The 60,948-nt window shown below is 33.1% G+C and overlaps 1 pseudogene; it reads left to right on the top strand.

Annotated features, from left to right (window-relative positions):
• Nucleotides 1-12,482: 12,482 nt before the first annotated feature.
• Nucleotides 12,483-45,128, top strand: LOC149571672 (callose synthase 12-like; annotated as a pseudogene).
• Nucleotides 45,129-60,948: the final 15,820 nt, after the last annotated feature.

Raw genomic sequence — 60,948 nt, 5'->3', positions numbered from 1 at the left:
CTGTCAAGCCCACATTTAGATTTTAATGCAACCATGTTTGATCCTATGAGAACTGGTAACACATTAATTATACTCCCTTTATACGATTTCTTTTTTGCTATAATATGGTGTACATGACAAGGGGATCAAGTTTTCGTATGCTCTACTAATTCACTTATATTTTCATCTACTTTACTAATTGAATTGGCTCTTGTCAATGCTTAGTCATCTCATGGACTATACTATTGGCAAGCAAGTTTTATACACTCACAATCGGGGCAAGAAAACTATAGATAGTGGCAGAGTCACTTACATTATTGAATGTGCAAAAAAAATGTTATTCCATCCCTCTGGTAGGTTATAGTTGATTAAGTCCACTACATAGATGCCAAGGGTTTGAAATGTTGGCATTCATGTTAATTTAGAGTTTTAAAACTTTTATTGGTGCATAAGAGTTAAGACATGAACGCTATTTGGCAAACTAGATTTGGACAAAAAACTCTTTGCACAACAAATTGAAATGAAGGACACCAATCCCAAATTTATATTAATGGTGAAGGAAATGAATTTGAGAAAGTTAATGCACCAGCATTTGATACTTTATATAGAATCATCCACAAATGAGAGGGTTTCCCTAAGGCATAAGATAACCATCATAATTAAGGCTTCATAACTAGGGCTTCTTCAAACTATGCCTTCCCCCAATCAATCCCCAATCAATCAAGGTTTAAACAAGAAGGTATCAACATAACTCATCTATTCACCAATTGCAATGTGAAGCTAGAAAAGTTTGTTCGTGTATGCTCGAACGATGGCTGATAGTTCTAGTTTAGGCCTGTAGTAGATGGGTTTCCAAATGCTCCAAGGATAAATAATGCACTCAAAATCCTCAATTATCTATGGAATGATGTTCAATTGGTATGGCACTCAAGTGAAGTGAAATATACTCAGCTAACTTGCCGTGCTCAACTGAAATGCTCCAATGAAATGCTGCTTTCTTTTTTTTGTCTTTATGTTGCTATGTTGGTTGCAATTGAGACCAAGAGAAAAGAAAAAGAATTGGTCGCAATTGCAACCAACACGGGCATGTATTAAAAAAAAAAAGGTTTCCTTTATAATGACGACAACCAAGCCATTTAAATTTTTTGGTCAAAATTTTAGGTCAAAATTTAGGGTTAAATCTACTAGTGTGTGCAAGTGAAGTCTCCCTTATTTGTCTTTCTAGGTTCAAGCAATAGTGCCATTTTTGCTCAACTCTCTCATATAGGCTCTTAGCTATTGAGTTGGCAATTTCTAGTGGAGCTTTCTTAAAATTTTCCATTGTGGCATATATAGCTTCCTCCACTTGATTTTTTTCAACTGTACTAAGATTATCAAATTCACATGAGTAAATCCTATCAAATCTGCATTATTCTTGACATTTTCATACAAATTTTCTAAGTCTGATACAAGATTGTGACTCACCACTTTGAATTGACCATTTTCATCTGACTTTGTTTTCTCCTCATCAGATTCTTCTTGTGTAATGTACTTTCTTCTCAATCTTTTCTACATTTCACCTCCTTGCTCTATCGGTTTTATCTTTTCTTTTGCCATTTCTATAGTAACATGTACACTAGCCCTTGTAGTAGGTGTTGTAGATTTGGGCTGACTCAACTTACACTACTACATTTGACCTCATTTTTCTACCAAATTTTTTGACCATCAACTAAAAAAGTTTAAGTTGGTCAGAATGTAGAAGACCAAAATTTCTCTTTTTTACATATAAGCCCCATGTTGGTTGAAATTTTGATCAACAGATACAGGGAAAAATGTGTTGGTTGAAATTTTGACCAACACGAGGCTTAGATGTAAAAACCAATAACATTTCTTGTTTGTTATTTTTCGTGCGCACGAGATCATTCACATTTTGTTGGAGTTGGGCACAATCACTAGACAAAAAATTGATGCTTTGCCCTTGCTTGCTCACGTCTTGATAGGGATAGTAGAAATTTCTTAGATATATCAAGGGTGAAAGGTTACTCTTGTCATTGGATATCTATAGATTAAAAGATGGTTTATATTAGCAAATATTGCTAGTTATCATGCAAATGCAAGGAGGTTTAAGCAATTAAAAACTGTCGTAGAGTTGAATCAATACCAAGTCATCCAATAAGGTAAAGATGTTTGGAGTACACTAAAGTAGAGAACTTGGTTTGAAGCTAAATCTCTCACAAGTAGTTGGTATTGATGTCAATGTAGTTTCTTAGTTTTGTTAAGATTGATATAATTTTAATTTGTGATCCTTTGTTTTCTTTGTATTCACAACAAAATAAAGAAAGGCTTCACAAGATAGAGGAGAAAAGAATATATTTACAATTATATGATGCTGTGGAAGCACTTGTTCACATCTATAGAGATGGCTATCGCACAATAGGACCCCACGAAAAAGACCTAGATGATACTATGGGACCCTGCAATTTCCTAGCATGCAAAGGCCTTGAATCTTTAGTTAGACATTTTGCTGGGTGCAAGACATGAGTCCCTAGTGGATGTGTTCACTATAAAAGAATGTGGCAACTTCTTGAACTTCATTCAAGAATGTGTTATGAGCTAGATTTCAGCAAGGTTCCTTTGTGCAGGTATAGACGGGGCTTTTGTTATTAAATGTACAATTTGTATTATTACATTTTCTAGAAGCATACTTCTTTTTGTTATAGATGATTAGAGTATATCTTCATGCAGGCATTTTAAAGAAAAAGTGAAACAACAAAGCAAGAAGGATGAAGTGAAATGGAAGGTGCTGGTGAGCAAAGTATAGGTAGCTAAAAGAGCTGTCAATGCCTTTTCATTAGCTGCCACTGTATAAAGATCAGCTTTCTTACAACACTGTACTAGTTTCTTATATTATAATTTTTTTACCAATTTAGGTTTTGGCTTCATATGAGTCTTTTTTGATTTTACAATGTTCCAAATTGAGTTCAATATTACCTACTGACTCAAAAGATGTAGAGATAGTATCTTGGCTATCTTGGAGTGTCTTGTGTTAATAAAAGTTGGATGGCATTATGAGAGGCTATTTTTATCTAATAGTTCATTTCTTATAGTTTGCAACAATTGATTATCATATATTCAATCAAAAGAAACCAATCTTCAAAGAACTGTACAATTTTATTTCGGTTGTTTATGTTTGAATGTCAAGCTCTAAAATTTTTTGCACTTAATAGGTGGTACTGAAACAAATACCCTAAATGTCCATGGGCACTATGGATGACGATGGCTTACATTGTTTGTTATGCATTGTAAGAGTCGATGATGATAATATCAATCCTATAAGTAGTCATATCAATAAAAAAATAACACGGTTGATCCTTATACATTGCACCTAAGCTAAGAACAGGCGACCAACATATTTGCATTAATTTTTAGTTGATTATAGCATGGTGCTTAAACCATTGTGCTCCAGATCTAGGAGCATTTTGATTGAGCCTTCCTTCTGCTTGGTTCAAACCCACCTTAAGGTATAAAATTTTATTCTAGCTTATAGAAAGCAATCATTTAGCCCATTTGGCTCTCACTTATTATTGACAAGTACATGGGTTGTACATCTTGGGCTTGGATTGTAGCTTATACTTTAGTGGTCGATTGGACTCTTTGTAACAATGCGATGTTTCCTTAATCAGAGTCACTTTGATGTGGAGATTGTATCTAAGCTGGGTAGTAGTTTCTCATTGGGACCATTTTTTGTTGTCTTGGTGAGTTGTCCAACAATCTTTGCATATTTTTCCTCTCATTTTCAAATTTATGCGCAAATAAGAATTATAATATTTCCCATTGAAGTGATAATGAGTTATGTAAAACAATCCTTTTATCACGTAGTGTTTAGCTTTTCAATTGGATCATTTTACAAGGTTCATGTACTATTTTGTCTATGATTGCAATGCTTGCTCTTGGAAAACTTTTCTTCTTCCATGTTTTGCTCATAAGAAAGGTTGATAATCTTGTTAAAAGTTTGATTTGAAATATTGATATTTTCTGTATTCAACTTTTTGGTATTCCTTCTGTTATATGATGAATGTATTTTATGCTTATTTCCTTTGGTTGAAATGCCAATAATAGGGTGTCAGCACATATGATTACATTGTTGCAATAAGGGAGCAAGAGCAACAAAATATGGGAGGAGCACAAAGCCCACAAATATCAATGACAAGTTTAGTGTCAGGATTGAGTCATTCAAGTTCTATGAGTGCATTACACCATGGGTCCTGGTGCACTCCACCACACCTTTTTGTAGAGGACCAAGTCTGAATCTACAATCTTTGAGACAAATGCAATGTGCACATGTTATTCATATTTTATGTCAATGGATCTATATAACTTACTACACCAATTTGGTGATTTTCAATTCTTTGTGTTGCCAAGAGATAGTGTCATGCCATCCATCAAGGTAGATAATCAAAATACAAAGAGGACACCCAATGAACAAAAAATGCACAAGAATAAAGGATCTATAAAGATTAGCCCTTGGGCATTGGCTCAAATGAATGCAGAAGAGGTTTCAAGGATTGCTACACAAGCAAGGAAAAACTCAAAAGTTCTATGTCCTATATCCAAGAAAAAAGGCATGCCAGTGATAGAGACAGATAGTAGTTTAGAAAGTAGCAGCAGAGATCTAAGCACAGAGATCTATTCTAATTCTAAAAATCATAGAAAAATGAATAAACATGGCAGATCACAATTAGCTCTCCAAGTGGTAGGCAACAAGCCTCTACTTCCCATTGTGACTAGTAATTCAACTATGCTTTTCAAACCTCTGATTTTGTCATCCAGCACCAACCTTAAGAGCCTTCCAGGTGATCTATGTTGTTTAAATCTCTCTCAAATATTGCTTATTTATTTGTTGCTATTGTCAGTCCCAATTCTAGGGATAGATTTATCAATTCACCCCTTGTACCACAGTTATCTTAGTATAGCCATGATAGTCAAACAGTGAAGGTTGAACTTCTTTTGAGATTCTCATGCATGGCTCTGAATACATTCTTGTCACATTAAATGAATAGGCAACTATTGTTGCTAAGAACACATTTTTAGTCTACTAGTCTTTTGTTTTTTTATGATCCATAGTGTTAGTTTATAGTTAATAAATTATAATATTAGTTTATCCACCACCTGTGAGCATCATCTAATTGTAATGAGAGCTAAGTGTTCCATTCATTCTCATGAGAAATGATTCCTTGTGAACTATTACTCATGAAATATGGGTCAATGAGTTTGACTTTAAATCTACAAAGTTGAATCTACAGTGAATTCTGCTCAAGGTTTTGGCATTGTGAAGTGTAGCCCAGTTGTTTATGTGCCAATGGAAATACTGAGAACGCTAAGACATGGCATGGTTACTCCCATTGATATTATTTCTTTTTTGATAAATATATCTATTGCATTTTCCTTGGTTTTTTAAATGGGAAGTAATCTAAGGGGAGAACACTTTGTTATTTTTCCCAGTAAGTGTTTTTATAAATATAAAATGATAGCATTATTTAGACTTTTACAATACACCAAATTTTTCTTTGCTTCAATTATTGAACACAAAAATTTTGTGATATCCCTGTGAATATGTTAACAATATTGAGATGAATCTTTTTCATTCATTAATTTCTCAGAGAGATTAATAGTCTCATTTGGCATGCGAATGATTTCTACGGTTGCATGGAATCTGTTTTGTAGGCTTGCCCAAGGCTGATGAAGGGGAATCTCTCTTGTCTATGTGGTGAAACACATCCACCTAGCATTGCCCAGCATGTTGGAGTAGGTCTTTTATTTAGTTTTAATATTTTTTCTTGTCTCTCAAATGGGCACGTGCATTTATCACTCAAATGCATTCCGTTCAACTATTGTTATTATTTTGTGTCATGAAATCTTTAGGTGTTGTTAAGCCATTTTGGATGGCATGAAATCCTAAGTAATAAATCATGCATATTATTTTTGTTTATTATTCTTTTCTTGTTTCTATAGCTATGTGAGACTTAAGTTGTTTAATAAATTAATATTATAGTTAGAAGGTTTGGCACTGATGGTTTGGGAGGTAATATTGATTGAAATTTTGTTGCTATAATAATGCATTAACTCACAGACCTATATTTCAGTGTTTCACAACCTCACATAGGGTGGCCTCCAAGTTATGGGCTTTTTAAATTATAATTAGTCATTTATTTATTCACTAGTGCAGGATGCCTCTGCAGTAAAAAGGTTTTAGACCAAAAACATTTAAATGTGTTGGTTGATTACTATTCAACTCATTGATTACTCTACTTACCAAAAGACTGTCAATCCAAATTATGAATTACATGTAACTAGATTATATAATTTATTCTCCACAAGTCATATTCAACCATTATTATTATTTAAGTTTCTTTTAAAAGCTTGAACTATTATTTCTGTGCTATAGCTGAAACTAAAACATCAGTAAAAGAGGACAATGGTAACAATTATACATATTTCAGAAAGCTGGTGTAAGAGAAGAGAGTAAGAGAAGGGATAGAGAAAAGATAGAATAAGCCATGGGGAGCAAGCACAAATAGCATTAAGTCAAAGAGTATCTTGGGTTTGAATCATAATAGGGTCCTAAATGTGCCTTCTTACTTTGGCTTGAGTATTAGATTAATTTATTTCCCATAAAAAAATTGTGCAAGATGTAAAATGCTTTTCATTTTCTTTTCTGGAACCTTTGGTTTGAAAAACAACATATGAGTGCGATATTGCATGATGTTCCAATTTTTAAAGGTTCCTTTAAGTTCATTATTCTAGGTTTTGAAAAATTATAGAGGTTTTTGTACCCTTTTAGAAGTATTATCTATCTTGTTTCCTTGGTGTTTTCTTTGCTCAAGAACTATAGAACGATTTAGATCTCATTATCCAATCTTGAAAGAATGCTTTATATTACTAGCTAAAATGGATGATTTTGTGGGTGGAAAAAAACATGCTACACAAAATGTCTTCTCTAAGGATTTTCTATAAAACTTCTCAAAAACATACTCCATAGGAAGAAATTGAGAATGGCTCAGAAAAGCCATCTAATTCTAATTTTCCTTCAACAACAATGGCTAGTTCTATGAGGGCACCCCTTTGCCCAATTTCTAGACAACAATAGAAACTTGCAGGTCTTTGTACAAAGAATTTCTATGGTTCTCAAAGATTTGAGGAAACTCCCACCAAAACCAAAGGGAAGGGTTGTGGAAAGGCTGATGATTTAGAGTTACCTCTTTTTACATTACCACAAAAGAATGGATTTGTACCATCCTTAACTACAAATTTGAATAACAAAAACAGGTTTTGCTGGGCACAGAGACATGAAACCAATATCACTAATGGAACTACAAACCATTTGGACAACTCACAACCTCCTATTTGTCTAAGTTACTCAAGTGTGTATGATAGTGTAGGTGTATTTGTGGTGTTGTTGAGATACATGCTATGCCATCTTAGAGTATGGTGAAGTTATAGATATACTCAACATGTATCACAAGTAGTTAGAAGCAATTACATATTTGTATCCACTACCACAGACCATGGATGGTATTTGGTTGTAGTGTAGGAAGACATGTATATGGTTCAGGTAAATTTGTTTGGTGAACAACTTTTGACCATGTGTGAGTAACAAGGGTTAATTATGTGTGTTTATTATTCATTCAATGTGTAATATGCTAACGTCATGGTATACATAAAGTAGATTTTTTTTTGAAGGTATTGATGCAACCCAAGCTTACAAGTATGCTATGTAAGGTAATGGCATTGTGCAAGTAGAAACTATGTTGTGCAATACAATAGTCATGCTGTGCAAATACAACTATCTCCCTATAGTTGTGCATGCCATTAAATGTTTTGAGAAATGTTGTAAGAGGTTGTATGCAATGTTACTCCAGCCTTATCAAGTAGGTCCTTTCTAGATCAACCTAGGAAAATTATAGGATTATTCACGTTGATTAAATGACTAGGTTAAATGTTATTGCTTGTATGGCTTGAGTTGTTCAAGTGGTAGTGAGCAAAGTGGACTACCTTCTTCTTGGGGAAGTTGTACATGGACGATGATGGTAGTTTCTGGTTGCTCTATGCTTTCTTTGTGGGTGATGGTGTTAATTTATTGGCATATATTTTCTTGGTATTGTGGACTGCCATCACTAGTACATTTGACCCCATTTTTAGACCAAAAATTTTGACCATCTATTAAAATGGGGTCAAATTCGTCAGAATGGGCAAGAAAAAATGTCCTCTTTTTAAAATCCATGCTCGTGTTGGTCAAAATTTTGACCAACACGGGCTTGTTATGTTAAAATTAAAAAAAGGTTCTATTTTGCATGCACTCTAATTCATTGAAATGATTAAAATCCACTTCATCTGCTAATTTAGGTCGGCACCTCATTTGAGGAAGCTTCAGACCCTTAATAATGTCGATAGGTTTCTTCATCTATTGAAATAGCATGGCTGCACTAAAGTCAAAATTGCCCGTATAATGAGGTATCAACCCCAACTTATGGTATTTGTAGATAAAGTATTGGAACCTAAGATCAAACTGTTGGAGGATTTTGGTTTCATGGATCGAAATCTGGCCAAACTTTCGAGCTTATACCCAAGCATATTAACACATAGCCTCAAGATCTAACTTCCCAACATGAAATTTTTTAAGAATGTATTTTAGTCTGAGGATGTGCTCATCAAAGCCCTATTAAGAGATCCATGACTTCTTGGTTAGAACTTGCAGAAGACCCTGAGGTCCTCCCTCGCTTTTTGGGAAGGATGCATATTTTGTGGGCCGAAGCTCATAAGCTTCTTAAAAATAAATCTGTGTGTTCTCAAAAAGACTTCTCTGAGGCTTGCATGCATCGATCTTATTCACAAGATTTTTTCTTACTAGAGAGGGAAAATGTTCAAATATATAGTAAATTTAGTGACTATTAGTAGCATGGAAATGTTAGAGGCAAAGATAGAGAATTTCAAACTCTACCGGCTATTGACTCAAGAAATATGCTAACTACTCAGAGCTGCCCCTCAGGTCATTTCATTTTCAAAGGAACATGTTAGTGAAAAGATGAACTTACTAGTTAATAAGATGGAGCTCCCTATAGATTATGTAGTGCAGCACGCTAGCTTGTTGAAAATCAATTTAGAAAAGACTATGAGGCCTAGGTGTCTGGTTTTGCAAAAAAATAGAACCATGGGTTGCCTTGACCTTCTTCTTTTGACGCCATTGTTGATGCCAGAGGTATGGTTTATTAGAAGGATTATAAAAGAGTATCCTAAATTTGAAACACTGATGAAAATTTATGAAAATGCCATCTCCAATGCCCCCAACTCCAATCGCATAAAAAGATCAAGAACTTACTTTTCCAAGTTAAAGTGAGAGTCAGAACTCAAAAGTCACTAGAAGCTTATAATTTAGTCTATGTTAGAAGATAGGCAAGCCTTCCTCATCAGGGTATTGACTATGAGGTACATAGGAGCTATGTAAGTATACCCTTTGCCATGCTTTCTTTGTCTAGTTTCTCTTCAAGCAAGGTAGGCATTATTTTATTTAAATTTTAAAATGAGCTAATTTTTATTAGAATAGAAATTCAGAGTGATGTAATTGAAGTATTCAATGGTTGTTAGCTTTGTCACATATAACATAAATTGCATCAATTATTTTCCAAATGGGAAATATGCTCTAACACGGAGGGAACAACCAACTATGCATAATGTTCAGCTAACGATTTTTCAGACCCTGAATGTTTGCACACTTTGTACTTTTTTTAATGTTTAATACTATTTAGAACACAAGTCAGCTTGTGTAAGATATCTGAAGTCAGTAAACCAAAATAGTAGGTTTTTAAATTTACTGTGGAAGTTCATAAGAAACTAAACATCATCAAAAAATATGCAGTTGTAAGTTACTCAATAAATGGTTCTAAGCATAGTTTAAAAACTTTATGTGGAGATGAAGTGGATTTTAAATGCCCGTGTTGGTGTGTATGGAAGAAAAGATGCTAATGATATTCAACATTCTTAATTGTTGAAGTCACCACCATAGATATTGCAGGCATATTATTAAATAACACATTGATATCCTAAATGAAATCCTATGCTCTTATACTTTTACCTTGAGCTCTTTGATAAGTGTGGGGTTAGCATATGATCCCCAAGTCTTGTCAACCCAAAATCATGATCGAATATGCAATTCTAATATTAACCTTATACAGATACAAAGCAAGACTTATAGCTACTCTACCAAAGTCCTGGAGATCAAGTGCTGATTTTGGTCATCTAGTGTTCACTGTAGTAGCTTTTTACCTATGTGCAGGAAGAAATAAGGTTTGTTTGTACTTGCATATTTCAAGCTTGTTATTAGGCCAATAATAATCTTTTGATTCTATAGTCAATATGAATGAAGGATATAACCTAGGAACAATTTTTTTCTCTTTTTTCTTTTTCTTTTGGGTGAACAACTTAAACAAAATTCAAACCATTACTCTTGTGTTACTTTTTATCATCACACATATGACAATGCTACAATAATGGCCTCAAGTTAGTCTTCTCTAAACTTTGGTTTCTTGTTTATCCATATACCCACCCTAAGTTCTGGAACTTGCTGTGCAAAAACCTAACTTATTTATCTGGATGCAGTTAAAAGTTCATAGGATGAAACTGATCGAGATATGTGGTACATCAGACTTTGAGTTTTCAAATGTGAGTGTTCTTTTTGGGTGCATAGAAATCTTGAAGGTTTTGTAATATTATTCACATTATCAATTTGTAGATGCTAATTAAATCAAACAAGGAAACCCTCTTGATGATTTATGTTTGTTCTTAACTACACACACACACACACACACACACACACACACACACACACACACACACACACACACACACACACACACACACACTTTTTTTTTCTAATTTTTTGGGCTAGGTTGCAACATCTATGAATGATCTCTGTTTTGATGTTGTGGGAATTGCCAAAGAAAAGAAGGATCCAAAATCTATGAAAAACAATAGAGGTGTGTTTTCTTTAGAGACTATTTTTTTAATGTGATGATATTGGTTTTTTAACCTTTGCATATTTTTTATATGGCAAGTTCGTTTCATTAATTATGGTCAAGTTTAGACTAGGTTCATTCTTGTTACTTAATAGATACATTCTTATATTTTTGTGCTTGCTTGGTGCTGAAAATTGTGAAAGATTATTTCGGGTTTTTTTACATTGTAGTGATTGTGGCCTTTACAAATTTCTCCTATATAAAATTCATATGGGTTGGCATATCTCAGATCCTTATTGTTGAAGATTTCAAAGTGCATTGTACTCTTATGTCTTAAATTGGTTTGACAGACCAACTGCATAATCATTTTTCTATTCTTTACATGGTTGAATTTATTTTCACACCATCTTTAACTATTTCTTAGGTTCACATTGATTTAGTATGGAAAATTGGAACAAAAGCCTGGTCTAAATTCTGGTTGTTATGATTGTTATAGGCAACTAAGTGTATTGGGTGTGTATGGACAAAACTTTTGGATGCATTGCCAAGCAAGAGAATACATGAAGACGAGGTAGAATCTGACAATAGTGGAAAATCAATTGATGATGAATATGAATTTGAGGTAACTTGGTTCATATATTATACCTAAAATTTTATGAAGTTATTTTTATATATCTGATGTTATTCCAATGTGGATAGACATGCAATGCATTTCTCATATAATAATTAATAAATAAGGATGTAAAATCAACTTAGCTACATTGTTTTATGTGAAAGAATTTGTTTCTTAGTTAAGAATTGGTACTTGAGTGTTTCTTTTATTGATGATTGGAAGCACAAGCTTATATTTCTACATGGTTGAAGGATGAGCTATAGTTAAACATAATAATATTTTATTGTAACTATAGTAACATTCCACTTGCATGGTAGTAAAATGGTGTAGGAAAAGTGTAAGTGGAAATCAAATATTCACATCCAATTAAAACACAAGGCAAAAACTTGGGGGTTAACTAAACAAAACACTAGCTCTTATAAAAAAGCTACATTATGTTCTGAGATCTTGAGAGAGTTGATCTGACTACAGTGTTTGTATCCCTTTCCTAGTTTCCTAGTTTAAATTGCAATTTGGATTACTATGAGATTTTCATATATTGCCTTTATTGTGAAAACCCTGCTCTTGGATAGTTTAGCCTTTTTGAAGATGACACCAAAATAGTCTGGTTCAATAGTTGATGCCGAAATAATTAAACTTAGAGCTCTATATAATGGCATTGCCGCAAAAATCCAGGGAAGTTTTTTTCAAATGTCCTTTGTAAGCTAAAAGTTCTAAGCCTCCCTTGGATGTTAACCTTACTCTTGATTTTGATAATGTGAATACAAGAAAAAGAGATGGTTGAATTGTCAAGAATAGGATTGGATGGATTGGCTATGATGGGGTAGAATCTAGCTCTCAACATTGTAGAAAAAGGCTTCCCCATCTTAGTCTACAATCGGAGCCCAAAAAAGGTAGATGAGATGGTAGATAGAGCCAAGCTAGAAGGCAATTTGCCATTAAAAGGCTTCTATGATGCCAAGGAATTTGTGCTCTCAATCGAAAAGCCCAGAGTCATAGTCTTTCTAATCAAAGAAGAGCCCCCCATGGACAAATCAATTGAGACTCTAGCTGCCCACATGGAAGAAGGGGACTATATTGTGGACAGTGGGAATGAACGGTATGAAAACACAGAGAGAAGGCAGGAGGAGGCAAGGAAGAGGGGGCTTCTGTATGTGGGCATGGGGGTTTCAGGGGGTGAAGAGGGTGCCAAGAATGGCCCTTCTCTTATGCATGGAGGGTCATATGAGGCTTACAAGTATATTGAGGATAAAATTGTTAAGATCGCTGTGCAGGTGAATAGTGGCCCTTTTGTTACCTATATTGGAAAGGGTGGATCTGGCAATTTCATCAAGATGGTGCACAATGGGATTGAGTATGGTGACATGTAGCTTATTGCAGAGGCTTATGATGTGCTAAAGTCTATAGGTAAGAAAATTCAAGATTCAATTATTTCTTACTTTCTATGAGTGCTTTTTTTTGGTGGGTGATATGATCTACTGAAGTTTGTAGGTAAAGAAAATTAAGAGTCAATTTGGTTTCAATTTCACAAGCCTCTTTTGTGGTCATTATTTCTGACAATTTGGAGTTGTAACTTTCCAACCCATCATCATGGGTAGAAGATAATTAGGATCATCCTTCATATTTAGATGAATTTATAAAATGTAAATCCCAATTATCAAGGAAATCCTATCTAAACTTTCATCAAATTGAACTGATGTACGCAATTCCTCACAAACAATAAAAAATAGTTGCAAAAACACCCAAGAATTTGAGTAGATCTGGATCAAACTCTGATATAGTTAAATTCAATATTCTGCCTTAACATTCGCCACTTTCTTCCCTTATTATAAGATCCAAAAAGGCATCCTTTATGTGGTTGCAGATTTTTTGCATGCAAGACAAGTGGAACCTGCTTTATGATAGCAGCTATACAATCTCCATGAAATAAAAACTGTATTGCAGTCTTATCAAAATAAAAATGTTATTCCAATCTCAATTATCTAGAAGCAATTTTTACAACTTGAACCCAATTTCTAACTAAATCCATCTTTAGAAACACCATATTATGATCTTCAAAACTTTGCATTGGATAACTGCTGCCAAACTTAATTGTGACTGAAAGGAGATCAATGCTTCTATATCGAATCCTCAAAATCTTGAAGTATTGAACTGCTTGGTTTAAGATAAAATTATTTTTTGTTTAAGATGTGCCAACTTGACTACTTACTATTTCTTGAATCCATGCCAAGATAGCCAAACTTAGACTCTTTTATATTCTAGTATTTTTTCACTTTCTTTATTTTGAATTTTTTTGGACATTTGGGTGGTCCAACTCGAAGGTGGATTAGCTACCTTGCTACATGATTATATCATGCTTTCATCCTCTTTCTATTCATACATATCAACAGTTTTAAGATGTAGAAGATCTTTTGGCAAATCCAGAGAAAATAAGTATCACTGATCGATTTCTATGGAATCTTGTATTGACAAGCATTCTTCATTTTAATTTGTTACATTGGCATTTTTCAAATCAATCCTTTTGCACATATACTATAGTAGATCACCAACTATGTTATGCCTTTTTTAGCATCCTCCTATGAGCCTTCTCTTCACAGGTTTTAGTATTTGGTCACATCTAAATATCCTTTTTCATGGTTTCAAATAAATTCTTCATCCCTTAAAAAATAGTTCTGATGTGTGAACTCTTTAAAAGGGTGGGTATACACCATTTTCAAAGGGACATACTTAGTGAAGCAATTAATTGAATTGTTAAAGCAAATTATGCATACAACCATTGCCACAGTCTTCATTTGTATTTGAGGAAATAGTGCAACAACTTTCCTAGCATTCAATGAATCAGTTTTCATTGCTCTTAAGCTTGTGAATAACATCCACAATTGCACTGTGGTCATGCTCATGACTTCTTCCATAAATTATGCCAAGCATGACTCAAAATTTCATTTCTCCTTATAAGATGCATCTTTGTGGTATTCACAAGCTACAGTGTGACCAATCTTGGAAAATTGATCCACAACAATGACCAAAATATACCATCAAAACCTTTGTGTATGACTCATTATAAAATGCATGCTAATACATTGCTTATGTTTATAAATTTTCCAAGATACTAAGTATCAATATTTTGCCTAGTTTTAGTTGCCTAAGCTTGGCAAGTTTTCAAATGTAACATATGTTCACTTAGATCGCAATATCTCAAGTCTTAGAAGACAAATATTTACAATCTTCTAGTTGTTGTAGGATTTTATTTCTCCCATATTATTTTGATAGCTAACTAGCATGTGCTTCACATAATATGGTCTTCCTCATGGTAGCTTGAGGACAACACAAATTATTTTCTTTGGAATAAAATTGATCATGCATCATGAAGTCCAAATGGGAACTCATAATGCCTATATTTTATTCTTTACAAGGATTATTAGTGGCTCGAAGGGCTAGATTTTAGTGTAATACATCCTTGAGATGCTTCAAACTTGCCACCTCATTAGTCATAGTTGTACATGAAATCCTTTGAGAACCAGAGCACTGGTAACCACATTTATCTTCCCTACCTTGTACTTGATTATAAATGTGAAAGTCCACAAATAACTAGACCATTTAATATGGGGAGCATGTAGTTGTTCTTGAGTTTGCAAGCATTGTAAAGCTTGATTATCCATATTTAATGTGAATATAAATGTACATTGATGCCTGAAAGCTGGATTTGTTGGCCTCGCTTGCAAATAATTGATATAGCTTATGTTCACTGGGTTCTTTGTTAGGAGGACATCACTTGGAAATGTTCAATATTTGGATCTATATTGTGTGGTTCTCTCATGGGATTTAAGTTGAAATGTGTTTTTTAGAACTTATTATGATTAAAGGAAAACTAATTATGAGGTTTGGTTACAACAGTGACCAATCTGCCTGAACAACATTATGTTTTTATGATTGGGATGAGTTTATTATGTTAATCTAATGCTGAAACATCTTTCATTTAGTTGAAACTTCATTGGAGAGTCATATAATAAGCAAGCCCTAGTTAGATGAGGGTTTGTAAGAGCAATTTGGGGCTTTCATAGTTATAGGGTATATGAGACCAAATTGATTGTAATTTCTTTTGATTGGGGTTAAACAACAACACTATTGAAAGCTTGAGGGCCGAAAGCCACATATGTCACACACTTGTTCTATAAAAGTGGGGTCAAATAGGCCAAAAACTAGTGATAGTCATCTATTGGGGACAGTTGATCCAAAACATCAATATCTAATTTTTATCTTGATGAACTTGTTTGATCTTGAATATTCAGTTGAATTTATCTTGCCTCTAAACATAGATGTATAAACTATCAGTGTTGGAGCTCTATTTCTCATGATAGATTTTGAGTTTTTGATCACTTCATTTATAAATCTTTCAGGCTCTGAAGAAATTTTTTGATGGAGATGCCATATTAAAGTTAGATCCAAAAATAAATAGAAATGCTGCTACAAACTTGGTGATAGAGAAAGTGCTATTAAGGAGTGGTTAAAAGGCTTGGCAGTGATTTGGTTTTGATCAATCAGGTACGCTTCATGTGTCCAGACTTTGTCTACTCAGAATTTAGCTCTTGTTTATGGCCTATTATTATTATGAGCTTTATAAGTTTATATAGTTCATTTCTCTGTTAAAAATTGCTATTACATTTTGGTTATCTTTGTGTTGTACATAATCCAAATTAAACCCATTTATTTCTTATTACAGGGCCGCATCAGCCTTATGCTCGAAAAAAGAAGAGGAAGCCTCATGTCATAAGATTAGAACCACAAGCGCCATAGGAGAATGTCAAAGATAGTCATGATGTGCCTATTAGCATCATGACTATCTTTAGCATTCTCCTATGGCTTGCAAGGGAGATCAACTAGCAAAGATGCTTTGTTAGCTTTTAATAGGCTTCATAGATGAGATTGCATTATATGAGATTCATTACTACACTCGGGAATGGGCTCATCTTCAATCTTCAGATTGAAGATGAGCCCATTCTCGAGTGTAGTAATAAATCTCAAAGCTCCTTTAGCCCAAGCATATCATGTCCTTCGGATGATCTTTCTAAAGCTGCATCAACATTGTATCCTTGAAGTGTTTGATTCTTCATCTTTCTTCTTTTTTATTCTACCAAACAATTCTTATGGTTTAAGTTTTCTTGCCATATAGGGTTGCTTAGTTTTTATCAATTTTTAATTTTAGTCAGAAATCTCTATATATCTTTTCTTTCCAGATAGGGTTGCTTAGTTTTTATGTAAATGTCTTTGCTTTTGCAGTTTGGACTTGAATTCACCACTAATGCTCTTAATACTGCAGTGGGGGTGGCCATATTGGGCTTGTTTGTTCAGCTTCTGGGCTCTTCTATTCAGAAGGGGATCTTTGCTAGAGGTTTTCGAATAATATTGTTGACTCTAGTTGGTCGTGAGGTAATTAATATTACTTTATTCTACTAGTTTCTTCAAGTGTTTGATGTTGTAATGTGTGCTTTGAGTTTTAGACCTTAGTTTATACCTGCCAACAACAAGACTACTTCGCTTCATTAGAATCATGAATAAGGAATGCAGAGGTAAGCTTTTCTAGATTTTTGCTAAGAAAATGTTGATATTAAAGTAGTGGGTCTGCTTGGCATTTTATGCAAATTTGTTTGGTGTAATTTAATATTTGAAGAAAACTATTGAAATTTTTCCTGTCCTTCCTATTTTATGCAAATTAAATATGAGATTCATTGTTACTTGACTCCTCTACAATTTTCAATAATTGTTGGGATGCTAAGAGCATATCTTCTTGGAATGTTGGTATCATGATGCCAACTTGCTACTATAGGTAATGTGCTTTACATTTTTTCATCAAATAAAATATCACAATAAATAGTAAATGGTCTCCATCTAGGTTAACGTTTGGTAAAAATCACAGCATTGAGATTGTTATTTTACATTTGAGGAAACTCAACATTGGTCCACTTATATGTGTCATGAATGATATTTGCAGGAAGGTCTCTTCTTTATTCTAGAGTCCCCCAGGTGGTTATTGGATAACCTTTTTTCCTAATAATTTCCTCATGGTTAGTGATTTATGTGAATTGTTAGAACTTCTAGAATCAGATTTTTTTTTATATAGCTTATGCTTGGTGCAAGAAACCAGATTTTGGATATGTTACATGCTTATTAGCTGGCAACACCATACTAGATTTATGTAGGTAGTTAATAGAGTGAGTGAAGCTATGAGAAACTCAATCCATGATTCCAAAGCACAATTCTACTTAGTGGTTTTAGTTTAGAGAATCCATTTTATGATATGGATACATATTAGATAACATACCCACATGAGCCCAACAAACCTTAATTCTTAGACTGTGAAGGATACTGTGTGAAAATTTGACATAAACCTTCCTAAACTTATTTAACAAAACTAGAACCAAATGAGGATGACAAATGAAATGTTTTTTCTACTTTGGGGACCCATTTTTTGGGTTATCTTCTAATGCAACTCTACAATTTCTTTTGCATAGTGAATTTTTTAATGTAAACTTATAAATAGGTATGGAGAAATTATTTGTCTATATTGCTTTAGAAGTAATGAAAATAGGGTGAGATTACATTTGGGTTTACTTTTGGTGATGTCATTAACTAAAGTTCAAGAGACTCATTTTGTATCGTTGAGTTCATCATGTAAGAATGCCAATGATGCTGAATGAAAATTTTCTAACTCTTAAGTGTTTGTAGAGCCTATGGAAGCATTAATTATGTAGAGCATCTTGAGTTGGATGTTTCCTAAGGTGCATTTAAACAGTCATCATTCGCTAAGAAGCAAGAGACTCATCTTGGACAGTTGAGTCCATCACGTGGGATTGACAATCATATTGCTGAGCAAAATTGATCTAGCTCTGATGTTCTTGGAGAGCGTAATGCAGAACATAATATTAGAATTTCAGTTTGGGTGTTTGTTGGATGAGGAGTTCTAGTTGTGAAGGTTTATTTTCTACTCAATGATTATGCAATATGTCTTCAACTACTAAGCTCATGTTTTTGAAGTTTAAACTTTAAAAATAATTTAGACATTTTATCTTGTGACTTCCAATTTTATCATGTTCTAATCTTCTTTGGGTAATAATTTGCACTTTTGGACAATTTTATATTATCTTTTAATAGATTTATATTTATTTTTGGACAAATTTATAGACACCACAATGTATATGGGAGGTCCTTTGCTTATGAAAATGCATGCATCCACTATATGTAGATGCTTTTTTAATGTAAAATTGTAAGTGGATCTACATGATACTAGTTATTGGTTAAACTTTTTTAGGTAGAAGGAGCTGGCCTGGCGATCTGACATGGTGAGTGGGTTTAAAGTGGCAACTTGTTGGGGCAAGTTAGTGAGGCCACTTAGAGAGGCAACTTGGCGAGCTGACTTGGTGAGTAGACTCAAAGACTGACCTTGATGAGGCGCTTTGGTGGGGTGACTTGATGAGCGAACTCAAAGTAAACTTGGTGAGCATACTTGCACATGCGACTTGGTGACATGACTTGGTGGGGTGACTTGGTGAGCCCACCTAGCAAGCATACTTGAACAGTCGACTTGGTGAGATGACCAAGTGAGCTAACATGGTGAGCGGGCTTAGAGAAGAAACTTAGTGGGGCAACTTGGCAAGCACACATAATGAGCCAACTTGTCGAGGAAAGGTGGTAAAACCACTGGTTGAGCTAACTTGGTGAGCTAACTTAAAGAGTCAACTCATTGAGGTGACTGGGTGGGGGTGACTTGGTGAGCTAACCTAGGGGGCGAACTGGTGAGCAAACATAAAGAGTCAACTTGGTGAGCATACTTGAATTGTCAACTTAGTGAGCTGACTGGGGAGTCAGCCTGGTGAGCTGACATGGTGAGTCGACTTAAAGTGGTGAGTTTGTGGGGCAAGTGGGGGTGACTTGGTGAGCTAACCTGGAGAGTTGGCCTAGGGGGCAGACTTGGTGAGAAAACTTAGAGAGTCACTTGGTGAGCGTACTTCAATTGTCAGTTTGGCGAGCTGACTAGGAGAGCCAACCTGACAATCTAACATGGTGAGTGGGCTTAAAGTGGCAACTTGGTGGGGCAAGTTGGCAAGTTGACTTAGCAAGGCCACTTAGAGATGCGACATGGCGAGTTGACTTGGTGAGAAAGGTTGATGAGTGGACCTAAAGACTGACCTTGATGAGGCACTTTGGTGGGGTGACTTGATGACTGAAATCAAAGAGTCAACTTGGCGAGCATACTTGAATAGTTGACTTGGTGGGGCAAGTTGGCAAGCCAACTTAGCGAGTCCACTTGGTGAGGTGAGATGGTGAGTCAACTTGGTGCAGCAACTTGGTGAGCTGACTTGGTGAGTGGACTTAAAGACTGACCTTGATGAGGTGCTTTGGTGGGGTGACTTGATGAGTGAACTTAAAGAGTCAACTTTTTGAGCATACTCGAACAATTGACTAGGTGACATGACTTGGTGGGCTGGCTTGGTGATCGGACTTGGCATGCATACTTGAACAGTAAACTTGGTGAGCTGACTGAAAGAGTCAACTCATTAAGGTGACTGGGTGGGAGTGACTTGGTGAGCTAACCTAGAGAGTTGACCTAGGGGATAGGCTTGGTGAGCAAACTTAAAGAGTCAACTTGGTGAGCGCACTTGAATTGTTAGCTTGGCGAGTGGACTCGGGGACTTGGTGGGACATGTGGGCGAGCTAACTTGGTGAGGCGACTTGGCGAGCTAACTTGGTGAGTGGATTTAAGTACTGACCTTGATGAGGCACTTTGGTGGGGTGATTTGATGAATGAACTCTGAGTCAACTTGGTGAGTGCACTTGAATAGTTGACTTGGCGAGTGTACTTCAATTTTCAGCTTGGCGGGTTGACTTGGGGAGTTGGCTTGGCGATCTAACATGGTGAGTGGGCTTAAAGAGGCAACTTGGTGGGGCAAGTTGGCAAGCCAACTTAGCGAGGCCACTTAGAGATGTGACATGGCGAGATGACTTGGTGAGCAAGCTCGATGAGCGGACCTAAACACTGACCTTGATTGGGCACTTTGGTGGGGTGACTTGATGACCAAACTCAAAGAATCAACTTGGCAAGCATACTTGCACTAGTACATTTGGGTTCATTTTTTGACCTTTATTGGTCAAATTTTCGACCCAAATTTTGACCAAATTCGACCAACCCATTGGTCAAAATTTTTTTGCTCAAAATTTTGACCAACTCACTGGTACATGATTTTTCTCAATCATGTAACTAATTATATATTCTTCATATTAGTTACTATTGGTGTTTTTCAGGCATTCTATAAAATAGTTCACATGCCTATGTATGATATGACATTTTGCATGCATCCTGCATTCTCTCTTATCCGGGTAATGATGGATTACATAGAGTGATTTGAAACCATGATGCTAAAAAACACACAATCAAATGCAAAATGAACTTGCACTACAAATGGATTGTGGAAATATGATATTGGTAAAATTGCATGCATGTCTACTAGGACAATGGCAACTTAAACATATATTTGTCCTGGTAGACATGCATGCAAAATTAAGAATATTAGATTTCCACAATCCATTTGTAGTGCAAGTTCATTTTGGATTTGATTGTGTGTGATTTCTAGAATCATGGTTTTAGGTCACTCTGCGTAATCCATCATCAGCCAGATAAGAGAGTGTAGGATGCATGTAAAATGTCATATCATAGGCAAGACATGTGAACTATTTTATAGAATGCCTAAAAAAAATTTACAGCTTGTTGGTGGAAATTTCCACCTTCATTGGTCAAAATTTCCACCAACGCTTGGGGTTTTTCTAACTTTGTTGGTGGAAATTTCCACCAACACCTAAATTTTTTTCTACCTTTGTTGGTCAAAATTTCCACCTTCATTGGTCAAAATTTCCACCAAACACCTAATTATTTTTCTACCTTTGTTGGTCAAAATTTCCACCTTCATTGGTCAAAATTTTCACCAATGCCTAAATTTTCTTTCTACCTTTGTTGGTCAAAATTTTGACCAATGTGCAATTTTTTTTCTACCTTTGTTGGTCAAAATTTTGACCAATTCTTGTATGAACCTAGACAATAGCTTTGGTGGGTTTTTGACCTCAAAATTTTGACCAACCAGTGAGTTGGTCAAAGTTTTGACCAAAAAAAATTGGCCAATGGGTTGGTCGAATTTGGTCAAAAAATGGTCAAAAATTGGGTCGAAAATTCGACCAATAAAGGTCAAAAAATGAACCCAAATATACTAGTGTTAGCTACATTCTTTTATTTTTTTATTAGTTGGGCCTTAGCCTTCCTCTTCTTTAGGTCTATGGGACTAGGTGCTTCCTTGGCTTCTTCTCCCTTGGCACCTTCAATCTCATCCTCTAGCTACTCTTCTCCTATTCCTTGAGTAAGTGCAAGTGGTGCTTGTGCTTGGGTATCTTATCCCTCTTCATCCTCTTCTTCTTCATCTTCTTCCTGCTTGTCACCTTCTCCAAATTTAGCTTGTAATTTCTTGACCAATTTCTCTTTCTTCTTGATAACAGAGGTAGGTAAAAGTACAAAGTTGTGTCACCTTTCAAGATAACATATTAGAATGACTAAATTTGAGTATTTCTATCCAAAAAATATTTTTTCTCAAACATCTGATCTTGATAAACTCATTCTAGCTAAGTTATATATGGTCTCACACTTTTCCAATTGGAAATGTCAATTAAATGCATGTTTCATACTAGTTTGTATCCAATTACTAAAGAAATATAATTATTCCAGAAACTAGACATTTCAATAAATCTTACTATTTTTTATGATATTTTTATAGTGACATTCAAACACCATTTTATAGAGCTAAAAGTTAGGAATATTCTCATATAGAATTTATAGTGTTTTAACTAGATATAGTATATTGTAATTAAAAAGTTCTACAAGCACATATTTTAACACATGAAAATATGTTGATTTTGAGAAAGAAAAAATATTAAATCATATAAAAAAATTTAAAATTATATGATGTTATAGAGAAGTGAGTCCTCTTTCATAATGCATAGTTTTTCTTCTGGTTAGAATAGATTTGTTTTGAAAAATGTGGTGGGAGGTGAAAACTATCGATTTCATATGAGTTGAGATTTGAATCATAATAGAAAATATAGTTCTAAAGTCAATTTTTATTTTTGATTGTTCTAGATATATTTGTTATCTATAACATAGTCTAAGTTCAAATGGAAAAAAGTTTATTTTCATAGAGTTTTGTAGTGGGAACTAAACCTCTAAATTTTAGCGATTTTCAGTAACTTAAAATTTATCTATAAAAATTAGGAAAATATATCAATTTATTTTATTAAAAATTATAATCCTTAACTTCATCCATTTCTACACATTTCATTAGTTTATTTCATTTTCAAATTCTAAATAATAATACCAGTTTTATGTCATTGAAGGTGAACAATTATACTTTTGTTAGCCATTTCCTTTACAAAAGGGTGACATAGGTTTATAGTTTTAGCCAAGTATTCTTTAGTTTCATGGTGATTTTGGATTTGTCCATTTCATAGTTTCAAAATGCTTTTTCATTTTTATCAACTTCTTTTGCCAATAATGTTGTAATAGCTGTAGAGGCCTCATCTACATTGATTTCATATCTAAGTGGCTTTAGCCATCTCACCCTTGGTGTTGCTTCTTGGACAAATGTATAGTTAGCATCCATTAGAAAATAGACATCATCATAATTCTTTTCTACTAGTGACACTAGAATTCTCAATATTTTCTTTATTGATTGCTGAAATCCTCAAAATAGCTAGTCATAGCTGATTCAAACTTTTCTCCCAATTTTTCAATGAATTCAATCTGTACTGCTACTGACTTGTTGGTTTTCCATGCAACTATGCCAAATGTGGGATTTTTTTTTTTACATAAAGGAAAATGCATATCAAAATAGAACCAAACTTGCACTGTGCACTCTTTGTCTTCCTTGTTGCTCCTAGGTTTTTAGCCAATTGTTGTAGTTGTAACTCTGCCAAATCATATGTGTGATCTTTCTTGACAATTTTATAACCAACATCTACTACGATGCATGACACACTATTCAATCTACTAGATTGATAAATTTTTTGTGAAATAACCCTTGTTGCAAATTCTATCAAGGGATCTGTAATGGTATCAATAGTCATTCCTCTCTTATTCCATACAGCTCCAACATTTTTCTCAATAACTTCTTTTGAGTTACTTCATAGGGTCTTGGGTCGATCTAGGGTTGGATACACTGTTACCCTATGGATTATCCTTTTGGGCATCTTGATGGGTCCATTATCTAACCAAAGTCAATTGTCATGAATTCTACTCAATACTATCCTAATCCATTCTATTTTGAACACATTCGAGAAATCTAGGGCTTGCGTTAACCCTTTCTTTTCTTCAATTTTGTACTCTTCTCTTAACACCATTCTCACAAAGTCTATCATATGCTTGCCTAATCTCCATATCACCAATACTTCCAATTTTATAGCTATAACATTTCTTAACATCTTGCGCCATTAAAACTTTTGGTGGTATCATGGATAACACATTAGAGCGGTCTTGTTTGTAAGCAATTTTTGGTATGGCTTCGAATATTGGTTTCTTGACTTCGGTACTAACTAATTGAACATTGAAAACTTCTTTTTCGTCTACATTATTTGGACTCAATGTCATTTTGTAAAACTAGGGTTTATGAAAATATAAAGAGCATAACTCAGAACTTGATAAATACCTTGTATGATCAAATGAAATGATGTAGAATCACTGCTAGAATCTTGTGCAACTACTTTGGATGATTTTTTTGATTGCCTTCTACTCTCCTTACTCTTTCCTCAATTTTGAAATGATGAAAATGAGTCAAAAATCAATCAAATATCCTTTGAAACCCTATAATAAATCTTGAGTGGTTACATAGTTGTAAGCTTGGCATAAACCAATTTTAGGCATACTCGGCATCCATTACCATTCCATTTGTTTGGAAACCATTACGAGCTTGGCATCAACTAGCTATTCTATTAGCTTGACATCCTCTAGCATTTTACTTTGTAGTCATAGGAAACATTTCATGCCCAACAGCAACATGAAAAACTTAAATATTTTTCTTGCATTCCTAATAACATCTTGCATCTTTGTTCATGCTCATATAGTCTTGTTAGTACTAAGCCCTTTTGGAACTTATGTATGATATAACCTATGAATATCAGTCCCACATACCTCTTGAATGCTTAGTTTGATGAGGTGTGATCACCTAAACCATTGGGTGAAGTGATCCGTTCTCCATTTGATGTGTTTCAATCATCCTTTTTCTTCCATGTCTTGTTCATCTCATCTCTAACATTTTCAACATCTACCTTGCACTTGCCTTTGTCAAATTTACAACTTGGTGTCTTTGACCTTGTTGGATAGTAGTGATTGATGTGACCAATCTTCAAACAACTAAAACATTTGGTTTGAATCAACCACCTTTTGTAGTCACCTCTAAAGTGTGTCCTAATGTAATTTTTAGGAACATGTCCATATTCTTAACAATAATGACAACTATATCTTGTGCTATAATCCTAGTTATAAAAGTTTCTATTGTTCCTTACCTTTGTTTTCCTATTTGATGACCATATGGGTTTGGATCTACACTCAAAAGCTCTATGTCCATACTTCTAATAGTTATAACAATACCCTCCAAATCTTTGTGTGTGCATGGTCTTAGTTTTGCATTCATTTGCTTGATGTCCTTGTTTGTTGCACTTATGGCAATGAACAATGCTCTTATGCTTGACATTCTAATTTATAGTCTTGCTCCTACACACATTAGTAGTATGTCCTTTCTTATCAAAATTATGAAAAGTAGGTTTTTCTTGCCTTTTTTGTTCCTTTCTTTAGCATTTTTGGATGATTCTCCTTCTTTAGTGATCCAGTGGATATTTTTAGTGAAAATTGAAGTGTCTTATTTCTCTCCAAAGTTAGCACCATCAAAAAGATCTCAGCGTCCTGATTCCAACACAACTTGAACGAAGCAAAAAGGAGTTCGTTCGTACAAGTTACGCTCGATCAAAGTTTTGGTCAACAAGTAGACCAGAGGGCTAGATAAGGGGAAAAATCAAACCATCTTGAAAGTGGTCAACAATGGATTTCAAAATGAAGAGCCCGATGACAGCTTTCCAAGGGTGTTCGTTTCATAAAAAATGGAGCTAGTATGAAAAAGTTATAACTGTTTGAATTTTGGAGGCAAAAGTTTAAAATGGTGACATGAGCATGATGTCAGCATAGTGACGTGGCATTTTTAAAATTTGGGTGGTAAAATTTTTAATTATGAGATTCGAACTCATAACTTTTTTCAAACAAGACCTCCTACTTTACCACTGCGCCCTTCAATGCATTTGTTGCGAATCTTTATAAGATCAAAATAAATAAAGCCGCTATAACACTCAAAAAGGGTGGTTGGTGGGGGTTGAACTCTTGACCGACCACCTCCTACAAATGTGGATGACCGTTGTGCTATACATGGCGGTTTGTTTTAAATTTGCAGCGGCTTTACTTAACCTCTAACCAATCTCGCTTGTTTTTGACTAAATAAGGATATGGGTTAAAACAACCCCCTTAAATTCTATGGTGGAAAATTAATTTAATTTTTTAAAAAGGTATATTGAGGGGATTTTTTTTTTAAATAGGAATTTCATGGTTTTGGGGTTAGTTTTATTTGTAAGGCTTATAATTATAAAAGCCAAAATGGGTTATTTTGTTTAAAAATGGGGCTATGTAATTATTATGTTGGTTGTATGGTTTTAAGCCATTTTTGGGTCAAAATTATGTATAAAAGGAGGTGATTTTGTATTTGAAAGAAAGGAAGAGAAAAAGTTGGAGAATTATTGTAATTCTTGAAGGAGACTTTTAGAGAAATTGGTCTTGGTGAAATTTTGAGAGAATAGAGGGGTGTTGTAAGGAGATTTTTGGGCCATTCTTGTACATCAAAGTTTTGTTGCTGCCGAAGTGCTCGAAGGAATGGACTTGGTGCATTTGTAATTGTTTTTGGAGAATAAACGGATCGGTCTCACTCTATTGGAGTGGACCCGGAGATGTAGTCACGTTTGTGGTGAACTCCGAAATCAAACTCTGTTTGCATCTTCTTATCTTCTTCTCTCTAAATTCTGTTTCTCACCTTAAGTTTTGATTTTATTGATAGTAAATGTATTAAGACTTCTGCTAGGTTGTGATTTATTTTATATTTATTTTATTTAAGCATTCAATACTGCAAATAGTCTAGATCCGTCCATCAGATCATTTAGTACTTGTGTATCCGAGTCTAGATGTATCATTATTAGATCTAGGATATCTCAATAATTGCTCAAAGTATTTGATGGCTTCATTTAGTTTGTTGAAATTTTCAAAAAATTCCTTTTCCCTTTTTATGTCACTCTTCAATTTCTCATTCCATAGTTTCAATGTTGTTATCTCAATATCCTTGACATTCAATTCATAGTTGGCATTCATCATTTGGCTTAGAGTATCCAATTGCATGTTGGAAATCTTGGTTAGCTTTGATGACTTTTCTTCCAATCTATTTGTCAAAACTCCTACTCATCTTCAATCATGGCTTTATCTTCCATAGCTTTTTTTACAAATTTAGTCAACTCATAGAGCAGTATGGCTTGTAATTCTTGCTCTAACTTGAGATTTCTAATTTCCTTAGCTTGGGCTCCATTCTTTTCCATTAGATCTATAATTGCTACATCAAATTCATTGGAGTCTACATTAGCAAATAGCTTAGTAGTGTCTATCTCTCTATATTGTGTGCCATTCTCCTCAATAGTAATTTCCTTCCTTCTCTTCAAAGATTTCTTTAGTTCTTCTCTTGCTTCATCTAGTTGATGTAGAATGATTTGTATTTCAATTCCATAATTCTCAATGATATTTCCCAACTTGTAGACTTCCATTTTCAAAGATCTTTCCTCAAAGCTACAAAGCTTCTCTTTTTGAGAACAAGGCTCTAATACCAATTGTTGGAATTCACAATAGAAAAGGTGAACTTTTTTTTTGTGGGGGGGGGGTGTGAATCAATAGTTTAAAGTTTGTCCCTTAAAGCATTTACCACACATTCATCTCATATATTTAATAAGTAAACTGAAATACCATGTAAAGCATGTACATCTAAAACATGAAAACAAGTAAACACATACGACACCAGATATGATTACCTAGAAACCCTCCAATGAGAAGGTAAAGTAGGGGTGGAAATGACACTGATAAATATTCACTATTATAGTAACAAATTGTATCCAATGCAGGCTACAATATTTGATCATGAGACATGATCTACCCTATAAAAGGTTTTCCTTGTTAAAGGCTTACAAAGACTGTCAGGTCTGACCCTGTTAAAGGATTTCAACATCCTATTAGAAGTGTGCCTCGTTAAAGGACTTCAACTCATAATTAAGCAAGTAACCTATTAAAGGATTTCAACATAGCCTGTTAGGACTACTATGTTAAGAGATTTAATTGATTCTCTTGCTAGAATGACTCAACAATGATCCTATAGCTCGCACTTGATTGCCTGATGATATATCACCTCTTAAATAATGTATTTTTCATCCTTCTTGATCAAATATCTCTTTCTTGTATACTTTTCATTCCTCTATTCACCTTTGATTGATTCTACAATTTAGTCTCAGATTATAACTCCTTAGCCACCTTGAATGCTCTGGTTTTGTTCATGCAAGCTTCTCTCTTCACAACATAGATAGTTTAGGGTTTTTCCTCCTTAAGAAGACTTTGGTGACTTGGGTTAGGTATGAATCAACAGATGTGATTCATCCATTTTTCCATTTAAACCTTCCTATTTTTTGATTAGCTACATGTAATGCATTGGGACTCCAAATTAGGTTTCATCCTTATCTTCAAATATCATAATTTTATCTTTAAGTTGGCTAAAAAATGGTTTACATAGTTGTTTGTGCCATTAAAAAAAACTATGACAAAATTGTCTTACTCAGTATTTGATACTCGACATATACTATTCTTTATAATTTGGCTCAACATTTGTATCACTTGGCATCCACTATCTTCTTTGCACTTGAATCACTCGGCATCCACTGTCTACTTGGCACTTGAATGACTTAGCACATGAGTGGCTTGACACTCACTGTGGACTTGGTCATGATCTATCATATACATGTTGTGCTCAACATGTACTACTTATTCAACATGAACTAAGTAAATGACTAGAGTGTGTAGACACTCACTTGTCAAAACCAATTTGAGACTAATAGAAAGAACATATTTCTAAAACCCAAATTCCTAAGGTCACTTGAGCTGGGACTAGGGTGGTCACTACATCTACACCCCCTATAAAGAGGGAAAAGAGTAAAGACACTCAACCTGAGAAAAAGAAAATTAAAACCTATTAGTAAAGGAAGAATGCTCAACAGTCACCGACAAAGCCATCGAAGAAACAAAATACTTCCAAAGGAGATGAGCGTGAGAGGACTAAATCTAATGAAGATCAATTCAAAGTTGAGAATAATTTATACCTAAAATTGTCGATGAGCATGTTGAAGAAATTAGGAAATCTATGGTATTTGGGTCTATGCATTTGATAAAGTATCACTAGCTAAATGAAGAAGATAAAATAAAGATTGAGGTAGGTGTTGTTAATAGTATGCATACTTTAATAGGTATGTTTACTAAATGAAGAAGATAAAATAAAGATTGAGGCAGTTGTTGGTGATAGGATTCTAGAGGAAATGTACAATAAGATAATTGGGAGATGGAGATATCTAGTAAACACAAAGAGAAAACTGAGGGAAAGGTTATTAGTATTGACACTACCTAACCTATTTGTGTGAGAAATTGTGAAAGCATTAGAAAATCACAAGAAGAGATTCATGACTAAGACTAGGTCTTTAAGAATCATGAAAGGTAGAATCTAGGAAGTTTAAGAGGAATGTGAAAAACTATGGAAGATGATATATCACATAGATGAGGAGCCATCAAAGGAAGATGATACTAAGCTATGTGAGCATATACAACTAAAAGTAAAGATAGTGTAGATATTGTTAATGCAGTGATATAAGATATTCCACAAATGGTGAAGGGAATAGAAGAATAAATAATAGAAAATGTTGAAATTATAGAGAATGATCCAGATAAAAGTTTTAATAAGGAGAATGATGTCATGAATAGTGCCAAGAAACAACTTGACAAGACTCCAATTATAGAGTTGTCTACCAAAAAATTGATGAATGATGCATCCATTTGCAACAAGTCTATGCATATTCAACCCCTCCCAGTACTATTGATAATGTAAATATTTCATTTGATTCTTTTAATTCTTTGGATACTAATTTTTTCATGGATATAGATGACACTAATAAGACCATTGAGCAACCAAAATATACAAAGAAGAATGAAGAGCCTAACGAAACCAAGCAAGAAGATGAAGGTAATATTACCCCCAAGTCAAATAAAGATGATATTACTATTAATGTTGTAGGAAAATCCACTAAGATCATAGGATTAGCCACAAAAAATAGTGAGGAATACACAAAAAGGGCAAAGAGGAGGAAAAAGAAAGGGAGAAACATAATACTAAGCAATGCATTGAGGAAGAACCCAAAAACTAGGAAGCAAACATTGCACAAACTGAATCACTTGCACAACAAATGGAAAGTGAAAGGAAGGAAAGTAAACCTTATAATGTTGAGAAACCAAAGAAAAATGAGGAGCAATAGGCTCTAGTACCACCTAAGACATTGTCAAGAAAAAGTTCAATTACCTAAGAAGAAGAAGAAGAAGAAGAAGAGATCGTTTAATCATGCTACAAGTAAAGATGATAGTTGTACTAAAGCCTTCAAGATTTGGTCAAATATTGACCAAATGCATAGGCTTGACCAAGAAAAAGAGAAGAAGATTAAGGAACTTGAAATATATGTTGAATGATATGAGTGTCGACCGAGCCACATCATGTGTCGAGCAGAAGTAGTATTGATCAAGCATAAGTTTTGATTGAGTAATAGTATATGTGTTCAACATCAAAGTTAATAGCGACCAAGTAACCCAATGATGACCAAGTTTTAGAACATAGTGTTGATCAAGGGACAATATGTTGACAATTTCTAAGGAAATAATGATTTCAAGCAGATAGAGTTGATTTCTTGAAATATGTAAAACATGTTGATGATAAGAATGGATGATCAGGAATATTTAATTCAAGGAAAACTGTGTTTGCATGATTCTATGCAAGGATTACAAGATAAGCTTCTAGAAACAAAAGAGACAAATAAGAAGGTTGAAAGATGCATTATATTTCTTAAATTTGATTGTAACCCTACGATTTGCCTTAGTTTTTAAGCAGAAAAAATCAGAATTGCCTATTTAAAAAGTGCAAGAGCTAAGCTTGTGGGTGTTGGAGTGAGTGTAAAGACCTAGCAAGATTGGAGAAGGTGTTAATGCTATTGACTGGTGAACTTGAGGAGGTTGAACATAGTTGTGAAGAGCGATTTCTTGAGGGGTTGCTAAGCAAATCAGAGATAGAGATCATCATGAAGGACATTCAGTGGATCAACTTATGAAAAGAATTGTTATCTATATTTGCAAAGTTATTTGTATTTATTTAGATCAAAGTATGTTGTTACTTTCTAACCATTGTATCAGTATTGAAATCCTTAATCAAGGTTGACATAACAATCATACATAAATCCTTTAATCAAGGTGGCATTCTAATGGAATGTTCTAAAGTCCTCTAACAAGGCCACTCCTAACAGAGTGATTAAATCCTTCAACAAGGTCACATTTAACAGTGTGTTTTATAAACATTAATAGGGTTGGCTTCTAACAGAGCTAACTTTAGAAGAGCAAAAAGATTGGTGACATGTTACTGGTGGTTTTTTCTAAATTGGGTTTCCCTATTAAATCCTAGTGTCAAACTTGTGTGGAAGTTATTTGTGATATTCTATAGTTAATATTTTACATTCTGCAAGTCTATTATATTTAGGATAGTGGACTGCTAGTTTGTGTTACTGATATAAATACTAATACAATTCCCCTTATTTTTCTACTATTTTTCCCTACCAAAGGCCATATTGGCCTATGATATTTTATTTTTTTGGTCTTTATGCTCAATTTGGTCAAAATTTTGACCAAATTGGGTTCATAAGCAAAAAATAAAAATAGCAACATCAAATTTTTGTTTTGGTTGGAGGAGCTAGTTGGATGCATAGTCTACATGCATCAGGGCCATTTGAGGTAAGAGCTAGCATGAGAGCCATTGTAGACATTTAACACACATATATATTTTGTACTCTTTCATCACTGACTTGGTAGATGAATGATATCATTTATTTAATACTCCAAATTTTCATAAGGACTTCACCATATATATATATATATATATATATATATATATATATATATATATATATATATATATATATATATATATATATATATATATATATATATATATATATATATATATATATATATATATATATATATATATTGCTTATTGGCTACAACTAATGCTTATAAATTTTTAATTATTTTCACACTCTGAATCCCCAATGCTATCATCATTATTTTCTTGTCATCTAATGACATTGGAGTTCATGTTTTCTTAGTAATTTTATTTCTAACCATTATGCTATATTAAAAACTTTTGAGGGCATAATTTTTTATATTATTGTGAATGATACTACTTTGAGATATCCCTAACACACGCGTGTGCGTGCGCACACAAACACACACACACACACACACACACACACATCTTGTTTTCATTCTAAATGTTTGCACTCCATATTGTGTGACATGGAGTAACACATCACCGATAGTTTCAAGAACCACTTAGATTTTATATACTTTTGTTTCTATATAATTTACATATTCTCTATTTTTGATATTGTAGACGTTTGACATGGTATTAACCGATCCTCTTATATGGTTTGCATTTTGAGTTTCTATTGTAGACATTTGATAGGTTATTGATCCATCCCCTTATATGGTTTACATTTTGAGTTTCCATTGCAGATATTTGACAAGTTATTTATATGAAATTTCTCATGGAAGAATTGACCGCCTAACCATCATGAATTTTATAACTTTCACTAGTCTGGTGGGGAAGGGAGAAGATGTCAAAATATTTAATGAAGCTTAATTGGGCACTTCCTTCATTGTTTGACCAGAAGACTTGCTTGGGATTAAAACATTGGCCCTTTCAAGTGATATTGTTAAGTGGTAAAAATCTGCATTTTTTCTTATCACATAATTTATTTGGCAAGGGTTTTGTCAAATCTATTTGTCTAAGGGAATCTTTGCACTACTAACTTAATAATATATTCATTAAAGGAAAGTATAGAAGACATTATCCCTACTCCAAATCATGTAGATCCATCCAGGCAAGGACACAAATATATGATGCTTGAGCATCTTGGAGGAGACATATTGACTAGTATTTGAGAAATCCAACTTCCTTAATAATAGTTTCATAATAGCTGGAAGCTTCAAGCTAGCAATTTCATATTTCTTTTTTCTAGTGAGCATTTTTGTTTAAGCTATTTGTAGTAAAAAATGTGAAGTTAATATTAACATATCAAACATCTAAGTCTTTAGTTCTAGAGTTTTTAATGTTTTGTTGAGAAAAAGTTTCATATGATAGAGTGCCTATAACTATTGAAGATTGTAGAGCTGTGTATTGAGAAATTTCATGTGTGTATGAGAGAGAGAGAGAGAGAGAGAGAGAGAGAGAGAGAGAGAGAGAGAGAGAGAGAGAGAGAGAGAGAGAGAGAGAGAGAGAGAGAGAGCACTAATTATCTTATAGGCTATTTAAATTTTGTAAATACAATTTTCTTACAGGCTATATAAATTCCTTATTTGTGTATACATTATTTTAATAGAAGGTGAAAAGATGAAATTAGTAGATGAATTGGGTCACAAATATCATTTTTTCACCCCCTTTTGTGATAGCAACAATGTTATTTATTAGGATTTCAAATAGAAGATTGTTTGATTGTGAAGTTTAATGATCTGCCCTTTTAGATTTCTCATCATTTTTCTCTTATTTCATTGATTTTTGAAGTCTAAGGGAACCTTTGCACTACTAATCTAATAATATGTTCATTAAAGAAACAAAAGAAAACATTTAGAAAATTGGGGCTGACTGAATTGGAATATGGCAATTTGTATATATACCCTTACATCTCTACTTCTAGCAGGTTGTGAAAATATAATTTACAATTATGGAGAGGGGGCATAGTTCCGTATTGAAAATATAAAGATTTTATGAAAAAGACCAACAACTTAGATACACCACATGCTTTAAAGATTCTTGACAATCTAACTATTGTTTCTTCTTCTCTACTAACCCTTTTAGCCATCAATTTGAAATGTAGTTTAGAGTCTTCACATTCAACAAAATTTTATTTATAGTGGGTTCATTTGAAATCATTCAATCAATCATTTAAATCATTTGCTTAAAGTACCTTCTCAACATCATATCCACACCGACCTGCCAAGCAACAAAAATAATTATTTTTTACTCTTTTTGCTTACATTCAAAATGATATTATGTAGATGACCATATGTAAAATGCAAAGTAAGGCATTCCAAAGGATTAGGTATATCATCAAATCAACAAATATGTGTCTATCAATAAACCTAAACTTAACCTCTTAATCATTTGTAATTTCATAAGTCCACAACAAAATATATATAAGAGTAATTGGAACTAGATAACTCATAAAATCTAGCATGGAAAAGAAAACTTTAATAGAGATGCCAAGGGGAACATTCATTAAAATAGCTCATAGTTCACAGACTCAGACTTGGAGAGCCCAAATTTTTTAACTTAGTAACAAAGAAAGTACTAAAAATTAAGATATCTTAATGAAACCTTTTTTTTTGTCCAATTCAACTACAAAATGTATTTAATTAGAAATTAACACCTCAATAAAAAAAATGCATAGTTTTATAGCACTAACAACATGTAATAAATGCATCTTAACCTACTTTTACCTTAGAGTTAAACTTATGAGTACTCACCCAACACTAAAAATTGAGAGTACTCACAGAGTTAACAAACTATGAAATAGCTAAAAATGTCCACTTACAACTTGCTACCCTTGCAACACTAATAATCCCATGTATCATCTAAATGTTGGATACAAAACAAATAAAAGTTCTTTATGATAAGAAGATACACTTACTATTAACTAATGTTTTCCCACCTTCTACAATATATAAAAATACTTGAAACTATGTTTCTTTAAATATAAGTGACACTCCCCATTACTAGAGGTGTGCTTTATTTAAATGAACATAGAGAAAGTTAAGGATTGCGGTATTGTGACAATCCACAAAAAAGTCACCTTCATGTATGAGGAATTGCATAATATGGTTAGATGTGGGGATGAAAATAGAGAGTAGGGCAACTCCAATGTAATTTCTACAACCAAATTAAATGGTGCGTTACATTGTTAACTTATGTGCACATTCAAATAGGTCCTAAAAACTAATTTTGTGTCAAAATAGTGTAAGACGAGACAACTTTTAATGACTTTTTTAATAAAAAAATCCTTCTTATACCTTCATTGTCTCAATCTCAAATATATTGACTATATATTTAACTGATGCTCAGATTTTGAGTATTTTCTTGCATACAACAATCAACCAACACTAGGTGACAAATTACAATCCAATATAACTAGAAATTATTTCATTCCATAATGTTTAGTTTATCTCATTCAACTTACTAAGAACACATTTTCTACTACATAGTATATACAACCACATCCATGTTTTTTATTTGAAAAGAATGTAGAGAAAGATTAAAAGGCCAAAATTGGCCTTAATGGTGTGCTCAATTTGATCTAGAGATTCTTTAACAAATAATACTAACCATTTCAACTGAGAAGAGTTTCCAATTCCTATGTACCTTGAAATGATATTCTTAACTCCCAATATTTTTCATTCTTTACAAATCACTCCCTAACATCACATGTCGTATCAGGAAATCAACATGATACAACACTCTCAATATGAATTTCAACTACCATGAATTTGTAATTGAAAAGGCATAAAACTATTATAGACTCAGACTATGTCTCACAATGATGTTGTTATTGTCACAACTTCGTAGATAAAAAACACTCCCTGAACTCTTTCCTGTGAGCTATCTCAAATGTCCAAAGGTTCTACAAACTACAAAAACCTTTGATTGATTCTATCATGAATATCTCCCATTTCCAAAGATCATAAACCAATCTCTATGTTGCATCCAATGTGCTCAAAATTGGACTTAAATGTCACCACTAATAGTTATTTACACAACACTCAACAACACCATTTCTTTAGATATTTGTTGTTAACAATGACGCTTCCACTACCTGGCTGCAATGGTGTTTTCAAAGAAAACTTGAACTTGATATTACTATTTATTACATATGTACATCAACCATTCTATTTTGAATTCCTCCACATGATACTCTCACTATACAATATTTGCACAACAATGTTCAAACAATATAAACTTACAGTAATAGTCTTCCTCTTTGAATCTAATTACAAATCCAGTTGCAACCTAGTTACCAAAATTAGACCACACATCGTATTAGCTTAGAGCTTTCCAATTGTTAAAACACACCCACCAAAGCTTGAAGGAAATCTTGAATACAATAGCACCAAATCTGTTGGAATTTGATGGTAAAAACTCATTCACTTATGATTCTTGATTCCTTTAATTATTTAATTTATTGATTCAATACCAAATTTATAATTCCCACAAGAAAATTGACAAACACTAAATTATTATGAGAGTATCTTCCTAATCTGAAGATAATGTCACTTAGAAAAGTCTTCATTCTCTAGAAGCTAAACTAGTTTGCAAATCTACAAAATTATTAAATAATTTTGTATTTTCAATTTTCCCCTTACTAAAAACTTTCCACTCCTTATGAATAGAAAAGTTTATGATAATAAGACCATCGAACATATCACTATGTTTTTCAATGACTAAATGCCTTGATATTCTTTTCTTTTGCATTGGAACATGAAAATTCAAGCGTAGAATTATATGACTTTGCATAGATTAATCACGTATGAGAAATTAACTATAGCTAAGAAATTTATATACACAAGAAAGGCTATTAAAACAAGAATTATAGTATTTTAGATGTGTTTTGTGCTTTTGGAGGTATAGAATTGCAATTGACATGTTGTTAGTCTCTATGACTTTGATCATGTTATGAATTGGATATGGTGCATGAGGGGATCTTAACTAAGTCAAATCAAAGTTGGGAAGTTCGGTGGAATGATGAAAATGATCACTTATGAACAACAAGACTATGGGGATGTTAGAAATAAGGAATACTGAGAGTTTCGGGGGGGGGGGTGTGAATCAACATTCTACATAATGTTGTCACCAACTAGATATTATTAATTAATTTGAACCATGCATAACAAAGTAAACAAGTAATGTTGAACAATAATAATGACCATACATAAAGAGAACTCATAACACCATATTTTGTTAACTAGCCAAGGGAAAACCTCAGTGGGGAACCCACTAGATGATATATATATATATATATATATATATATATATATATATATATATATATATATATTTCATTGTTAGAGGATGGACCTTATTAGGAGTCAATGAGAAAATTCAGTATAAAGAGTCCTTGTTAGGAGATTCCAACCCTGTTAGGAGTTGTAGTACAATAGATGTAAGAAGAGCTCATTGCCCAAACAAGTAATTGAACTTTAAGTTCCCCAAATACAAATTTATAGATGCTATAACTTATTCTAGGTTGATCTCTGACCTTAGCTCAATCTTAGTTCAAAAAATTAGGTTCTCAAGAACTTTTCATATATCACTTCACACAAAAAGTTTGAATATCACTTTTCACATCACAAAAAGCACAATTAATCTCGCAAGGTATCTTTTTCATAAATACCATGCCTTTTCATAAATTTCTACTAGGTCACCCATAATATACTTTTCCAACTTAGAGTAAACATATAAGATGTTGACCCTAATTGGTCAAGTAATTACTTTGTAAACAAAATAGTTCCTTTACCTTTAATTCTTTTGTTTGTTTCACTAGTAAATCATGAATATCTCTTTTTGGTACTGTCCATACTAATGTTTGAGGTTAGATACATCATCATTAACATGTATACTATCTCCATCTAACTTCACCAATCATAATATGATGTCAGAAATATTTTACATATAAAATAATGTACTGCTATAAACAAATTTCATACTTAGACAATTTTATAGAGTACCAAAAGCTAAGTATCTTTATTTCTTAGGTTTACTACAAGGAAGTACATCATGTGTTTTCATTAATGACAATAATTACATCACTACATATAGCCAATTGTCAACAATCTCCCCCTTTGGCATTGCTGGAAACAATGTAAGGAAACTTGACTAAGTGACAAAACTTTAATAAAAAAACTTACAATACTTATCATCAAATATATTAGATATACTTCATATTACAAATACTCAATTGCTTAATTTCTCCCCCTTTGGATATGATTACTACATCCATAACTTACTACATAATTTTCTTCTATAGCTTCTCCCCATTTGACATCAATGACAAAGGTCAAAAAGTCCAAAAAAAAAAAATTGTCACAAAAAGTTGTCTGTTTATTGTCAAACACTATCTTGTTGCCTCAAGCTGCTAATATCTTCATACAATCATCAAAATTTTGTTTCAAATTAATTGAATACCTTTCTCCCAAGTTTCCTTTGCTACTTTGGTAATGGTGAGCATTGCACACAAGGTATATGAAGCAATCTCAACTGCATTAAGGTTGGAGTAGGTGAAATTTACATAAGTGTCTTTTGCTTTGACACATTCTTCCAACTGTCTCTCAATAGCTTCAGAGTAATAGATTCTCTGAATTCTGATAATCTTCACAAAATTAGTTCTCTTTTGAGTTCTAGTTTCCTGATGTCTATGCAAACACCGATAACTTGTCCTTTCAAATGATCAACTTTGCAAGAGGGTTGTTGTATCTGACTAGTTAGAGCTTCCAGCTTACTCGGCTTCCCTTAAATCTTTCTATCCAAATCTTTAGAAAAATTATTAGATAAAGTACATTTGGTGTATAGTACCTTACCAAATTTTTGACATTTTCAAAGATCATTGATACAAGTATCAAGACTCAACAAATGATTTTGAATATTTTTACAAATGGTGCCAAAAAGATTAGCATCATGTAAAATTTGAGTCTTATACTCAACAACAATAAAAAAATTTGTAAATTCATCATCAAATGATTTTACAACTGCTTGAGCTCTCTGTTTGGGGTTTGCTTCAGTGTGTTTGGCTATGAGCATGCTATGCAATCTGTTAATCACCTCCATTAATGCTCTTTGTAGACTTTTGAGCTTTTTTTTTTCTCAAATAATTTTGTCAAGGATAAGATCAAGTTAGATTGATCATCACCATCACCTGTAAGGTTAGCAAGAGATATAGGAGAGGATGAGCTAGATGGTTTCACCTCATCTTCCTTTTATTTCTTCTCTGTAGCCTTCTTTGAATTTCTCTCTTCTTTTTCCTTCTCTTATTTTTCTTTCTTTTATGTTTCTTCCTTTTCTTTCTTTTCTCCTTCCAACTTATTCTCTTTTTCTTCCTCTCTCCTCTTTTCATCTTCTTTCATCTTCTTTTCCTCTTCAAGCAATTTCAACTTAGCTTCTTCACTCTTCTTCTTTTCTTCTTCCAATTGTCTTTTCTCTTCTTCAGATAGTCTCAAATGATCCTGAATAGCTTAGGCTCATTGAACAAATCTTCATCAATGTTAAAAGTAATATTTGTCTAGTCAATCTACATAGTATCACCACTTACTAATACTTACAAAGTTTTCTCTACAGTAGTAGGTTCTGCCTTTAACTCACTCATCATTGGATTGATGAGTGTTGTTGTTTCACTTCTTATAGCATTCTTTTCTCCTCCCATGAGAAAAAATGGCCTCATCTTACTTTTCAAGTAAGGTGCAAATTTCTTCATCAATTTCTTGGTTTCATCTTCATCATCTATCTTGCACATAGTTCTTAGCATTGACTTCCAAAGTTCCTAGTCTTCTTCATGAACTAGTGCCTTCTTAGCTACAAGTCTGTCATAGACTTTTTGATTCAATGCCTTTAATACTCTCAAGTTTCAAGTTATTAATAATCATATATCTCACAGTAGAGATATCTATTTGTTCCTTCTCAATGTTATTGCATAAATCATAGAACTTGTTCATCTATACAAAGTTTCCTTCATTGACACTGGCTATGTTGATTTTCTCTATCTTACATTTCCATGGTTGCCTTGTTTTACCTGATAGATACTTGGAAACAATGAATTTCATTGGCTATTTGTCTTCTTGATCCTCTTCTTTTTCTTCTTCATCACTGCAATCTTCAATTGTCAACAATGTCTTCTATCTTTTCTCAGGTCTAGTAGCTAGTTTCTTAACTCTTTTAGACTTGTGAGTTTCTACTAACCTTTTTGACTTCCTCTTGAGTTCACTTGGTTGCTCAATTGATACAACAACATATGGGATGTTCTGTTCTGTAGGAGTTTCTACAATAAGTACACCAAATGCTTGGCCAACTAACAGAGGTGTCACATACATTAAACCTTGTTCACCAATTTGTTTTAGTCTGGAGATGCTTTGTCTAACTACTTGTGATTCTTCTTCTGACATACCAACCTCAAGTAGTGCTTTCTTCATTATAGATGCAATCTTCTTATGAGATGCCTTTTCTAATGATGCCTAGTATGCTGACTAGGTTATCTCCTCACACATTCCAAATTTGTATGATGCTTTATCTATATTGGATTTCAACATTAAATCAATATAATTAATAGTTATATCATCGCTCAATTTATAACCTAGGGGCTTAAAAAATGTTTCTTGAGGTTCTACTGCTTCAATATAGGTTAGATCAATATCTACCATAAAACATATATATCATTCTTAAATCTATCAACAATTGCGAGGATAATTATGTATCTATATTTCATCTCATTCTAAAATGTCCTCATAATCAAATTTATGCTATCCAAGATTTTCTCTGTAGGATGTCTTCTACACATGTCTATTATCTTGTCCATAGTGCATCTTTCACTGCTCATAATATCTATAATTGATAAAAATAGAAATCTCTTAAGTACATGAAGGTAAATATGATTAATCAGAGACTAGAATTTGAATACACCATTCTTAGTTCTCTTAATTTTCTCCAAATTTTCAAGAACTTGTACTCTCATTATCTCACTTAAATTCACTTGTTATTTCTCAACACACATCGTGTAAGCTACATATATGAAACCTATTGAAAACTTATCATTTTAGAACTTGCACAAATAGAATATGCAATAATTTTGCTCAAGAATCTTACATTGTGTTTTCTGATGGTGCTAATCACCATTGCCTTACCGTTGTGAATTATCTTAGTATTACTTTCAACCTTTTTATTAACTAGTTTCTCACCAATAGGTACATTGCCTTGTTTCCTAAGACTAGTGACCTCATAAATAAGGTTGCTAGAGATTTCAACTACATCATCTCCCATCCAAATCTTTCCATTATGAATTCTTCTCAATATGATCTGAATCCATTCTTTAGTAGCAAGTTCATAGTAAAAAAGATATCTAACTAAGTCTAAGTCTTTTAGATGCTCATATCTAAGCTTACTAGTCATATTATGATTGAAAACAATTTCCATATCTTTGTTCATAAACTCATTTCCAATGGTTTCAAACTTACTACACAAGTAGCTTCCTACATCTTCCAAGAAAACTATGTTGTCTAAAGTAATTGATATGGCCAAATTAGGGTTTTCCTCTAGGGTTTTCACAAGAACAACCTTTAATTTTTGTCTCTTGATATTTTTAGCAGTTTGAATAACTGACATATCCATGATTACACCAAATAAAAATTTATCAAAGAATTTTGTGCAGAAAACAATAAAATACCTTTTTCAGAGTAGGGTTTTTCTCAAAATCACTTTTGCCAAATTGCTTCTGGGTGCTATAAGCTTCTAAAATGATCACAATGTAGAAATAATCAAGTTTTTATTCTATTTATTCACCTAGAACTTGCATTAATTGCATACTTTGCTAAATTGAAAAAAACTATTAATTTCATTTTGAAATCAAGTATCTGCTCAAGATCTTCTATCCAATCTTCTAATGCTATCCAAGGTTCACCATAGCTTTCTTTCATCATGAAAATGCTCCTCAAAACTTTTCTCCACAATTTTGTTTTGTAAAAACACAAATTTCATCTTCTATCATAGAGTAAACTTTCTTTGTTGTAATAGTAGCTCTTATTTCCTTCCTAGCTTGTTTCAATAAGCTCCAAATTTCAAGTGAGCTTAGCTACTTTCCAAACTCATTATAATACATCTTCTCTTAACCTTGATGCTCATAGACCAATAACTAAATAAAGTTACAAATTCTAGTGTAGTGAGCAAGTTTAATTCAACTTGGTTGAATCAAACTCGATTGTTGACTTCAATTTTCCTATCTCAACATCATCTAATTTTTCCTCTGAAATATCTAATTCCTTCACAAATGCCTCATTAAGTTCTTCTAGAAGTTCACTAACTATGATCTTCATTGTCTTTCTTAGTTTCAAAGTTTCTTTCATGATTCCTTTTTTCATTTCTAAAGTTTCTTCCATTGTTGGTTATATTTTGAAGTTTCTTCCATGATTCCTTCTGTCATTTCCAAAGTTCCTTCCACTATTTCCCCTATCCATTCTGTAGTACTTTTCTGTATGTTTGAAGTTGTTTCATAACTAACATACTAGGGTTTTTCTTCTAGGCTTCTGCTGATCAATAGGTACTTAACAATTCTAGGCTATGTGTCCAAAGTTGTTACTCTTATAACACACAATCTTCTTTATTTCTTCATAAGGTCTACTTTCTCCTAGTCTCCTTTCATTAGATCTTCTTCTATCTATAGGGTTAGTATTTCCAGACATTCTACTATTTTGTCTATCATTATCATATTTAGGTTTCCTACAATCAATTGCATTATGACCAATACCATGACAATTATGACTGTAAAATTTTGTAACATGATTAAATGATTTATTTGTACAATCTCTTTTCATATGACCTATTTTGTTACATGAAAATTATTTACCTCTAAATTCATACATAGTTTCCTTGGGAGATTTCACTTTCTTTGTTTCATTTGATTTCTCAATTTCCTTCTCTTGTCCTACTTCTTCAAATTTATTAGAAGATTGACTAGATTCAATCTTATCATTAGATTTATCTTTCTCTTTTGAATCAGATTTACTTTCAGGTTTTGCAGACATGTTAAATAAATAACTAAGACTAGTCTTATCATAGGTAGGCCTTTGTATTAACATTGATTCATCAAGCTTTTCTCTACTAGTATAAATTTTTTTGAGCTGTTACTTACACTGAGTTAGTTAACCTTTCACAATAGTATTGTACTTATGAAATTCTTCATGATCTTCTTTTAATGTTTCAAATTTAGATGTCTTCTTCGCTAGACTTGCTTTAAGATCTGAATTTTTAGTCTTCAAATCAAATTCAATTTTGCTAAAATAATTCTTCAAACTCAACTTTATATCGGTAATCTTCAATTCATGTTTCAAGATCTTGTACTTTGTTTTCAATTTTGACTATTCATCATCATTGGTTTCAGATTCAATAGTTTCAGGTTTGAATTTGAAATGTTCAATCTTGTCCTTCAATTGTCCAATGTATACTTTGGAGTCTTCATATTTATCTTTCATCTAATATTTTTCTTTAGTAATGAGATCAATTTATTCAAGTGTCTCTTCAAGGTTCTTCATCAATTGTTCCATATCCATAGGAATCTTACTCAAGCTGTTAAGCCTCTTTTGAGTAATTTTTCTCTGATACCAATTGTTAGAAATAACGAATATTGAGAGAGGGTGTGGTGGGGTGAATTAGTATTCTACAAACTTTTTTCACCAAATGGATATTATTAATTACTTTGAACCATGCATAAGAAAGTAAAAAAGTAATGTTAAATAGTAATAATAACCATGCATAAAGAGAACTCATAACACCATATTTTGCTAATTAAGGAAACCTTGGCCAAGGGAAAACCCTAGTTGGGATGATACTAGCTAGGTGATATATTGATATACGTATTTCCTTGTTAGAGGATGGACCCTGTTAGGAGTCAATGAGAAAATTTAGTATAAAGAGTCCTTGTTAGGAGACTTTGAATCCTTGATAGGAGATTCAAATCCTGTTAGGAGTTATGGTACAATAGATGCAAGAAGAGCTCACTACCCAAACATGCACTTCCAATTACATGAAGAGCTCATTACCCAAACAAGTAATTGAATGTTAAGTTCCTCAAATACAAATGTATAGATGCTATAACTTCTTCTAGGCTAATCTCTGACCTCAGTTTGACCTTGGATCACAAAATTAGGTTCTCAAAAACTTCACATATATTTCTTCACAAAAAGTTTTCATATCACTTTTCACATCACAAAAAGCACACTTAATCTCACAAGATATCCTTTTCATAAATACCATGCCTTTTCACAAATTTCTACTACGTTAGCTAAGACCATAATATACTTTTCCAACTTAGAGTAAACATCTAGGATGTCGGCCATAATTGGTCAAGTAATTATTTTGTAAACAAAATAATTCCTTTATGTTTAATTCCACTATTCTATTTCTTTGGTAAATCATGAATATTTCTTCTCCATATTATTTGTACTAATGTTTGAGGTTATACACATCATCATCAACATGTGCATTGTCTCCATCTAACTTTGCTAGTCATAATATGATGCCAAAAACATTTTACATATAAAACAATGTACTGCTATAAACCAATTTCATACTTAGACAAATTTCTCAGTACCAAAAGCTAAGTATCTTTATTTCCCAGGTTTACTACAAGTACATCATGTTTTTTCATTAATGACGATAATTACATCACTACCTATAGCCAATTATCAATAGGGGAATGGCTATAGAGATCATTCTAGATATTCATTTTTTCTTTTTCTAGTACTACATTGTTTATCAGTTGGGTATTGTTGGGGGAAGCAAAAGTATACTTATGTACCTTCTTTCATGGATTTATGTGGTTATTTCATATTCTTGTAATAAGTATGCAACAAAGCAACATATCTACTATTGTACAATACAAGCCTTGGTTTTTAGTTTGACAATTTTAGTAGTGGTCAATTTGTTGTTGTTAACCAATTTCAAATTCATTGATTTGTTCACAAGTATCCTAGCATTCATACCAATTGGCTGGTGTGTGATCTTAATTACTCAAGTTTTCAAGTCCTTCCTACAATCCTCTATAGTTTGGTAAATAGTTGATGCAGTGGCATGGTTATATAAAATTACATTTAGTATCATTGTTATGATTCCAATGGTTGTACTTTCTAGTTGCCTAACTTCCAATCAATGCAGACTCATATATTGTTCAATGAAGCATTTAGTATGGGACTTTAGATATCCCATATCCTTGCTGGCAAGAAGTCTAATCCAAGATACTAGCCAAGTAAGGTCAAAACTTTAGCATCTAGAGACATTTGCTTGAATAGACTTATGAATTCAATTCATCAAATTTTCTTGCTTAGAAAGATTGCTATTATCAGATTTAGTATATCTTCTCATGGCCAATTAAATGAATTTTAATACTCAAAATATAGAAAGTTAATGCTCTTTTAATGTCTGCATTTGTAAATTTATACAATTTTTTACATTAAAAGTGTAGCTAAATTCAAGGATGCATGGGTGGGAATGTTTCTCCAGGGGTTATTTAGATGCCTAGTACCCATCATGTTGTGTGAACATGGGGACGCATCAGAAGTGCTCCTGATTCCTTCTACTATTTTGGCTGCATTGGGCAAAAGCCACTCAGATGGCTAGAAACATTTGGGGATGTAAGTGACGTTCCATAGGTGTCCCTGAATAGCAAGAACATTGAAAAAATCTGTTATTAGGACAATAGGAACATTTCAAAAGGTCCTAGAATGGCAGGAGCATCCAAAAAGAAATATTTGCATTCTAAATAATTTATCCAAGTAGGAAAAAAGGCTTCTGCTACTGCCACCAAAAAGTTTCTTGTTATGCTTAGCCTTCACAATTTGAGTATGTTATCCAAACAATAGAATGCGATACTTAATTCGATGAGCTCCATAATTTGATCCTATCCAAAAAAAACTCAAACACATACACAAGACACATCATATAAACATCATTTTAATGTTTTCTCAATAATTTTTACATTTGTTTACATATAGCATTATCTTTGAGAGTGTCAATATTTTAGTAGTACCTTATTGTTTTGATACAATTATGGATTTGTAAGAATTTGGTATGGCTTTGATACCATGTAAAGATTTTCCTAAGGCAATAATTCATCACCAAGATCAAGAAGCTCAATAGATAGAACAATAGAGACTAATGATGATCAAATGAGAATCTCAATAATGATCAAGATGATAATGGATATCCAAAAATTGGATATGAGATAATTGGATTACAACTCAGCACATGTCCACCAAAGGTGGATTATCCTTCATTGAGCAGATGAGTTTGCATGATGATGAGAGGATAAGTTTACATAGGTGTATCTCATAAAGAGATGTTGTAGACACCATGTGCTCAATAAAGTTGCTAACTCTTGTGTTGTCAAAAATACAACTCATATGACTATGCATATTCATAAGTGTCTACATGATAACTAATATGCTAAATCATTAACCTAAGTAAAATTAAGTAAAGTGTAATAATAATTAATTATTTACACTAACACACCCCTTAAGTGCAACTTAGGGGAATGCACTTAAGTGCACAAAGCTAAATGCAAGATGCAATGTGGCTCTCAAGTATTAGGCCATGTTAGGTACCCATGTACAAATGCTATGCTCTACATACAATCCAATACAATGCAATGCAATCTCTCTATAAATTAAGAAAGAGGGAAAACCTCATGGGAAAAGCCTCCCCCAAAAAGAGAGATGAAGAAACACAAGATGCAAGCAAGGATGGAGTAATAAAAAATCCCCTAGTATGACATACATCTTCCATGTACAAGCATATATCCCCCATAAGAAAAAAAATACATGATAGTATCCCCACATATTGAATAATCTCCTGCAAGGATGTCATGAATACAAAAAAGTATCCAATGCCTACAAACAAAATTTCTCCCTTTAGGAAGAAGATACACCAAGTATAGGTGCAAGTATACTTCCCATTGTGGATAGGAAGATGGATGAGGAATCCATATATTGTATGCTACGGATGTTGCCTTTCAAGTCTACTCATATGTTAACAAGTCTTTGATGAATGTAGATGCCCCAAGCCAATCTAATGGATGCCCAAAATAAGGTGACAAACAAGGTAACATGTCCATGTATGAAAGTGAATCAAACTCTAAAGATAAGAAATCATCCTTATAGGAAGATATGAGAAAAGAAACAATGTAGCCTCCCCTCAATAATGAATGCACACCCATGAAAAAATCTCCTTGATGACTAAAGAAGTTGCACCATGAAAACTAAATGATGTTCCTCCTTGTAGGAAGAAGTGGTGCCATAGGTGTAGTAGAGAATGTTCCCCAACTAGTAGGAATAATTCTTAAAAGATATGATGTCTGAGGAAACTGGAATACAATATCCAAAGACTAATGTGTCTCCTTTGAAGTAAAAGAGTCCTCCTCTAACTGTTGGAAAGAAGTATCCACAATCATGTTAGTCTCAAAAGAAAGATCAAGTGGTTGAGGGTTAGAGTATTCCCTCACAAAAAGTGAAGAAGAATTCTCCTCAACAAAGAGAAGATAGATTTCATCAATAATGTCTCCTACATCTTCAATGTAAGACTCCACAAACAACACTACAATGTCTAGAAGGAAGTCATCCCATGAAGCTAAAGTAGGAAGTCATGGTGTTTTTTGCTACATTGAATTAGGAGTATCTATGGCTAGAAATGGATCAGTAGAAGCAACAGGAGCATTAGGAGGTATGATCTCAACCAAAGTTGTAGGTACCACAACTGGAGTGACTGGAGGTAGAATGTCCTCTGGTAATGGAGGGACTCATGGATCTCCATATGCTTCCCAAAGACACATCCAAAAATTATGAGGACTACTTGCCTTACTAAGAGGAGAAAAATATTCCTTAATCATATGGTTATACATAAAGCAAATAAGAAGAGAAAGATATCCCCAATTAGTATTAAGTTGAAATATCTTCATAAATAGATAAGGAAACACTTATGTTCTCTTAGATGGTCAATCATCAAAACACTCCATTTGTGATAGTTCTTTTTCGTCAATTTGAATCTTAAACCAAAGTGACACTTTTGACATGACTTCATGAGATCAAATAATGTATGCACCCCAAAAAATACAAAAAAAAAATCAAAGAAACCCCCCCCCTAATGCATGATTTGGTTCTTTATATTTAGTGCGATTATAATGGCCACTTGTCAATTTAGGGCTTAAGTGGACTTTTGATTTTACAACACATATGAAAATATATTATACTCAACAATATAACATACAAAATCTCTCAAGGATCTAATTACAAGTGCCAAAATAGGCAAAAAATAACCAAATTATGAAAGTGGTATGTCTACTCAGAACTATTCCAAACTGATACTAGATCTGGAAAGTAGACAAAAAATTATGCACTTTCAAACAAAATAACACCTAAATGTGTGTCCATATGAGCCTGAATGAAGCCTCTAAAGTTGTAAAAATTGGGATTGGCAATTTAAAAAAAAAATTAGGAATAGATATCTCAAACAACTTGCACCAATGTGTAGATCACGAAATTCCACCCCAAAACAAATAAAATTTCTTGAAATACGGAGTTTGTATGAAGTAGATATCATTGTTTGGAAATCACATCTATAATTAATTTTCTTGAATCGTCGTTGCACCTCCAAAAATTAAATGACTAGATTTCACATCAGATGTCCAATTTTGATGAAACAAAAGTCGATTTCGAGGTTTTTAGACCTTCTAAATATGATGCCAACATCTGATTTGCACCACCAAGCTCCAATCTTGACCTACAAAAAACTCTTTCAAATGTCTATGTAATGAAACTCCCATGGCTCTAATACTATGTAAGAATTTCGTATAGCTCTAATACCATGTAAGAATTTTCTTAAGGCAATAATTCAACACCAAGATCAAGAAGCTCAATAGATAGCACAAGAGAGACTAATGATGATCAAATGAGAATCTCAATAATGATCAAGATGATAATGGATATCATATAATTGGATTACAACTTAGCACATGTCCACCAAAGGTGGATCATCCTCCATTGAGCATAGGAGTTTGTGCAACGATGAGAAGATACATTTATATAGGTGTATCTCATAAAGAGATGTTGTAGACACGATGTGCTCAAATAAGTTGCTAACTCCTATGTTGTCAACAAGAAAACTCATATGACTACATATTACTAAGTGTCTACATGAAAACTAATATGCTAAAGCATTAAACTAAGTAAACTTAAGTAAGTGATAATAATTAATTATACACTAACAGGATCTAGCTAGTAGACATGGATAGAAAATCACTTTTGTGTAAGCACACAGAGCAATATATAGTGCACATTATATTGTCATTTTCCTCTTATGTGGTGAATTTTTCTTGTTGTTATGGTGCATTTTACATTTATAGTTTCTTTTCTCATGAAAAATTCTAGATTTTAAAGAGTGTCTACATTGAAATGGTCTTTTTCACGGTTCTCATCTTACAAAAGTTTTCCCGTGAATCAAAAGTCTTAAGCTTTGCATGTTTCTCCTAATAGAAACATGAAAAATACTATTTGTTGTTGCAAATGTGAGTATAATCTTAATCTAACAATTAAATCTCCACAGCCTATTTTATATACTCCCCAGGGATGCACCCCCTAACAATTTTCTTTTTTGGATCGATAAATGGTTGAAGCCTTTATATCAAATTAAGATGTTAAAAAGATAGTTACAATGTTCTCCATTCAAACAGGCACTGGTAGGAAATAACAAAGTAAGAAAACCTCAAGTCTTTCTCAAGACCAAGGTCCCAAATTATACTTAGATTAAAAGGGCATTCGCTAGTATATTCCTAAATAATGAGATCTTATAGTGTCCAATTATTAGATCTAATATTGACGGTAATAATTTCCTTTGCATTACTCAGCTTGTTTTTCAAATTCATACTTATGATGCTATTTGTGACTACTTATATCTCCTGAGATAATCTTTCTATTAACCTACATATCAAAGACACCTTTCTTTCCACAAGTATTAGTAATATTAGACCAACAAGAATAAATGAATAGATTCAACAACCCCCTAACAAATTTGACCTCTATTCTTGTAAGGGACATTTCAGGGACTTGGAATGAGTAGGAAATGTCACCAATCCCATCTCTAAATTTGTACTAAAATGTGAAATGTTTTGGTTACTTGTATTGTTCTAAGAAAATACCTAGGTACATTAGTGGGCAGCCAACCTCACCATCCCAAAGAAAGCTAGCCATCCCCTATAATAGCCCATGCATGTTTTTTTCTTCTCCTTTTGATTCTAGACACCTCAAATGAACCAACAACCTTCAACACTAAATGTAGATACTAAATAGATATCTTATTTTCTATTGGACAAGTTTGAGGACTATTTTAAGAGGGAGAACACACATTAGTAGATAATTTCAAAATATTGATTTCATTATTCATATTTAATAGAAGGACTTTCATAATTGTATGAAATCCTTTTATTCACATATTTCTAGTGTAAGAGATAGTTAAGCCCACAGATACACTTTTCACATTATTTATATCTCAGTCCATACAAGATTTTGCATTCTTGTGGGTCCCATAGGCTTCTTTGGCCTCTTGAATGTTATTAAAATATTTATTTATTTCTTCTCAGATCTTATGATTACACCTTTAACAAGACAAAGATCTTATGATTGCATGCCCTATTCACATGCAATTCTCTACTACTCCCAAAGAGAAAGCCCCAAAGGTCTTCTCATTGCAGAAGCCACTGGTGTTTCTCCCACCGCACAAGGGTAACACTACAAATGATACTCTATTCATTTATTATAAACTAAAACTTTGTTATTAATGGTTACTCTATGATGATAGTTATCCAAATACACTTGGAATATGGAGTGAGGAGTAGGTGGAGGCATGGAAGCCTATTGTGAATGATAAAGGAGGTGTTTTCTTCTATTAAATTTGGCACACTCGAAGGGCTTGACACATGGGTAAGTGTTTTTACAATCTACAAACTAATACTTCTTACATACTTGAGATATTTGCACTTCCATTTTAAAACAATTTCAATCTCTTCAACTGCATTTAATGAAGTTTTTTTGGTGAAGAATGACACCTAAAATGGGGGTAGAGCAAGGTAGCTTGTGCAGATTCTAGTGATGTATATTTGTTGCCTTATGTTATGTAGATTAATACTAATTTTAGCTAGCTGAAATTTTTTTTACCCTTATTAAATTATTCTCAATAATGCCGAGAAGTGTTAAGTATATACATTGAATGCTCATTGTAGAGTATTAACCCAATGGGAAAGCTCTCATCTACTCAACAAGAAAAAAAGATAGTAGGAAAAACTCTTCGAGCCAATGGAAATAATCTTCTAGAATATTCTACTCCTTGAGCTCTCACAATAGATGAAATACCCCAAATTGTTGATTAGTTTAGCATTGCTGCTAGAAATTTCAAGGCTGCAAGTGGGCTCTTACTAAACAATTCCTAAATTCAACAATTGATCAATGCCTTTATTTCCAATAATATTTTATATTGTGATCAAGTCTAGAAAGAGAACACATGTTTAGTTTTAATTCCATTAATATTTTATGTCATCTTAAAGTTTGGAAAGAGGTGATATATTTAGTTTTAACTCCATTGATATTTTATAATATTATTAAATTTGGAAAGAGGTAACATGTTTAGTTTTAATTTCAATGCAATTATGTTTAACATCAACATTTGCACATACTATCAAGGTTTTATTTTTTGACTTCAAAAAAAAAGGAATTTTGTTTATCATCAACACTTGAATAACCTATAAAAACAAAAATTTAATTTCTTATATTTAGACAATTAGCAATAATTATCATTGATACATGAATCACTGAAGAAGCAACTACATTTCATTCCCTTCACCCCTATAGAAGGAAGTTGACTTGATATTTTATTAGATGCGTATAAGCCCATATCAAAAGTTTGCCTCCTTTTTGTCTTGTATAAAATTTAGGGAGACCAATCCATGTAACAATAAATAGGTGGATGAATAAGCAACTAAATTTTTGTAAAATATTATATATTTAGAAGTTTTACAAGGTCAAAGAGAGTGATTAGCTTATGACTTTACCAATTTATCCCATATTTAGTTTTACCATTCCTAGGATGAAATTGTTAGTAGTTCCTCCAAGAGAATAAAAAATAAGCACCACAAACAATTACAAATGAAAGAGTTCTTAGGGAAGACTCTTGAAAGTTGAGGTTTCAATTTATCTCTCTATGTGCAATGATATGTTATGGGGTTTCACATGAAGGTTCACAAGATATAAATAATGTTACAACGCTCAAAATTAATAAGCTTCAACATTGAGCATTGTACCTACTCGTGTTTTGAAAAATCATGGTTTCTAATTACCATGATGAGAACAAGATACATCTAGGGATAGCTACTTCCCATCTCCAACATACCCTTTCAAACATCAGGCCAACTATAAGGCTAGACCCTTTTTCTACTTTAGGCTCTGCAAAACCTAGGTGAGTGGACCTCAAATTTACTTATATGGTACCAGTGCTAAAACATACGCTTGAACCTAACAAAATAGATAAAACCCTTAATATTTTAACATTTATGTAGAGATTTCAGACATGGAATAGCTAATAACATGGCCAAAGAAATTGCTAAGCTAAGTGAGGGTATCACATTTTAGTTCTTTCAACATTAAAGGGAAAGACATTTGATTAATGATGTTGATTTTCAGGAAAAACATGACATGAACAACATAACACTCTGATCTTGTAGCTGATTAGTACCTTATCTATTGGGAAATCCCACAAACCCCTAACATACATCCTTGAAAGTCATTAACATATCCCATTCATTAGGACTCCCTAATCTATCTATTCGCCTTGTGAATCAGACATCTGCATCTTTCTAAATCTCACACTCGACCTATCCCTTCATGAGATCTTCAATCCTATAGTGATGAATCAAGCATATACATAAATCCTTGAGTCACAAGGAAAAAAATCAACATATACAACCAACAGATTGCAACTGAGTTTCATACCCTTTGTTTACTAAATAAAAAAGATCACAAGCAACATGAATGGGAGACAAGATATCAAAATGAAGATTAATTTGCTACTGCATTTTCATTCATTTCTTTGAAACAAATACAATAAGATGTATGAAAATGAAATGTAAAAATGCCTCATAGATTAGAAACATTTTTATTCTTATTTCTTGTTGTTACATGAGAAATTGCTAATGAATGTGCTATCACAGTAATGAAAACACATCAAAATTGGAACCCATGGTCTCATAGTGAAAATTGCCAACCCTTACAATAGATGAGAAAAAGAGAGATATAGAAGAAGAATGGAATCTTGGAGCTGATATGGAAATGACATGTGTCTACTTGAATCTTTATTCTTTTCTATTGTAGAGCATCTCTCATCTTTCTATCCATGAAATCTGATTTGATTTTCATGATTATTTGGTAACAAACCCAAAATATCTCTTCTTCAATGATGAAAACCATTATAACACTAAAATATTTAAAATGCATCATGAAATCTAATAATACCTTGATTCAACTGATTTTTAGTTAACAAATTTTACCCATAACTATATTTTTACTATCTTTTACATTCACTCAATTCACCATTTCACTGGAAATCAAATGTGAACTTCCCCAACTAAATGAAACTAATAATTGGGTACCTAAGACAAATACTCGCATAAATTGAACTAGTGACCTCCTATGTAAAAAAAAACTCTAGAAATGAAAAGTTCATTCTCTCTCAATTCTGGCAATACATAATGCTACTATATTTTCTTACTAGAAATACCCAAAATCTTAAAATGAAAAATAGTCTCTTGCTATGGCTTCACACTACACTTCATATTTCAAACATTTAAAATATTCCAAAGTTTGAACTATAGAATAAATCAAATTTTATTTAAAAATGACCCTGCATGCATTAGTGAGGGAAAATAATAAAAAAATATTATTTTATGAAATTTGAATTTTTCTATAATTTTCCATTTGGGTCAAACTAGTTTGACCAACCCTAACATGTGCCATGCTTTGATTCATTGGATTATACTTTGTCATCTTAATCCACCACTTAGGTGCCATGTGTCACTATCGCATTGGTCATTTGTTTTGCCACACGGTCGCCACATGTCTGCCACATCATTGGTCACTATGTCACATGACAACTTAGCATTGTGCCACATCATCATGACATAGAAACGTCATGACATGTGGCACCTCTAGACATGCCAGCACCCTAATGGCATCACCACGTCACTGTCCTGTCACTGTACGATGTTAGCCTACCACATCATCGGTCACTATGTCACATGATGAGTTAGAATTTTGCCACATCATTGTGACATAGTGATGTCATGACACGTGGCTTTATCTACCACCTTAACACCTTGGCAAGTATGCCATGTCTGAGATCCTCTACCACTTGTCAATTTTTGATTCATTCTTTAGGCTACAATGTGTCAATTTTCAATTGTTCAGAATTCCACATCATCTTTGACATCAACATGTTGTTCAAAATTTTGGTTTGGTTGCCTCAAGCTGACCATGGGCCCATGCAATCATTCCTCACATCTCAAAAGGCATTGTCTTTTGAGACAACTATTGAGTGATTATTGGAGTATTTAAAGGACAAAAATTACTCTCACCACTTACATGTGGGATAAAATCCTTAAGAAAAATCTTCCTTTTGTTGGTCAAGATAAGCTCAACTCTTTGCATTTTTTTTACTAATCATCCATATTGCCTCCAATGGAACTCCCATCTTGACTTATTCTGCTCCAAGAAAATGGCGGTGCTACTACTTGATCGAATGTGAGGGAGAAAGTTTCACTTGCGAGCTACTATCTCCTTTAACCTTTTAAATCTTGCTTCCCACTTGTCTAATGGTAATTTATATTCTTACAGGAATTTCATACATAGTATGAAATGCATGTTTTAGCAACCAATCCTGAAACATTGGTTACAAATGCCATGAAGTGCCATTGAAAGAAGATTTTAAGAAGAACATATTATATTGAAAAGCCTTTATATGGGTTGGGGGCAAGTCCAAATAGTCATAGTGGAATATTTTGGACATGAGAAAAGTATTGACAACTGTCCAAACTTAGCTAGTAATAGGAATCAACTGCTTCCTTCTTTCAATGTTATCCTCACTCCTCTCACATTTTTGAGTAGCGGACTTCCTAGAAATATGGGTGTCTTCCTTTATATACTTTGTTCCAACATTTCCATTATGGCTTTCTTAAGATATGGTACACAACGTATCACATGGAGCAAAGGGTGAGTAGACTTGGTGGGTGACTACGCAGCTGAGAGGCTCCCTTATTCCTTGTGTTTTTTCCTCCCACAGCTTCAAGATGCTAACATGTGACTTCCTCTATCTTTTCTGCTCCTAGCTATTATAAACATTTCTTTGCTTTGGTGCATGGTTTCTCCTACTATGATTGTCCATTGTCTTCAAATATAGTCATACAATTGGTGCCAATATTTGCAAATAGTTGGTGAAGGGATATGGATGCTTTCTATTGCATAAGAAAGCCCAACAAATACTCCAATAATTGGAATCTAATATGCAATGTTGTGGCTGGGGATACAAGACATAAATTTTTTTCTTGCATTTCATATGTCTATCATTGCTTCAAGCAAGAGTAAAGGATATGCTTATGTGTATAATAAGGAAGTTGTTTAGTCAAGAATCACCTTAGTTGGAATGTTGAACACCTCATATCATCCACCAAGTGATACCTCCTTTGGTACAATTCAGATGTAAATATCAATTGACTTTTGTATAAAATTATCAATTTCTCCACTATCCTATGGATAAAACCAGGTTGTCTTCCCTTTTATAATGATTTTGAAGTCACTCGGCATGATGTAATTTTAGTGGTTTCTTAATTAAATTAAACCAGTAGTTTTAAAAATGATATTCTGCTACTTACATATGGATGGCTCATATCTACTTCTTGCTTTCCATTAGATGCCCCTACCATGAGATGATTGCCAGGCCATGGAGCTTATTCCTTCCCTTTTCTTCCCTTTTATGAGAGAAATCTACATTATATCCATCCATCACAACATGGGTGCAACTCTTAGAAGTGCAATTAACACGTTGGTGCCATAGAAAATAGGATGAGGGTTTTCTACACACTTTTAAAATTACAACCATATCAACACTTCTTGATAGCTTTTTCAATTTACCAACACAATTCCAAATTGAAAACTTTGGGTAATGCACACACATTTTGATCTTGGTGAATTAAAAGTTGTGGAAGCATGCTTAGAGTCTTCATTAAGAAGACAATATATAAATCCCAAACTCATTGGTAACTTTAATTGTAGCCTCAAATGCTAGTACTACAACCTTTGCAACTTTTTTTTCAGATTGCACTCTCACTTTGTTAGTTAGCAACCTCAAAAGGTTTACAAGGCCTCTCTTTCCAATTAGTCATCATTAATATCATTTCAAAAAGATCCTTAAATTTCCATTTTAGGGGTGTCTTTTCATGCCCATAGTTTCCTTCCATACTTCCTACTTGCCAATGAATACCATTTCATTCATTACATGCATAGCCTTATATATACCCTATTTATCTCATATGAAAGTTACAAACTAATAAATTATAATGATTAAAATCATTATAATCATTGCTTTTAAAACCAATGCCTCATCAATCTACTAAGACTGGTCGGGCCCCAAAGTGGGTCTAACTAATTTTGTTTTTTGTTTTGAAACAACTGGATTGTCAAATCAATCCATTAGTGACATGACACCAACTAAAATCAATTTGCATCATTGATTGAACTTTTAAAACTCAATTCACCTCTCTTTGCAACTTGTCAACATTGTGCGAGGAGGTCCTTTGACTAGCTTTAAAAATTGACAAAAATACTTGATCATGCACTGAAATCAAACATACTAATTCTCTATTTCACATCCTTGCATCATGTTGAATCTTGTCTCATGAAAAATTCTTAGTCAAAAGATATTGACTGTCATAGTTGCCTTCTTAGAACAACATGCAAGAAAACCTATAAGGAAACCATAAAATGCATTCAGATTTAGCTTTTAAAATAGGGCAAATGGATACTTGGGAGAATTAAAATTGGGGCATTAGTTCACTACCACGAGGAGAATATAAATCTTTAATTTTGGCTCATGATGAATAATTGGGTGAATTTGGCGAGCGGTCAAAATGGACTACTTAGATTTGTAGAAATTGAAACACTAGCAAAAAAGTGGTTTTCACAAATGGAATGGACCTAGGAAAGTGTGCTGATAGATTCATCAAGACTTTCAAACTAGTACACTTAAAGAATTTTTAGAGTAGAAATAAATAGTACACTCCATTTGATCTCACCTATCAAAAATTCATAGTTTAACATCTCGAATAAGGACACCAACCAATCTACACCTTCTGACACTAGTAAAACTTTACAAATTGCATTTGGAATCACATTTGAAAACTAAGGAAATAGATTGTTCATAATCTCAAAATTGGAACATAACAAATTTATGACCTCTAAAATGAAATGCAAAAGGGATTTTCTCATTTTGGTCAGCTAGGTCAAAGTTATAACAATTCAAATAATGCCTCCTAGAATTCTGAGCAATTCATATTAGCACAACAATAATAAACAACAAACTTTGAGGGGTTCAAAACCTAGTCAAAAAATATAAAAAAGACTTGAAATATGAATCATAAGTTCTTTGATATGGATACTAAATACTCCCAAAGTGGAAAGTCTTGAAACATTACTAGGTGTGAGATATTCAATTGCAAACAAGACCTCTAGTCACTGTTTGACACACAAGCAAAAATACAAATTTGGACATTGCTCAAAATGGAACTTCATAGAATGACTCAGAATGGAAATTTATCTTCATGGGAAAAGTGGATATACTAAATTTAAGGTTTCAAAAACATTAAGCACATCTTAGGCCTCAATAGATAGCTGGGTACACATGCATCAAAAAGTGCTCATAGGGCATTTTTTTGAATGGTAGTAAAAAATTAGGGCTTCAATTTTGAGTCCCATTAGTGGCTCTATCTAGGGATGCATGTCCCTTGTGGGCATGGAAAGGATTTAGATCTTTAGAAGAAGTAGACCACACACTTGAAAGTAAAACTTTTCTCTCGAACAACTTATTGAAACAAAAAACAACTATTCCTAGACTGTACAACCGATGGCGCCAGGCCACCGAACTTCAACAATTTTTTTACCTTTGTAATAGATCTAATTTTCATTTGAATTTTCATGAGATAAGCTAGAAACATCACTTCTATCAGCTTCACCAATTAGATTAACATCTTGAAACAAATCATTTGGAAAAACTAAATCTACACCTTCACTTTCATAACGCATATAAAAACTATGATCACTCTCTACAACTTGCTCATTATAAAAGTACTGATCAGCATGCTCAAATATATCAGATTCAAACTAAAAATCCTCTTCAATGAATGAATTATGCATACTATAAATTTTGAATATGAAAGCTTCATATTCAACTTGGGGAAAAAGATCACACATACCTTGAAATTGTGTATCCTTATGTATTATTGGATGGTATTCAAATGAACAATCAGACTTATACTCAAAAATGTCATCCATGTCAAAATACTAGACTAATCTAGAGTTCTCAAAAGGTTCTTTGAAATTAGCAAATGGATTAGTCATCACATTTGAGTATTCACCATAGAACTTGCTACAAGGTGCTTGCTGATCTTCAATAACCACTTTGTCAAACACATTGTTATCAACCTTATATGATGCAACATCATTATCACTTTCATTGCCACATCAGAAAGAATAATAATTTGATCTCTTACAGTAATAAGACAATGCATCATCATTAAACTTTTCCTCAACTAAATCTGAACATTCCATGTGCTCTTCAAAAAGAAGGTTAATAACTCCATGAGAAGGTCCTTTGTAGATGTTATGACAAGTGATGTGTTGATCAACATCAAACTCTTCATCGTATAGTGGATTAGTGAAAACCTTGAAACCCTTTTTAACATTGTTTTCACGAGCATTTCAACATATGAAGAAAAAGAATTAGAATCATCACACAAAGACACACCATCCATTCCATCAATGAAGCACGCAAAATATAGATCAATATTACTTGCATTGTCTTCATTAAGATGATTCAAATGTCTTGCAAACCAAATCACCTTTCATTTTATCAATAGGTGTTGATGCATTAACCTTAGAATCATTTTCATATTATTGATTACTACTACTTCTTCTTTGCAACTTTCAATCTCAAGGTGATTTTCTAAAATGAAATGTCAATTTGGGATTTAGAAATAGAACTCATACCTTCACTAGCATAAGAGTACTCACTTCCATCATTACTTTCTTCTTCCCAATTTGCATCAGATTCATATGAAGATGAACATGTGCTATCACTATCCTCCTCTTGACTCGAGTAAAAATTCTAATCATTATCTTCACATGATGCTTCTTCATAATATATCAAATTAGAAACTTGACATTCATCACTTGAAACATAAATTTCGGCCTCTCCATCCTCATAATAAGGTAAATATCTTGCAACACATCATGATTAATTATATTCTCAATGCAAAGTGAATCATCAATAGGAGAAGAAAAAATTGAATTTAAATCTTGCACATGTAAGTGATCAAGTGAATCCACCTTATCATCCACTACTGAAATACTACAAACATTTGCACTCTGTTCAGCAAGAACAAAATCATCTCTCATTTGAAACCAAGAAACTTCATCTTCACATGTCTTTAGTTCTAAATTTTCAACAAAATTATCTACAACAGTAGGGGTACCTACTTGTTGATCTGAATTTGAACACTCTTTATGACATTGATTTTTCCTTATGACTTCATCTTGCTGGCAAACATTTCTAGAGAAATGACTCTTAGTTAGTCCATACTTTATATTATTTTCAATCTCTATTGTTGTCATGAATGCCTGATGCAAAGTCTAAGGTTCTTTATCTCTTAATAGATAACTTATATTTTTATCAAATACGTCAAGATAAACCACTAAACACTTTTGATCATCCAACCTACAATTTTAAGGAATCTCATTCAAAAAATTTGCAAATATGATATTAAATTTAGGAACTAATTCATCACTCTTGATGTGAATCTTCAACAATGTTTCAAAATAATTAGAGATGCTTACGCTTTCCCAAAACTACTTCATGAAGGCTAAATGTAATTCATCCCAAGATGAAATAAAATACGTCAGAAGAAAGGAAAACCAATCTCTAGCATCACCTTCCAAAGTTTGAACAAAAAACTTGCATATACACATCTTCATGAGCAATCTTGAAATCACTAAACATTTGAACATGATGGCTGGCTATATTTTCATGGTTCCCATTAAACTTAGGCAAATACTTTTAGAGATCATACAACATAGTATTCAAGAAACCATGAATGCCATCAACAATTAAAGGCATGTACTTTTTGGCAGAAATAGACTTATAATATTTATTCATGAACTTCATACCAGATGAAAAGAAATTTGCTATTTCTTACAAACTTAAAACTCATTCACCAAAATTAATTTTAGAATTTATTACTTGCAGAAAATTTGAAAACTTTTCTACCAATTCAACTCTGAACACACTTCAAAATATAAAAAAACTTGTTGAATTTATCCTTCACAAAGTATGTTGAGATGTATCAAACCACTCACCTATTCAGTGCTGAAAATACTACTTGATAGAGAAGCTTTTGTGAAACTTACTTTCATGAAAAGGAAATCTCATGAAAGTGGAAAATACTTGAGTATTGATTCTTGCAAACACAATCTATTGATTTGGAATAGGTGCAAACTTCATTTCTTCACACCACTGATCAAATCCTTGTAGAGCTATCATCTCCTTGAGGAGAACAAAATGAAATCACTACTATGATTCATTTTTAACATTCGAATTCATTATGATAGTAGATCAAATACAACACTTCAAAACTTATCAATCAAGAACTTGTATATTCTATCTTCTTTCTTACACCTTTTTATAAATTTTAGATATGCATTACTAAGTT

The sequence above is a fragment of the Cupressus sempervirens genome, chromosome 2 (assembly GCF_028749045.1).
Source record: "Cupressus sempervirens isolate cs-2001-9-10 chromosome 2, ASM2874904v1, whole genome shotgun sequence".
NCBI lineage: Eukaryota > Viridiplantae > Streptophyta > Pinopsida > Cupressales > Cupressaceae > Cupressus > Cupressus sempervirens.
This window is presented reverse-complemented; position numbering and strand designations above follow the sequence as displayed.